Consider the following 69,271-nt stretch of genomic DNA (forward strand, 5'->3'; position numbering starts at 1 on the left):
TCACAAAACATAATAGGCCTTTGTAAGTATTAGATATTTTCTCTACTGTTGTATATATTGTTTCACATTAGACAAAATGTGATTCGTGCAGGAAGGTGCCACCTTTAAGGCTGAGACGCAATAAATATAGCACCGTACAGACAGTGCGGCCGGTACACGTTAAATATTTATATATGAGTAGAAAATTATGAATCAACTACAAACAAAAATCATATATATATATATGTGTGTGTGTATACATATACATCTGTCTTATGGTATTGCTATCAACTGAAGAGGTACAGAAGCCCTGATGCTTCATCTTGTGATTAGTAGTTAACTTAAAGGGTCGCGTTTATATTTTATAATACAATTGAGTGTTGAACAAAGGTACAAAATAACTGTCGCCCATTTAATGCGACCTGTTTTCGCTGTACGCACGTCGATTTCACGCCGGCCGGTTCAATCCACTCACGGCTATTAGCTGTCGTGCCGATTGTTAACTTAAACCCAAAAAAGACACAGCTTAGTCACATATGTAAAGAAATGTGAAACACAATATAGTTTTTCAACTAATGTAGCTAGAGAAATGTAAATTTAGAGTATTGCTTCATTTAAATATCATCCTAACATACATCGACTAAAGTACCACAGATATACAGTTACTATGTAACTGTTATACCTTATAATCACCGTTCATCTATTGAAACCATTCCCATTAAATCGACGTCTATGGCCACGAGGTTGCATACCACTGCACATTATACACTGTCAAACGAATTAAAACGTAGAATTTTCATTGATTCGAAGTAACTGAGAAATCTACAGCGAATTTTGCGTTAAATTGTGCTCCATCACCACGTATCTTTGAATGTGGGTCGAATTACCAACGTTCTTTGACATATACATTCACACCGGATCGATAGTTGTAGAGACTGCTAGTAGAGACAACAAACAATTTATAGATAATAGCTATGCTGCATCTTTTTTGTGAACTTCCTACTTAATTACGCATAACATCGCATTTTCTTTTATAGTAGCGTTCCATGTGATTGTTGGCCTCATCAACCGACTATATTATATATTACTAATTACGATATTAATCATAATGATGATAGCAATAGGCGGAGGTGACACAGTGACAATATAAGCAAACTAACCAATTTGACCCATTAGAAAGTTAGCTAGGTTTTTAAATATAGGCATTCATGATTCTCCCTAAACCTCTCTACCTATTTACAACACGGCTAGTATGCACGAATTATCAGTAAGTTTTTGAAACATTTCGTCAGGCGGTACCCAAAATTATAGAAGCATTCACGAATCATCGCTCTATATATATATATATATATATACAGAGAGGAAGAGATTCCTATCGATACAGATTACATATGTACGCGAACGCGTATGGTTGTCCTTTTTGAACCGCCCTCCACTTTCCGTGACTTCTCGCCATAGCCCCTGTCACTCTCCTCGAAAATTCCATTCGCTGCCGTCTGCACCATTTCCTCCTTTGATGCACGCCTAACATTGTTGGCATTTCTCTTTAACCTGGTCGTCTTTGCGAAGACTAATATCTTTGCCCCACTCCTTTGTATCCTCCGCACCCTCTCCAGCCTTTTCTTTTTCTTCGCGTTGCTTACGGATGAGCCGGGCAAGCGTGATGAACGCTTCCTGAATATTGATGTTCTGCTTGCAACTGCATTCAAAATAAGCAATATCCAGCTGTTCCGCCATCTGCAGAACGACAACGTATGAAAATCGACAGAGAAGAAACATAGGGAAAAAAAACTATCATTGGAGCATTCGTGAATAGTAGTGGGCTAGACGATAAAGTGTATCTACTTGATTGCCTATTTCGTTTGTGATGGAGTTTATCGCAACAGCTTGAATATATCGGAGAATAGGATTTGTCGTTGGACTCCCCATATCAATTTCAGCACAGACCCTTCCAATCACAATTAGTACTCAAGAAAACTTTATTCAAACGTACGAAAGAGCATGTACGAAAAAGAGACCCAACTGCCGCGTATCTAATGTATTTAATTTATAACAACCACATGTGATAATCGTATATGATCAAAGCTGCCCCCGTAAGAGCGGAATTTGTATTATACGTTTGTTTTTCTTGTGATTAGCTATGATAAATGATTACTTTTTTTTTTTGAAACGCTATCGCGATGATTGACGACCAGTACATGTCGAAATTGTCAGTGATTTTTTACTTTTCCAGGCCAATAATAATGTGCCTTGCAACCTATTGTATCTTTCAGTGCTTGAGATTTGCTATTTGACATAACGTAATAAATACGATCCATTAAATGTGGTTACCTTTGCGAGTTGTGAGGTTTCAACCTGTCTTTGCGACGAGGCATCTGACTTATTGCCAACAAGGACTTTCACAACATCAGGCGAAGCGTTCTGTAACAGCCAAAACGTCAGGGTAATATTAGACTGCGTCCTGTGCTATGCTCTTTCTTTGAATATGAATATAGATATATATAGATGTATTTTCTACTAATAAATTAAGACAGACGGTCAGTAAACTAAAAAGTTAACACTACATTCGACATTTATTGTAAATCCAGATACACGAATCAAATTACAGCATATTTGAAAGCAAAATTATAAGCCTTAACCACGAACAAAGCCGCAAGGAACTTCTACATATGACGAGTCCGATGTAACCAATAGAAAAAAATTAGAAAACGACATAGAATCTTTACTGCATCCCCATAAAATGAAACGATGCAATCATATCAAGCTTAAGGAGAACAATTTAATAACAATCATTTGTTAAGGAGAACTGAGCGTCTTAAATGTAAGATCGCTTTTCTAAGAAGACCTATCAAGTATATAAAACCTATTAAGTGCAGCGCCAAAATTATCATACTGACCTCCTCGACGTTGCGGAACCAATAGGTTAAATGGTTGAACGAATCCATGTTAGTAACATCATACATTATAAGGATTCCCATAGCTCCTCGGTAATACGCTGTCGTCAGGGTTCGAAACCGCTCCTGGCCGGCAGTGTCCCTGTTAAAGCAAAAGTCAGTCAAAATGAATCTCAACGTCATCGGATGAGTAGATTATGCTAATAATTATTGATTTAAACTCGTTAGGAAATAATATATAGGCTGGTGTTCACATTTTTCCTCCGTTTTATAAAAATAATATGAGCCCTAAGGTTTCATACCATATTCAACATATTTCGTACAGCTTTTCGCGGGGTAGCAATTCTGAACACAGGTTGCACGGAGTGATAGAAATTAACTACATTAAGCTGCCAAGCTCTTACCAGATCTGCAATTTAACTGGCGTTCCATCGAGATTGATGATTTTCTGTTTGAAGTCAATTCCGATTGTTGATATATAGGTATCGTAAAATCGTTCGTCGCAAAAGCGATGCACAATGCATGTTTTGCCCACATTTGAATCGCCGAGTACAAGGATTTTGTAGGTTGTCGTTAGCTCACCAGATACTGACGCCATTATGGGTGCCGCTTACAGCTTGTTCTTCTTTGAATTCAAAAGCAACAACGCTACAACCAATACAGAACCAACAAACGGCAACGGCGACCAGCCACGACTCTGTTACTGCAAATAATGGGTCGACGTAAATCCAGAAGTTTGTCTTGTTGACCAGAAACCTCTCCGACAAACCTCACAGTGACCTACAGTCCATGGTTCCTCTTTGGCGCCCAATCTGCGATTAATTAGAACAACGTAAGAAATTGTCGTTAGCAATATGTTATGACGATCCTGGTAAACATAGGAGTTAGTGCTAACGTAAAGCACAACATGGAACGAGGCCGACATTTACCATTTTGTTGTAAAAATCTAGTGGGGTGAGTTGACACGCCGTTATTGGTAAGAAAACTCGGCTTGTTATACACACGCTTGCGGAACGAGTATTTGAAAAGAATGAATGAGTACATATTTATCGCTCAGAAATTAAATATAGAGAAGGGCACCGCGCATTCTCTCAGTATTCATTAAGCTATCCTGGTCATTAGAACCGCTCAAAATGATGCAACATGTATGTCTCTTCTGGATATGAAGAGTATCTTCGTCAAAATTATAAAAAAACAGTGTCATTTTTTAGATCAACGTATAGATTTATTAATGTTGTAAAAATTCTATTATCTCTAATCGATAGCTTAATGAAACATAAGAGTCTCGTTTGTCGTATACATGTAGCAAAACACTATTATTCAATACAAAATAATAAGGCATATATATATATATATATATATCCATTCTATAACATTCAATGTACGTCCTGTATTTTGCGATTGTACTAATTAAAAAATGTTTGGTAGCTTTTTTGAGTAGTAAATCGTACTTCTCTATCATTTTATTGAGTACACAGAAAATGCAATTCAAATAACACTACAGTTACATCTGTCAAGGTAATGCGGCATCCAATCGGGTTCCGATAGCGCATACCAATTAGTCTTTATTATTCGTTTCAATACTATGTACAATATTAGTCTTTTCATGTTTCAATCAATTATATATTTTGAAGAAAGTGAATGAGGGTGTCCAGTAGAGCTTTCCGATAGACCCGGGTCTGCTCACAAGAAAACAACGACATGAAGGCTGAACGAACAGTACGTAGCGCCGCCCCACATTGCCTACTACGGAAAAGTATAAACTTTAACGGGCAGTTTGTCAAATCGTCAAGAGCTAACGGTTTGCTGTGTTTTCACACAACATAGCAGTTTCAAATTTAAATGGCATTAACGCGATGAACGCATTATTAATTCTATTGTCTGTGAACGTTTCTACACCACGCCTAGATTTGTTCTCCAGCTCCAGAATGGTGCTCAGAATTGTTTCTTACTGCTTCACTAATCTAATATTATAAATGTTACATCGTTGATTGTTTTGCATAAAGTGTCTGTGATATGGTGGTTATCACCGGCCAACAGATGCAAGTATCACAATAAGCAGTCAAGTGTATCATACGATATAATACACATGTACTGGATTAGCTTATTAACAATATACCTATTATGTTGCCTTTGAATAAATTTTAATGTAGAGAATTCTTGCCTAATCCAGGCAGCCAGCCAAACTATCGATATACTAATTGATTGACCGGTCGACTGAGATGTCACAAGTTCGAAAATTCGTAACGTAGTAACAAAGCACCCACACAGACACAGGACTTAAGGAAATAGGTTCAGGCTTAGCTTTTCAAAAATTATTGAAGCGTGGCAACTAAGATATTGCTGTGCTTGATAAACAGACGTGTTTTCTTTGACGCAAAAGCCATTGTCCCGCAAGTATACATACACCTAGTCGATTACGTCATTTTGAGCGTTTTCATTGGAGACTACATACATGTACATGTACTTTAAACGTATTCTAATTACGGTGAATAGAGACACTGTATAAGGAAGATTTGCGAAATCATGGAAACAAAATTTACACATATGCCTCATAGTTTGCTCTCAAAGTCACCTAGACGTTATCCGTGGTCTCCGTCACCTAAATTCTGTGTTTAATAAAATAACATTCATCTTCTTATAGTCTATCATCAAGTAACTCAACGGAACCTATCCGGCATTTTAATGAAAGATTCCAGACGCACAAGAGCTAAACGTACTTTTACCTTCCATTGATGCGTAAACGAGGCGAACTGTTTCATATTTTGTTGCTTACCTCCGTACGTTCCCTTGCGCTAAAAGTTCATTTTAACAAATTTTGCCTCTACTCATTACTCGTGAGCCACGGCTTGCATATTCAACCATCAGCCCCAGGCTTCAAGCAGATACAATTAATGCCGTTTTTACTTTACACAATTGAATGGACACCGATAAACCAATCATGTCTACACAAACGCATCACATATTAACAGTTAGTGTCTGTTCAGAGATTAAGCATCTGCGATATCCGCTCTTCTAACCATAAAGTTTCTGCATTTCACCTACCGACAAATCGCGTACTGTGTGGCACGCCAAGTGTGGCAGAGTAGGGTGTATCCTTTCGGAAGGCCAGTCAATTCCGCGACGCTATCTGTTCCGTCGCACTGTTGCCTTCGCCGTTTTCACAGTCGATAGACAGCGAGTCGCAGCAGAACAGCCACCGACGACCAGTTGTGTGGATCGGTCGTTTGCGTTCCAACGAAACAGGACAAAATAACCGCACGCAGGTATCAATAAGTGGCAAAGGGAGACGGACAACTGCTACACGGGGCCGATATTGAATACAATCGTCTTTTTAAGCTAACTAGCTTTCGGCTTGATTCTCAGCTACATCGAAGAAGGTGACTGGCAGAGAGGGAGCGAATCGCTTTCGAATTATCAACATGAAAGTCACATAATTCCTGCTTCTTCTTAAAACGATGCGGCCAACGCAATAGCCAGTACGCGTTGATTTGTTTGTTAGTCAGTCACTAACACCCAGTTCGGTGTTGGATTTCGTTTGATTTGTTTGGATCGACAGCCTATTTCTGTTGTGCTGCACTATATAGTGACCACATATAAATATGGTATTAGTTTATCCTATTATAAGTAGACCATTGTACAGGGGCTGATTGACCGCTAACTAATTAACTGGCTTATCAATAAATGTAATTAGAAAGCCGAGTCCTTCTTGCTATAAAAGTTACAAAGAAAGATCCTGTCGTGAACACGAATTTCAAAGATTCACATCAGTAGGCATATCCAAGCTATGCATGTTGGGATAATGACTACGGCAAAGTTGTCTGCAGTTGCGTACCGAAACTATTGGAGAAAAGCCAGGGTACGGGGGAAGACTCTGACGCCCACCTCAACCAGACACGACGTATGAATCACTGAGAGCTGCACCGACACTACCTTATCGATTCATCACACAGCAACTTCACGCACAGTGCTGAATACCTCTTGTATAGCTTATTCCCTCGGGATTAAGAATGATAAGCTGAACTAACCCCGATTACGTAATGAGCGTAGCCGAGAGTTTTCCACCAGTGACATCAAATGAAGAGGTTCTGGGAAATGTTGCTTATGGTTGATTACTAGCGGCAAAGGAAAGCACTTCGAGATATATTCTACAGATCGCCTAGGTCTCTTCTTGTTCGTCCTAATGCGACTCGCCGGATGACGCTAGATCCTCACCAACGCGAACGACCACTTCCCTCCGCCAGAAGAAAGCAAAAACAGAGAAACACGAAGAATGAAGCCACCATTCAATAACAGCAACTTCGACACAAAGATACCCCTCTCTTCGAATTGCCGATATATGTCTGCGGTGTTTAGGAGCGAACCATCTAGCGCCGCTGACGATGGCGACCTAGCGGACCCAACCGTTGCTTGATGCTTTATCAGGCTGGCGCCTTCGCACACATAGCCGTAAAGATTCCGGGGGTAATTTGATGATGTCGGCTGTGCGGAACCATTGACGAGGGAAAGAATGGTATGAGTAAAGGGCGTATGGAGGTAAAATAAATCCGCCAGGTTTGCCGACTCGTTGACTGAGTCGACTAGCAATTACAGGGCGAGCCCCTTGAAGCGCGTGGAGTTTGCTGCTTAGCGCTCAGGGACTGTTGGTTGCTAACGCGCATCGGTACATAAGCTGGCAGAAGCTAGTCGGTGCTAGCGGAATGAGAGAGGGTAATTCCGATCGGGTCAGCTCACTTCAAACAGAGCCGATTCGTACTGGATGATTGGTAGTCCGGTGGGTGGGAGAAAAGTAGGGAGAGAGACAGTGGATTCGCGCACAAAAAGCAGACCGACATAACCAAATGTAAGGCTACGACGATTTCTGGGTGAGGGTCGACACTAGTAGATGCCGACAGCTGAGTGCCAGCAGCCAAATTTTTTGACGGCCAGCGGGCGCTGGCGCCAAGGACTCCACACCAAAGAATGTTATGGTGGTAAAAAAGGGGCACGGTGCCGCAGTATAGCAAAGCCAAAACGGCCGCTGGCGGAGCGCTTTAGCCTAAACGCCACTGTTTTCTCCATTGAACGAGCATTATCGTCATCAGCGGTAGAGGTGCCAGTCAACATGGAGCAGCTGTATTTCGGCAAAAATGGAGGCTTAGCCAGATGATTCTCAAATAAAGCTGATGCGGCTGATGGAACGCCGAGGATAACGGTATAGACCTGCGACAAAGACCCACGAAAGAAAACAAAGACAACCCACGGCTGAATAAACAGAACATAGTCTGGCGAGTAAATTTAAAAAAAAAAATACATCTTTAATGTTGTCTAGTGCAGACTAGACTGCTTTGCCGAAAGCGTTAGCTAGCAAATATGTTACACAACTATCATAAAATAGAATGAAAAAAAATCACATGTAAAGGTTTGAATATCCTCATGAACAAGTGTCCAATACATTAAGTATAGTTAAATGAAGTCCGACAGTAATAAGATGAATACAGTCTTCTTAGGAGCCTCGTTAGTGACGATGAATGATAATGCAACATGCAAAATTTCATCACTGTGAAATCTGCAATGGAGGAATATTGTCTAAAAATGGCGCTTTTTAGTTTTCGATCGCTAAACCATCATGAACGACTTCGTTCGTTATGAACCGTACCAATTTCATTCACTGAAAGCATTTTATGAAAGGGGATAATGCCGATTTTTTAAGATTTCGAAAAAGACGACATAAGAGCATAGTATGTTTAGTTTTATTTATTTCATTTCTATATTTCATTGAGGAAATCCGTTTTTCTCCTTACATTAATTTTCGTTTACGTAATTATTCTGATTCTTAGGTCGTATTTCAACAACAGTAAAAACAAACACTATAATAATACAGTTCTATTTACATGTGTTCTACAGTCAGGCTTAGGTAAACCATCTTGCATACACAACAAGTTTAGGTATGTTTATATATATACGAAGTGTTCTACGTCGGATTATTGGCATGCCCAAAATGTTTACAATCAAGTTGTTGACATGATTAGCAATCATAATACGTTGGCATGTCTGCACGTTCCAGTTACATGGACCGGTTGCCCGTCGTATGTGCGTGCACACTTCAGCGATCTTATCTTGGAACATACTATGTCTTACATGTATTATGTTGAATAAAGTTATAGAGATACTAACTAAAAAAAATATGTGACAATCGAATTGCGTAATTATTGTAGTTACGTCGATAGCAATTAGCAGCACTTTCGTAAATTAGTGAAAACTATTGCGCAATGAGTAATTAAATGGCTTTAAACAAGTTTGCCCGTTTTCATGCTGTGAGCAAACCGAATGCATTCACTTAAATGTTTGTTTACCTTACAAACATTGTTTTTCTTGTCATCGTATTTTGAAATTTGTACTAAGATGCTTTAAGTCGTAGTTATACTCTCGACATTTTGTGTAGAGTAATAGATCCATAGGTATATGGAGCCCTGCACTTTGTTATATTGGCTACGTGTTGCAGATGTTTATGCCCAGGCCTCGACAGCATTGGTAATCTACCAGCTGTATCACAAACTCACTAACTGACCCACGTCTAGCCTATTTGCGTCGTTCCTGACTCATCGATAATTAGACACTAGCTCGCTCTTCGCGGTTCGAGATACTTCAAATTTCCCAAAACGTATTCTCTCCATCCTGATCAAGATTCGAAACTGCTCGGCCTCCTTCTTTCTCCGAGCCGTAACGTCTTACAAAATCTAGACTAATCCTTTTCTTGCTTCACGCACAGCTTTTTACTCCTCAGAATGATGTATCAGTCAACAATGAAGAGCCATCAATACTATTACATCCATAATTCCCGTAGGAGGTATTTTGTCTGGCAGCATTCTAATTGTGAACCTTCAGTATCTTTTGAAAGATTACATTTGCGTGCTAACTCCATTGTCTCGTTGAAATGGCTTTCGTGTCATTAAATCTAAAACTGTGCGCTCAAGGATAGCCAAACGGTGTTTATACATCACATTATTAACAAAGATCCGAGCAACCTCATGGAAAGCTGAAAGATAACGATACACAAGATATTTACGTTTCAGGAACCGCCAAAAGGCCAATAAAAAACAATGGTTGTTCTCTTTCGCTGTCGGTTACAACATCCAGTCGTTTTAAGTAATGATCGTAAGTACGTCGATTCCGGTAGGGCCCATGGACATGCGACAGATTCGCCCATCATTTCGGGTACTCTGGTGATAAAGGAATGAAATAATCGTATGGAGAGCGTTTGCAGAGCCTAAGCCGACGTCAAAAATTTCGTCCCCCATTTGAAGCAGGTAATGGGGTGGGTTTTTCGTTCGGTGATGGATGAGTACCTGAGGACGACCCGTTGTGTCAATCGACTTCTCGTGCAACGAATCCTTTGTGTGTAACGTGGTAAACTGACGGCCGTCTGGAAATTCTGGATCTGGCATAAGACGCGTGTCAATGTACGTACAAAACGAAAACATGAGTATCTCCGCGTCCGGTGGGAGGTGGTCGTTCCAGGTCGGGCCCCCATGATTCCAGTTCATCTTGGACAAGGCGCCTCCAATAGCGAATTCCTTGAAACGTTCAACAAGGTATTGCTGATTAGTCGTTATTTCGAGAAAAGGAACGACATTTTCAAGGCCAAGGAGTTGAGAACCCCTGTTTGCCGCTAAAAGACGAAGCTGACTCGGGCTAGCCACACCTATTAGAGATTCACGGCCATAGCCAAACTTACTGATGTTTTTGTTGATTTCATTTATTTGTTCAACTAGCGGGCAAAAAACTTCTTTATGGAACCAAAAACGCAAGTTCCGGTTCCATTTAAAGAGTTGCTTCTCGTCGATGTTCCATTTGCGACAAATGAGAGCTGAACCTGATTCGGTGCTTTTTTCTTTCTCGACCTGCGACGGAGAGGCAGCTTTGTACGGCTGTGCTTGAAACAACCGGTGAATTGCTTCCACTCCAGCATCAATCAGCGACGTTCTACTTCTGCTGGGCTGGAAATCGAACTCGTCAGATAAACCACCAACGAAACTTGGTTGTTCACGGCTGCGTTCGAGCAGATAGGCTTCGGCGCTTTCCTCATCCTCGATATGCCAATCGAGAGCGCGTGAGTTCGGATAACGTGTCTGATTCAGAAGTTTCTCGTACGTGGGGTCTGATAGGCGATAAGGTCTGCCAGACGGCTGAAATTGCCATGAAGTCGAGGAGACCGAATTGTTGAACGACTCACTAAACGAGTTCTGCGCAGAGGGCAGACAGAATGATCCTGCGGGCAGTCGCTCAACATTAGGCGAGGAAGCGGGCGTCTGAAGCTGCGGGTCGGGATTCACCTTGAAACCGAGATCGTCTTTAGAAATATTCAAAAGTTTGGCGCAAGAATCTTCGATTTCCCGGTCAGGCATGAGGTGGGCGTACGCAAACGACGCGATATGTCCCACGCACAATAGCAAAGAACCACCTAGCGTGGCGCCTTTAACATAATCCACAAATTCGGGCAAATATAACAGTCTATTAAGAATTGATAAGTGATAGATATCGGCATAGAGGAACAAAGCAATTGCCAAACAAACGCAGGCTCTGCGTGGACTCTGCTGTCGAGCTTCCTGATTAACATGCTTAAGATGCACGAGATCGCGGTATGGCGAGTGGCTTGGCGAAGCTTGTTGCATTCGAGGCGACGTCATTACTACGGCAGGCGGTCACCGCTGTCAAATTTCAAAAACTTCTTGCCAATTTTTGCACTGCTAGACGGCATCAGACGAACCCTACACACCAACAAACTTCGATGCTTACAATCGCCACCGTCAACAATCAACATTGACCGAAATGATGCCGGCGCCTCTTTTGTTGTTGACATGACTAGATACCGAATCGGCATGCAGCTCTAAAAACAATAGCATTCACAGAATACTTAAAACTTTTGTTCACTTGTAATACATATATATATATATATATATACCGCTTTATTAGCCGAAACAAAAGGCGCCTGCAAGTCTGTATGTTGTAATTATAGCTGGTCTATAGACATATTATTTAGTCAACAAGGTTGTTGTGCAACATGGTTGCTACGCACATAGCACATCTAGCCAAGCGCGGGAAATTTAAATGTTACGTATGTATACGCAGGCAAAAACTCTAAATCAAAACAGAGCCAAATAGCACACTGTTAGTTTCTTCTAGGTAACAATCCTGCCTGTTCTTTTTTTGTTTACAGTTATATTTAATTGTTGTTTGAAGCTGTTTTCAACGACGATTTTACATTATTCAGTACATTTCATGTACACCTCGGAACCCTATTACATGAATGTTGATCGTAGATGGAATCCGCCTACCCGGGCATTTTCAACCGGAGTTTATAGAACGTGCCCGCGGATACCACCAGCCAAGAGACGATATTTTAATTGTATCGTACCCAAAAGCTGGTACTCATTGGTTGTGCCACATTTTGTCACTCATACTCACGGACTTCGGCACAACTGAAGCACCCGTCTACCTTGAGGCAGCTGGCGATAATGGCCAGACTACAGTCAATATTAGCAATCAGCCTCGAATTGTATTTAGTCACCTACCGATAGGTTTTTTTGAGACGGTTAAGTCGAAATCGTCGGCCGAGCCGGTGTCCGAGTATGACAGTGAATCCGATGAAATCATTGTGAAACGTAGAAAACCACGAGAAATCGCCAGATATCGTAGATTGCACAAAGTGATCTACCTATGTAGAAATCCTGCCGATGTCATTGTGTCTTACCATTACCACTGTCAAACACTGGCCAGTCTCTACGGCGATGAGTATGCCTGTAAAAGCCTTGAAGAATTTTCGGAGTCCTTTCTCAAAGACGAGTGTTATTACGGCAGCTATTTTAAGCATGTCAAGGACTGGCTGTCGAGCACCGAATTTGATCTTCACGTCGTGTCGTACGAACAGCTTCAGCTAGACTTCAATAGCACTATAAGGGAGCTTCTCAAATTTATCGGTCGCGAAAAATGGCTTTCCGAGGGAAATACTCAAGTCAAATTGAGAAGGCTTCGAGAGGAGTGTACTATCAATCGGACAAGGAGGCTCATACAGAAACAGGTCGCTGACATCGTTTGTAAAGCTATTGATGGTAAGTACACATTTTAAGCCGTAGTGTGTTACCGTGTCAACACTGATGTCACGCTGTTGGCTCTCAACAGTTTATTCATCCGAGGTAATCCTTCATTCGAGATTATGTACTACTTTTTAGAAAAAAAAATAATATAAATAACAGTCACATTACACAATAATCGCGATATGTACGCCGCATAGGATTTATAATAATCGGGCTCATTTTGACTCTGTGAAAACAGTACGGATTTTATTGCCTGATTAGCTGAAAGAGCACCCCAGTTTATCTACTGAATGATTAATTCATGTTCCCCTACTGTATCATATGTTGCATTCTCAGGAGATCACCTCAGTCAGGATCAGCGTCACAGTGTTAAGCGAATTCAGACCGAAAATTCAGATAGAGAGAAGTTTATTTCGGTGTTTGCTCACAAGGGTCTCATTGGCGAAGGACAGGCGAAGCTTAATGACGAGATATTAAGGAAGCTTCACACACTGACCATCGAACTACTAGCCGACACCCCTATTGCTCATATCTGGAAAAGCCTCGGAATTCTCAGATCTTAATATTATTTGCGTGTATATATACATATATGTTTAACCTCTTCGTGAATTTATTTACTCTCCTGTTCAAGGAGAGATCCCCATCAGTAATTGGGGGCTCCGAATTCTATGATACCAGTGAGATTAGCAGTGATTGAGTCATAATTCTATCTAAAATACAAGCACTGTAGATGAAGGTCCGTCAACATATTTTCAATAGTCAAATTTTGCACACCGCAGAAGTGTAGATATAATTGTGAATAGAAAGTGTGTAAAAGACGGATATACAAGGAAGGTTACGAAAATAAAAACTTTTACGTGATAAATTAATACACAGAATAATTCCAGGTTGAAGCGTTAGAAAACGTTAGTACGACATCGGAGAGCTTTCAGGTGTGGTCGAACTAATAAATTCGAATACAAATGAACGAAGTTGCTTTGTTAAAAACCCACAGTTGTGCGCTTTCAAAAACTAAACCCAGGTATTTTTGTGCTACCCAAAGCAAAGCATCTTTTGCCTTTGATACATTTAACCACAAAACATAATCGGATATGAAAAGAGCGCTAACGTTTTTTTGACTTTGCATTATCTGATGAGATCTATTTACATGTGAAAGTTACGCTTCGAAATAACCTCATCATTAATGCCAATATTCAGAAAGGTTTGGTCACATCTGTAGTAGCGTAACTTATAATAAAATCAGAATGAGCTTTCAGACCACCATTAAGACTGAGATTATGCAATCGATCATTTTGCAACTTTCTCAATGGATAAAACATTGCTCTAAATTCATCCAGGCAGCTTGCGGCTACAGTTGACGCTTCATTCATTTCCATTCATAGTGATAGTTGTTGTATACGATGATTTCTTATACGCGAAGACCGTTCAATCGTGCGAAAACATTAAACGTTAATTGAGAACGAGGCAACAGTTTAGACCTTTCTAACTTCTATCTAGCTTTTGTTTACTCAGTATGCTCTACAGGTGATATCCTCAATTTGGATGTGTTTTTTCGTCCATTATTTCAAGACTCGTGATTGGTCTATTAACAATCTAACGTTTAGTCGATGTTCAAAGCGAACTATAAAGCACGCACATTGTTTATGTAAAAATGGCAAAAACAGAAATACTCTGCTAAAAATCCCTTACATGAAACGATCAGATGTACTCGTAAAACTATTCGCTACAGTTTGTTGGTTTCTTTTCTTCGCTTAAAAACAGTGTATTTGGTAATAATACTTATTAGTTATTTGGTAATCGCAGATTTTTACAGATAGGTATTTTCGTACTTTACTGGACGAATTTGTATCGATATAGAAAATTTCTTCCGAAAATAAGCATCTACCAACTAAGTTATTGAAATTTTATGCTATTTCCTTTCTACCAGTACAATTGCGAAGTAGTTTAACGAATTCATCTTAGAAACCTTAGATTTCATTTAGTGTCTCTTAATAGGAAACATTAAACTTGGCTTGCCGTATTAGTTTACGGCAATTAAATTGTTCAGAGACACAGGAAAGTCAGCACGTCCTCACGATCTCGATGTTCATGTAACATGCGTCGACTCATCTTGAAGGTAAAACGCAACCTGAGGTTGGATTGTTGCAATCATATAATCTCTATAGCACTCAATAGCTATATGCGTTTCAAAGAAGTTTTTTGGTACTGCACTGACCGACCGCTCAAAAGGAACAGTTTATCTCAGTAATAGATTTTTTTCGCCCATGAGTTTCGGGTGACTGCAACATGGATATTGATTGATTGATTGCAAGTCATATTCGCTAGATGAGGCCCGTATGCTATGCGAAAATCTGTTGCAGAACAACATGATTTACACTATCCTCATTAAATCACAAGCATAGTATAACGTAAGTTGATGGCTATATGGTGATGTAATAGTATTAAAAGAAGATCCGGGTTTGTTTAAAGTATGAAGAAAAAAACTTGAGTATTAACGATGGCCAGTAGTCTCGGCGGAAGCAAGTTCAATTGTCGGGACTGAACCTTACATTTGGCACACACGAAATAGACTTTGCCCTAGTGGGTCCATCAAATGTAATCGAATATACGCAAACCTGATTCAAAAAACGTATATACTTTTCTATGCCACATTTTTCTTATTTGTTTTATCTTAAGTGTTAGCACTTCCAAGCAGCACATATGTGGCTAAACAGACTTAAATAAATGTCTTACGCCACTAACGCAGCGGACTTTCAATGATTGTATTATTTAGATTGTCTACAGGAATAACATTTAGCGAACTGACCTAGAAAAGAACTGGAAAGGAATTGCGTATTATTAAAGATGTCCCTAGTCCAAGGCCAGATATCGTATCACATTCATAAACTCGTAAACTAGTCGCTGGCGTAGTTTCTGTGTGATGGTAGGTTAACTGAAACTCTATATTTGTGTTAATTGTATGTATTTTAAAAATCTTTTTTTTTTTTTCATACCTGCTTACCTTTTTGACTTAGGATCAGTCGTTACCGAAAGCGCTCCACTGGATCATGACACCAAATTCAACAAAAACTATACAGCAAACATGTTTCATACAATACATCTACTTCAAGTGGAAAATAATCAGGCAGTTCGCGGATGATGAATAGATTAATGATATTGAAAATAAACATTCAAATATTTGCTTAGATACCATTTGCATCGTTTTTTTTCTCAACAAATACGAAATTGGTCCATTAACCAGCCCCCTTAGAACCTCTTTGAAAATAACTTACTACGTAAATATTGAGTGTACAATATAAATCGAACAGAAATATCCACAAAATATTGTTCCACGTACTTTTATTAATAAGAAAATGGAATAAATATTTGGGTGCGTATATTCTGTAGCGTTTCTAATGCTGTGTGTAGGTTTCTACGCGGTCAAGACTGCTATACGTGACTTGTAATATAATTATATGTCCTTTCCTGTAGCGCGATAAAACAAGTCATGTAATAACTTGTTACTTTATGAATAATCTGAGTATCAAATGACTAAAGAGGTGCTAGTTTATATTTATTTTCGTAAAAAGCTTTTACGCATGGTTAATTCAACAGTATTAAACTTTGCGTATATTTATCTTTCAAAAGGAGCGTATGTAAGCGCCGTTTGTTTCGTGCGAAAAGCAACCTCCGACGTATCTGAAGACTAATTGATTCACCATAGCATACACTTGGGCTATTGTTCGGCGAACTGGATGAAGAAATGCGACCTAAAGCGCCAGCTGCAGACACGTCATTATGTGCGAATCTGTAATTCACCTGTGTGAACCTAAATCTTTCGATCCTCGACCGATTGCTCCTCTGGAGATCGATATACCGGCTGGCGAAGGGGTTCGAATATCGATGGGCGGCAGCTGAGTATAGAAAACAACAGAGCCGAAAAAAGTAAGCGAGATACTTTTTCTCTACTGTAGTTGTGTCCAGAGGTAACAATTTTATCTTTTTATCTTTTTGTTGTCTACATTAGCATATTGTACTCTGTGAACTGCTTGTAAGCGTTCCGCGTTTCTCAAAATGGCATGAAGTTCTGTAAGGACTATGGTTAATTTGGTATGTCAAGGCTGCTCGTTAAAACACTTAAGCTAGAATTTATGGTTCCTGTGTCCGCACTAAAGAAACTTCTTTGTAATAGCTTAAGTCCAAAGGCTTACCTGCGATTTGCCCTTCAGCATTTTCGCTGGTTGCTATCGATTACAGATACATATTGAGGTAAGTTCTCTTTCACATCGTATATGGACAAGGCGACTGCGAATGATTTATAGGTTATTTGGTTTGCAGTAATGCGACTGTGTGTTATTGGCAACTTATCCACTGCGTAGTACGTGCTGCACTATTGGCCAGTGAACGGTCTCCTGTTATATCTTCCATACAAATATGTTTTGTTGACAGTTGGAGAAGTATCTGAAATACTATTCCTACAGATGTTTGAAATATGGGAGTAAGTATGTTTAGAATATAATAATGTGCACGGATCTTAATATGCATGGCCACCGTGATTTAGTGTTGTTTTCTCTGAGTTTTTAAGTTAATTAAAAAAAAAAACGCAAAAACTAAATCCAATGGAAGTCGACTTGAAGTTTTCCTTAAACTTAAGTGTACAGCATAATCTATCTTAATTAAATTCACTTTAACATATTATAAAAACGTAAAATTATTCTCATCTGAGAACTATATTGACTTATTTTACCTTATACTACCGGGTGGTATCGACATACCTGTTTATCTGAAATACAACAACGTCTAAATAGTATAAGAGCTCTCCCCTATTCGGTTATAGCGTGGCTCGATTGTTTTCAAGCATTCGACAACACCACAGAAATACCACAGCCAAAATGTAAGAAAATAAGTAATACTATTGATTTAATAATATGCTTATTATATGATGAAGTCAATAACTTTGGCCTGCGAAGCAGAGCATTCGCTATAGGCATTTGAAATAATATGATGATTTTTTTCTGTTTTTAACGTGCACACATTTCTACAGTGTTACTAAAACAATCTGAATCATTTAGTGGCGATAGTTCTCTTCTAGTAATATTAATTCTCTAGTGGCTATACATACAAACGCTCATTGTGTTTAATAAGTAGTACATGCCGTAGAATTTGCGCAGGGTATAAGGGACGTCTATTCTGAGTCTGCTCAATTTCTTACGCCGAAATCAAAGTTGACCTCCTTGAAACTTGACGCGGTCGACGGGATTGATCAAAAGTCGCCAATTATATCCAAATGTATCATAGATTTTAACATCGTCGCCATCTTTTACTCATTGAATATGTTGCTGTGTTGCGTAATAGACATGAGGAAATCATGGCTGCGAGCGGCTAAGTATTATCTATTCAAGGAAATAGGTAAACTCTGAAACATTGATATGGTTCGACAATGTATCAACCCGAATACTGAGGGCTGTTAGTTCGTGGCGCCACGATCCAAAATCACAGATACTTCGAGCCATTTTTAAGCGCAATCCCACGGCATTCCTTTTTATTTTACGAACTCTTCAGCCTCATCGTCGTCGGCCACGCCATCACTGGATCGCATATGCAACACAAAGCAACATAAATTTAAACAGACATATGTGTACTCTGCGTGTCGGGCATGAAGGACGGAGTAGAACATACTCTTCTTCACTGTCAGGTACTTAAAGCGGTCAGAGACAAGCAGGTACACAGAAGGGTCGTAGCAAAGGGCAGTACTAAGGAAATGGTGGATATGATGACAAAAGACAGGACGAACTGGGCCAAAGTTACGGCTTTCTTTGACGATGTTATGAAAAGAAAGGAACAACTAGAAAGGACGAGACGTAAGAGAATAGCAGAAGGGCAGGCCCGAAACAATCATGGGACCGACGCAGTACAATTGGAATTAACGGGAGAACAGGGAGCACGGTTCCCCTTGAGACCTAGAGTACCTGGTCAAGAGGAAAGCCAGAACGGAGGATGGACTGGAACGGTTCAAAGGGAAGGATGATGAAATGACCGTTCCTGCAAGTCATGGTTTCGAAGTAATATCAAACATATCCCGAACCATGATCCAAGCTGATAAGGAGGTCCAGGGTTTAGTGGGTGAGAGTCCCGCAGTACTGGACGAAACACAATTCAGTGCCTGGCCTGCATAATGCATCTGCCCTTAACCTTAAAAAAAAAAGACAAAACAAATAGGTTTGTTTTTTTTTTAAGCATGTGTGGAATACTCGCGGTATCATTTCTTATCAGTTTCGTGAGCTCTGTGTAACAACTTCCTTAATTATTCGGTAACTAATGTTATATTGGGAACGCCATATATTAACATACAAAAGCATGCTGTTTCCAGTAAATCGGTGGCCGGCATTGAATATCTGATTCACACAAACATAATGTTGTGAAAACGCAAAATTAATATTGACTGCTTATTCTTATTAGAGTCCAAATAGTTGTTAGATTTTGTTCGGTCAGAACGATTCCTGTCAAGTTTCTAATGGCTTTCTGAGAGTTCACGCAGGTGAGGTTTTAAGACTTAAATTTAGGGAACTTACACCGCCATTCCGAAGTAATAATCAGGAAAACATATCTCAAATGTTAGAGAAAATCTCTAGGGTAGTTCAACCCTCGTATTTAACCTAACGAGACAAATCTGGCTGAATGGAAGACAGCAGGCAAGATCCACCCATTGTACAATTCGCTGTGGAATTCTATCGTTACATCTTATTTCTCTTAGCTTTTTGCGTTAGTTTTATGTTTGATTTTTTTTTTCAAATAAGCGTACTTTATCAACGCTGGAAAGAAAGTACAATTTTAAAAAGTGTGCACCATTCTCCCGGAGCCTTGTCATTTGTCTGATGAAAAGCGCCTGTTTCAAGTTTCGTGCTAAGGCTGTAAATGTGTGTGTGTGATACAGCATAATCCGCTAGTACTCTGGTAGCATTTTGGGTTGTTCGTCATGAACTACTGTCGTTAATCATGTGCTCTGTAACGGTAATGACCCTTCAAGCCAATGCCATTATTATTGTCAGGCGTATGACGGGTCCAGAGCAAGTCTAGAACGTTTTGTAGAGCTCTTCTATTGTGTTTTGTTTTAATTAGAACAGTTGGACGAATAATAGATTTTTTTCTTAAAACATATTTGTGATCATTTTATGACTGTAGCTTAACAGAACTTGTTGAATCGATTCGAACAGAAAAGGAAAAGATATATTAACAACTATAATGATCATATAGAAAAAAATCAATTACTTTCAAGTCATTCGCAGACCTACACATTTCTCATAGCCCAAGAGATTCTGTTCACACTACTGCATGCACGGAAACAACTATTCATGAAACAATGCCCCGTGCGTATTCAAACTCACAATAAAATAGACAGACTATAGCTAGAACATACGTAGATTACCATCAAGTCCTTGGCCGCCAGGTGACACGGCCGCATCAGGCAAACACTCGCGGCCTCCTTTTAGAAGAAAAGGCAAAGCCATTGCAGGTTTCGCTTAGTAACCTATAAGAAGCAAAGTAAGGCCATATTATGAAGAGCACCAGCTTTGAGACTTAGCGAATTCATCTGTATGCGTGTAAGCCAGTTGAACACAAGGTCCTCTCCTCCACTATTCTGTTATGGACGAATTTATTTATGACAGCGCCTCACTACATTTATTTTGTTTGAACGAAACACAGGGGAACAAACGCATGCGCGGCAGACGTTGAGGTACACAGTACTTAAGCATTTTCAATCACATCATTTGAAATCGGACCAATTATCAGAATGCTGACTGCCTGTCAAGCAAAACAGAAGCGATGAAAATATCTTATGATCGCCACAGCTAACGTTTTCTTTCTATTTTAACTTACATGCATTGTATGCAGACATCTATGCCGTCTTTTGGCTTTTAACAAATTGCACTGGTAGACACGGGAGTCGCCTTTTGCCGTCGTCCGTTCCGTGTAGTTTCACCATTTTGAGCCGCTCCATTGACGTTGTGTCTGCCTTGATAAGGTGTTGGCCATTTGACAGGAGAAACTCGTCTTTGTTAGGGGCGCTGTACGCAGGCAGCCTTAAGCAAAAGTCGCCGAGATGTTAATATTACTAAAATAGTGGCAAAGTGTCGTAATACGTGCACAGACTACTAGAAAACCGCAACTTCCCTATGAACGCATGTACCGTAGTTTGGGTAAAAAAGCTGCATGTATAAAAACTGGAAAAAATAGTTCAAGGCGGTAGTGGAAGCAGTGGTAAATTGTTTCTAGATTTTATATAAGTACGGCTTGATTACAGATTTACTTCCGGACTATGCAATCACTTGATTGACTTACTGACACGGTGCTGTTGTCAAAATCGAATGGTGACTAATTAGAATATAATTCTTCTAGGAACTTTCGATCATCGGTAAGTGACTGACGTTAGCCTGTATCTTTTTAATAATGTTTTAATGATGATAATTATAGCGTTTACAATAAGCTATATATGAAGAATAAATAACATGCATGAAAATAGTGCACACAAAACGCAAAGTTGTTCGGATGAAATCTATTAGGTTGTTTATCGGGGATTATATTTCGTTACCAAAATTGTGATAGTTTCTTTTAGTTTACATGTGAACATTCAAACGTACACTTAAAAGCTATTGGATAAATATTTTACAGTCAATTAATGATACTAAGCATATCTTTTAGACTCCATATTCAGTTAAGCATTGCTGCAATAGACAACTGATGGCCTCCTTCTAACAGCACAAAAAAACTATGTTTTTGTACTTCAGTTTTGTACCAAAATAAACAGTGATGTCCGGCAATCGAGAGGGGTAGACGCAACTAGGGTTAAAGTTATAGAACTCATACAAATGGGCCCTATTTAGGATAATGAATATTATTCATAAATCAGTTTAAACGTGCGCTTTCAAATGATTGACCGAACCAATTGATCTAATTGCCTTTGAGCGAAAATATTTCATATAATCTAAGTGTCTAAAAAGAAACATAGTTTATTGGAGCTTGGGCGTCACCAAACTTATTCGAAAATCTTCATTTATTTGCTTGTATTTAATCTGTAGTATGGATATTATCTAACGCGATTGAGTTATTTACTATAATGGACTTATATAACTTATTTACTATAACGGACTTACAGGACGCTACTTGAGCTTGAAAATGTTTTTTGTGATAGAGTTAAAAAATATTTAGACTTGGGTTGCTCATTGTCGTCGGTATATTAACATCGACTGTCTATGAAAATTTGCCAATACAATATGTTTACTCAGCTAGAATTTAACCTTGGGCAGTGTTCTTAAATGACGCCACTATGGTAACGATTGCTTCAATTTAATTACATTAATTTTTGTATTTTCATGATACATCGAATCCATTTAACGGCTTTTCGTCGTGAGACATTTTCACTTAAACACTTGGCGTACATTCAATACGCATATGGATAAGTACTTACAATGTTGTACCTTTATAGTTTAAATAGTTAGTTGATTAGAAGCGTCTGAAAGCGCTTTCTTTGATAACGTAAAACGCGTGCTAGTTCGCGTCATCCAGACAAAAAAAAATGCATCTGAGATCAATTCTTACCTGGCAAGCAACCATATCATTTACCTTCTGTTATCAAAATATAATTGTGCGGCCTTGAAACTGGTTAATTTCACCAAGGTGTTGTTTGACAAACAAATAATTTGACAAACATTTTTACTAAAAACCTTTTGGGCAAAATACGCTGCAGAGCCACCTGCTCATAGAAGCACTTTAGTAACTAGACAGGGGCAAATTATCTGACTAGCAACAGTGGAAATGGAATCATACAGGGCGTGTGGACTTTTTTGAAAGTCTTTCATAACTTTCGTAAGCTTTTCAGACAGTCCGCGCTATCGGCACGAGAATATTTTTGGCTGTTGGTTCTCAATCAAGACCACTTAAGATAGCCTGTCACGCGATAATGAAAAATCAAACAAAGCAAATTGACGCTCCACTTTCTAGAATCTCTTTTTGTAATACCTCTGTTGGTTATAGGCCTTATGCCCTACCCAGGTACAACTTCAGCGGTACTAGTTATTTTGCTGATACCTTCATATTTTGAGTGCAACATTTACGTTCTGTCTCATAGAGAGTAATCATTCAGCCAAGCTGTGTACATTCACTTCTGTTGAAATGTCTTGTTGATCAACTTAGTCCTGCTTTAGCAGCTACTTAATTACTTGCTATGATATTCAATTGAATTTAGTTAATGAACATTTAACAGTATTTCAGCTTTGCGACGCCTTACTAATTTTGCTATCCTAGTAAGAGAGCTTTTACTTGAAGGGTAGTGGTAACTGGTTAAAGTATTGATTTATATTCGTATGTGCTTTAAGGAATCAATTTCTAATGCGCAAACACTTGGCCTATGTAAGAATGGATAACCTCTTGTAGAGGCATCTAGAAAGAATCGCGATGTTCGAGTTAGTACTCTTCCTGTCGGTCCTGCTCGGGATCTATGTGTACCGTCGATTCTTTACCCGACTTCCACCAGGTCCTATTTGCTGGTATCCGTTTGTCGGCTATTTGCCCTTCCTAACCAAAGACCCGCCCAGGCATCTGGATGAACTTCGTCGAAAATATGGATCCATTTTCGGGTGAGTGATTGCGCAGTATATCAGATAGGAGAGTTCACAGTTGTTCTTAGATATGGCTGAAGAACTTCGTAGCTTGAAAGGCACTTCCTATTCGTGTCAAACCTAATAATTTTGGCATCGCAACGTCTCCATTAGGGATTATCGAGGCACTTCAACCATGAAAACTCAGAATGCGCGCAAGTTTGCGTAGACGGGTATGTTTTGCGGTCCTTTCTAATATAGATCGATAATTTGTGATTTGAGGTTTAGACGCAAACGCAGATCAAAACACTGGGAAGGTAAATTCGGTAAACATGATCTGGTCTTGAGATGATAAACATCATATTACATACACACTATTCATGTTTTAGTCTGTAAGTAATTAAAAGTTTGCTTACACAGAACAGGTCCGACTTAAAAACAAAACGAATGAGACTCATGTATTTTCCATAATAAATTTCAGAGTTAGAACCGGTTCATATACTCTTGTTCCCTGTAGCAAATGCCGTATACAGCTGGTTCTACCTGATTCTACAGTGACAAAAACCCCGAATTCAGCTAAGTTGGTTGACTTTAAAGAAACCGCCAAATTTATTTACTGTACTAATGTACATTCGCCTCCTAAAGATGCAAAAATATTCGCTCTAGACAACTTATTTGTAAGAATCTCTTTACCCTTATATAGTGCACGTATATAGATAGGTGCATGCCAGATGTTGTTACAAGTATTAGTATATGCAAAGGTGACTTGTGTCCCAAGTTTGCCTAAGAAAATACACTATTTATTTTTACTCTTTGTCTTAAAACCAGACCTATGCATTGAAAAGAGCTTTCCGATTTCTAAAAATGCTACCTACTTGTATTTTTTTTGGTACGGAACGTCATCATGCTGTCCGATGCCAGAGGACTACAAATAAATCTGCGCTGTGCTGCAATCCTTCTATGCCACAGTCTAAAAATAGTGCTTACTTTTTGTGGATACCAATCCCTGTTTTTAGATCAGTAGTTACAGGGAGCGCGGTTTGGACTTTTAGTGGGCGTGAATCCCACGATACCACGGAAATATTTTACACGTGAAACTTGGTTTATGTGGCATGTAATCTTTGAGCTGTTGGTGAAAAATATTACATGCCATAAAAAATATACTTGTTTTTCTCTAGTCCATGACTCACTTTTGAGGTTTCTCTACAATATTGGTAACAAACATATAATATTTATTATTAAGAAGTATTATTTGTGTAGCCCACATTCGGTTCGAGCAGGCAGATCAGCTTATCTCATCTCAAATCCAAAGTGGGGCGGGTTTCATATGATTTTCCCTAGACCCTATTAGTGGTAACGTACGGGTGTTAGCACAGCAAACACCTGCTGCATACAGAAGAGCTAAAAAGAATGTTTTCTTTAAATCCCCAATGAACAGACTATACTTCGGCTCGCGTTACGTTGTCTGCTTGGCCGACTTCCAGACGATGAAAGAAGTGTTTAATAAAGACGTCGCCCTTGAACGCCCCCCCGAAATACCGTTTGCCATTTACCAGGAGTCTATGAGTAAGTGCCACTATGGAATTCGTTGTGTCACATTTATAATGATCAATATTAAAGACGTGTATATTGTTCGGCAAAGTTAGTAATCTGTTTCAACATTTGTAGGTACGGCTTTAAGTTTTATTCGGCAGTGTTATCTAATTGGCAATGATTGGCCGAAGCACTGAAATTACTTAATTGCTATAAAAAAAAAAGAGTTAAATGCATTATTCACTATCATTTAGGTCACATAAAGGACTAGATTTATATATATATATATATATATTCAATTTCTGCTCTCCAGATCTGATGACAATGAATGGACCTTTTTGGCAGGAACAAAGGCGGTATGCTCTTCAGCTCTTTAAGAGTTTTGCTTTCACTGAAAAAACACTCGAACATCATATTCAGGTATATATCAATACATATATACATATGTAGCAGAGGCTGTGCGTATTCGGAAAAAGACGCGCAGTGAATCGTAGTTTAGCACCAATTACAAAAATAATATGTTCGGTAAAAAAAAATAAAAATACAATTCGAATTATATTTTTTTTGTTATATGGACATAGATTGAATCTCAAAATAAATATCGTCAAGACAGGTAAATATATCGATCCCCTTAAAGGAGCTTACCGCAGAAAAACTTTATAAAGAAAGACATCAAGTAACGACGTCGTGCATCTTTATAGCAACTGCGATGAGCTATTAGCCTCTTCATCAAAAATAGATGTACTTTATAATGGGGAACTTTGTTGCATCTATTAAAAGGCTCAGATGCATTCATCGTTAATCTATTTAAGATTCGCTTTCATGTTTGGTGCTCTCTTTTGAATATGCTGCTCAGCTGGAGGTTTCACATCTTCTTATGGAGATCGACAAACATCTGAACACGCCGTTTGAACCGACAATTTTGCTAATTCCGTCAATGTCAAATATCATCTCTTCACTGACCTTTGGCAAGCGTTTTGAATATGACGATCCGGACCGAATAATGCTCGATAATCTTATTATGGTAATATTATTTGAACTCATCCTACAACTAATAAAAATAGATTACCACATGCGCATTGTTCAATTAATCACCAATTAATAAGTTGCTCAAAGCCTACTTAAGATTAAAATATTGGACTGTGCAACTAACATATTGATAATAGTTTTTAATGTAAAGAGCGATAAATTATTGAGAAACTGTATATATATAATGTGGATCCTAATTATGTGGAACACTGCTACGAAAGAAAATAAAAGTTTAAAGCACGGTACTGCATTATGAGGTCTCGTCTTATAATCCGAAATTTGTCTCATTATGACGTTATAATAAGTGGCGTGTTCGCCTGCCAAACTTGAGGGACACGTGATAGTGGCGAAACCGAACGTAGACACAGTTCGTTTTGTGTTGGAAGTTAACCATCCGACGGCAGTACCGGACGTAAAGCTCGAACCATAGACATAGTTAAATTTTGATAACACAGTAATTCACTTTAACAAATTCGCATCAGAACATGATTACTCATGATTACCTACAATTTTCAGGAGATTCCCCGTCGTGCTGGACAGGTAACTTACATTCACTACATGCCGTGGCTAAAAAAGATTGCCCTCTGGCTAAAGTGGGGGTCATGCAACAAACTTCGCGAAGCTCTTATTCAACGAGAGGCTTTCTGCGAGTGAGTCTTTTTTAGACATATGATGGATTTGCATTTCACTCCCCTTTTTGCGAAAATAAAGGCGTTATTGAACTTAATTTAATTCAGTTTTTTTCTGATTCTTAAGAAGTAACGCAACAAACAACGTCAAAAATTACTTCTAAATATAAAAATAATAACTTTTGCTAGAAGATGTATGACAAAGAAGTACACATTTATGTGGTTCCAGGCCTGATCGTGGATAAATAGGAGAGACTCCACTGACCCAAAGGATTTTTAATATATATTATACAAATATATTATCTATAAGTGAAGTTATTAGAATAGAGAACGTATTGAGGATCGACTCATCTTATTATTTCCGTATTTCAGGAAACGAGTCAAAGAGCATGAGGAAACCTTTAAAGATAACATGTTTCGAGATTACATTGATTATTTCCTGCATGAGATGAAGAACGAAACGAAGGGACCATCCTTCAGAAGTGAGTGTTCTAATCTATGTCTCAAAGATTTACCTTGCAGCGTAGTCTAATGGACTGTGTGGGCGACCCCGGTGATCATCGATTGAGGTGTGCACTTATTTAACCTTCAATATAAGCCTAGTTTTTCCAAGAAGTGAAAGCATAAATTTTTATCATAGTATACACATCTTCCAGACCACCCGCGCTAAACTAGGCCAACAGATTTTTTATCTCAAAAGTTTCATACAGATGGAACATACGAAAGCACTTCTTGGACGCTATCTAGACTTTGGTGGAGCTCCAGGCCAATTCGAGTTACTACTCCTTCAATTGACTACTTCAATTACAACGGCGATATTTGTCTCCCATCGTAGTTTCTCACTAGACGACATGAGAAATTAAGTTGTTTTAAATCTGATTCGAAAGATCCAGCAAAAAGGGGTCTATTTTGCATATACACTGATCTGTATAAATGCAATTTTGGGGGTTGCAAAATAAGAGTTCGTCTTTTCCTAGAACTGAAACACTTTCTGCACCCGTGCCCACAAATTAGACAATGTGAACTGTTCGTTTTGTGAACTGATTTGATATTTGTTTTGTTTTTCAATCCTAGGAAATGTCTTGATTGGAAATGTAGCCTCATTCTTCGGCGCGGGTTCAGAGACAGTTCGAACAACCATTGACTGGCTCCTTTTAGTCTGTGCAGCGCATCCTGATATCCGAGTAAAAGTCCAAGCAGAGATCGATCAAGTGATTGGCGATCGTAAGCCAACGTGGGACGACAATCGAAGCATGCCTTACACAATGGCCGTTATTTGGGAACTCTTCCGTTGGAAGCCTATCAATCCAATCAATATTCTACGCAAGTAAGCATGCGCGATAATTTTAGCAAGTTTTAGTAGACTAGCTAACCCACATTGCACCGATAGCCATTTAATATATACACAAATTATCTGTGAGAATCTTAGCTAAATCATGAAAATATAGTTGTTACAATGGCAACAAAAATTTACCAGTGTTATACCGATATAATAGAAGTTCGAATCAACAAAATCATATTCAGTATCACCAGTTCATTCGATACCATATCTACGCAAGATTCATTACTGACGGCACGATTAAAATGAACCTTCAAAAAGTTTGTCGAATGGAATATATTGATCATGCCACGTGTGAATAAAGATCAAACTTTCTCATTTTGTACTAGGATTTATTCTAGCATTTCATTCCGGCAGGTCGACGGAGGAAACCTATGTCAAAGGTTACCGCATTCCCAAGGGATCGATTGTGATCTCATGCATTTGGTCTATTCACAACGACAAGAACTTTTGGGATCAACCTGATGAATACCGTCCCGAACGCTTTCTCAAAAGATCCGAGAGCGGCGAACTGAAAGTTCATAAACCTGAGCATCTCGTCCCGTTTTCTTACGGTAAGAAATATATATGTATAGGTTGAGTTCTTATATGTATACGTACTTTTTTTAAATCATTAGAAAATGGTAACTACAGCTACTACTTGTAGATCGATTGATATCGTATATCACTGGTATTAGTAGAACGACTTATTTTTGCCGTTGCATCGTATCGCGACACACGTGTATCGCAAACGTAGTCTTCGAATTTTTCTTTTGGATGCCCGCTTAATTGCTCCAAAACTTACGATGAGCATCTTGCGTAAGATAATCTATGCAGAGGTGTTTCTATGTTTTTATATATATAATAGGTATCATATCTAGAATAGCTTAACCCTTTTGAAAGTAGTTTTCACTGAATTTTCATCTCTATGGTACTTCCAGTGAATATAGTTAGCTTTTATAGAATGGATAGTATGATGCTGTTACTGTTGAAAATACTGATACATTAATGATTGATAGCTATCTAATTCCTAACATTCTATGGCTTTTCTTCCGGGTTTGCCAACCTAGGCAAGCGCGCGTGTCCAGGTGAAGTTATCGCTAAAATGGAAGTGTTTATCTATTTCGTATCAATCCTTCAAAAATTTCATGTCTACCCACCGCCCGGAAAAAAGGTTTCGTTTGCCGAAGTGGTAGGCGTCTCCTTGCGACCGGTTTCGCAAAGTATTCTCTTCCAAAGAAGGGTCACGCAATAATGGCAAGATTCGTTACTATCCACTCTGCTCCTCTGACAACAATAGTAATGACATTTCTGTGAAAAACTACTACCAAACGATGCATAGTATATAACGTAGCTCTAAAGAGCTACATTATATGCTATACAAACAGAATAGTATTTAAATAAATAATATTTAGTACATTGACATTTTAAAGAGTACAGTGTTGACACGTAAAAACATAATAGGTTAATTTGAGTTCGACCTTTTTTGACAGTAACTTTCAGTGAACTTCCTTCTCCGTACGTCCCTTAGTAAATACTTATAAACATAGCAAACTGTATCTTCCAATGGATGTTGAGAGAAGAATTTAAAAAAAAAACTGAGGCAAACGATGGCAAATGCAGGATTATATCTTGACGAGATTCACAAAAAGTGAATCGGCAAAATAAAAGTTGCTACCTAAAACTTCAGAAACTGGTTGACAGATATACACTTCATAAAACTATATTAATTAACATGACTCACGTTCGCATGATAAAGAAAAAGGAGACGTGGAATAAAGCTGTTATGTGACAAGAAACATATACAGATAGATTCTATACTTCTTTGTCTAAGCGATATGTAATGGTTGAAAACAGTGTAGGATCGATTACCCGATTTATATATATATATATATATATAAATTGGAGCCTCAATGCTGGTGAGGAAAGGTCTATATGGCAAACAAACGCAGCCAAATCTTAGCCCAAAGGAAACTTAAACCAGGAGTTTTTCTGTATATCTACTACACTGTACTTCAGAACTTCTTACGGCCACATCTATGCTATGATCCTCCGTTTACAGTTTAGGAAACAACTGTCTTTATATCACTACATTAGTTTTAGTATAGCCAAATTCGTGGTTCTCGCAAAGAAATACCTACTTTTTTTCTTAATAAAGATATACCCATGACATTAAATTCACTCATTCGCTGAGGTTTCGTCTTTTACTGTAGTGCGTATTTACAAGTTTTCGCTAGTTAGAGCGGACTCACTTGCCTCTTTCCTATTTATAATAGTTTTACGCTCGTATAAAATGCCACTTAATCCAGTCATTCTCAAAAGCTACACTATTGCGTTTTACAGCAAACAGTTAGGTGTTATATAGTACATTATGAGGCTTCTGAGGTTTTTCATACCTAAGCATTTATTCTTAACTACTAAAAGATTAAGCCATTATCGTATGCACTGTCACCGTCTTTTTAGACACGTATCTCTTATACATTTAATCGAATCGATTACTAAAAAACTATCCCGTTAAAATTTAAGAAGTTCCCTTGGATATTTGCGAGTTGACCGATACTGTATCTTCACCAACAACACGGCTTCATAATGCTGTAACGACTCACTAGTATCTGCACAAATGCGTCATTTTATAGAGCACGTCGTTCTTGTAAACCAACAGCGATGAAAAACCTAGCATTTAATATATTATAAGTGGTGCGCCATAGCAAGATCGAAAATGTTTTATGGTTCTATAGGCTTAACGTGCCTTTCGTCGTCTTTGGCTTCTAACAATATTGCCGTTTCCTTAATATGATTCTTTTGCAAATACTATTTTCATTGGCACTAATATTTCACCAAAAGGCACCTTGCTTAATAAATAGAACGTTTCAATGTGGATATTCCATTCCTATTTTTCTAGTTTCTCTAATTTGGCCACATACACGAAGATCATTTGGCATCCACCCTATTTATTTAGGATATTTTAAGCTAGCGGACAGGTAAATATACAGAATCCTAAAAGCTGTCAGTGTCAGTATTATTCTTATCTTGGTTTAAACGATGTCAAACAATCTTCGCTCCATTGTATCTCCCTCTGTGTGTGCGGTAGTTAAAAAGAACCATTCAAATGCAGGTACCAGTTGTTGCTAGCTAGTAATAGTTTTTGCTCGTCATTGGATAAAATCAACGAAATCTTGAAATTATGATAACTCGTAAGGGAGATCAATAAACTTCATTGGTATTTCTTACCAAACTTGTATTATATATTGTACCCGCTGTAATGTTCTGGTGAGAGGAAGAATCACAGTGAAATGACTATAGTACGCCGAGTGGAAGCTTATTCATTCTGTAGCTATAACCCGGAAATTATGATAACTCGAAAGAACCTTTTAACAATTAGTGAAATGGCAAATTAGGTCACTTCCTTCAATCAATTACCTATTTAAATTCTATATCTGTCCAGGTAACAAAATGGTCTAATCCGAGCTGCCAGTTATTCATCTAATAAAAGGGCTCAGAAGGTTATTGGAAACGACTCTGCTGGGCTCACATTTCCAATTACATTTTCTATATTAATTCGATTACTTCGTCGCGTTCAAGACAACGCGTGAACACCGTACATATCGAATGTTCGTCCAGCTGGTTAATGCACTGACTACAAGACCCAAAACGACCTAAGGGTTCTTATTTGTACACATTTTGTTCCATTTTATTTTCATGGTGCGGCCCGTGCTTAATATTGTATAGTTCATGAATTCTATAGCTTTTAGAAAAAGCTTTAGTTGGCACAATAATGATTTTGCTATATATAGTAGAAATATGTGTACGATATATTTCCTCTTTGACTAATAGATAATTATTTCACAATGGTAGACACGCGTCTTCTTTGAAGCAATATTAAATTAACAACTTACTCACAAGGCTGTTGATTGTCGTCTATTTTATAATAATTAAGTTAAAAAGACTTTAGAACCATTTCATAAGTGATTGACTTCGAAATAAATCAGGATCGCACAGGAGTTCTATGATATGTACAATAAACGAAATCAAGCGAGCTGTAGCAGGGATCTGTACAACAATATAATTTTTTTTTATTGGTGGCGAGTTCGTGCTTAATTAGCTGATAGGGCCTTTATCTGTTCCGAATCGGTGAAAAATGTAATAGAGATATTCTAGAAGACAGCAAGCAACGGTAACAAATAAATTACTGTTGATACCATTATGCTCAATATCCAAGTTTGGTAGAGCTATAAATAATATATTATGTTTGTTGTTTTCAACATGTAATTAAGAAGTTTTTCTAACGCTATAGCAGATAAAAACAAGCGGAACGTGAAAAGAAAACGGCCTTAACAATAAGTTTTATTAAAAGACGCTAAAATCGATCCGCTCTTCCTATTTTCTGAAATACAAAAGATTAAGTCGGAGAAAGGTCTCCAAGTTTTTTGATGGAGCTGTTCCGATAAAGGTGAATTTAAACTGATCACGGGACACTGCGAATAGGCTCAGTAATAATGGCGCTGACGTCAAAATGTATTTATACCGCTTTTAAAATGGTGATTAAGTTCCTGCCAAAGATAGGAACATAATCAGCACTTTAGGAGAGTCTGTCGCGAAAGCTCCAATCGAGCTTCGGGGCCGGTTTCCAGGCGCGTATTATCGCGACTAAGCAAATTTGTTGTTTTTCTCTGAATTTTACAAATAAGAGCTTTTCGCACAATGTGGTTATTCCTTCACTATGAATACACATCCTCAGCTTAGACCTGTTGTTCAAGGTTGTCGCCTAGTGATTGACAGTGCATTGGTACGCGAACTGGAGGACCTAAAAGCGACTGCAGTGACGCATCGCATCATTGCGCTAAATTATTTCATCAGACTAGCACACTAAACGTCAAAGGATGTTTTTTGTGTGCAGCTTACCATTCATAACTTAAACCAAATATGAATACTTAGTCCAACTTTTTCAAATTCTAATTTCGCAAAATAAAGTCCACATGATCTGTACTCATGAGAAAGATGAGTTCTTTTGTTTAGTCTAATAGGAATAATAACATTTTCGTAAAAAAGCTTTCCACAAAACAAAAAGTATTGAAATAATCGGAGCTTTGATTCTTACGCGACGTTTAAGGAAAAACAAGAAAAAGGCTAACAACGAAAAATACGTAGGATTCGTAAAATTTATAGATTTAAAATAAGTGAAATAGTAATTTTTTAAATATTACTAGGTAAGACGCTATTTATATATTATATACAGGTGTAATATATATTTATTGTTTAGTGCTTGTTTTTTTTTAATATTTCAGTGCACATTTTACAAATAGGTTACAGATCGCAGCCATATACAGCTCAGCCAGAACATCCACGGCATCCACAATGGACACACTCCACAATTTTTCCATCTTCGAGTTTGTTCTTCGGCACCCGGCAAATACAGTTTGTGCCGAAATTTGTATCACGCGTCTGAATGCAACGAAGGCAGCAGAGGTTTTCATAGCCCTGCTTCTTCCATTTAGCCATAAGGTTCTTGTCGGCTATGTTCTCTTTCACACAATACTCAAGGAGTTCCTTTGAGATAGCTTTACGCTTATGGAAAAGATCGAAAATGTACCTAAAAGACAAAATATTCAGTGCGTAATATAAAGGTTTTTAGAGCATGAGGATGTGAAAAGAATATAGGCTAAATATAATTATCCTAAACCTAATAAAAAATTGAATCCTAAACTTAATAAAAAATAGCTACTTGGAGACTGTGATTCCTCAACTTTTTTATACAGTCATAAATGGTTGTCTATATAAATTTTAACTAACCATAACGATAATTGCTGAGACCATTACGCTGTTTGCCTGAACCCTTTTAACTCACCTCGATCGTTGGTGATGTATCTTGAAGATAGACCAAAGACTTTCGACCCTTCGTTTACCTTCGTGGGATTCGGTCTCTGCTTCGCGCATTTTAGCATCGAGTTCTTCTAGGGTTGGTTCGATCAGTTCCCAGCCGTCGGGAGGAGGTTTCCGTGTACGACGGACTTTTCCCATTTTTGTTCTAATTTGACCACTTGCCGAAGTAAAGTAAGATATCTTATTTCTTTAATGTTATTTCTAGGTAACTAGGTAACTTATTGCCAAAACAATAGATCGATAAAAACTTGGAATTCAATGTTTTAAAGTCAATACATTTTTACTGCTTGTTTCAGACCATACACAAAAGTATCATAAAAATAATAACGTTTCATAATGAACTAAGTGATTCGCTAAGAGGTTGTGAATGATCGAAATGTGTAAAGTTAACTGTGAGGGGATAAATTAACAATTTCCTTAATTAAATGCCATATCGTATCACTTCACTCTGTAAACACAAATAGCACGTTTGCAAGGAGAATCCCTAGCTGAGTTCCTAAGTTATATGCGTCACACAAACACAAGTAAGGAATTGCTCTCTATGAATCACCAATTATTTATCGAAAACCAATGTCGATGCGGATCTATTAGTTATATGTTGAGCAAGAAGTTGTAATCGAATTGACTAGTCCAAACGCTATTGCTTCGAAATCTTAAACGAAACTTCCACATTTTTATTCCCTCTGACCTAATATGGGAAAAAACGGATGGGAACCAAAAACTTATTCGCGGTCATTAGACACGCTGTTGTTAATTACTTCGCTATCGCTTATTCCGTCTTGACATAAATAGTTGCACGATCTTGTACTCTACTCACCTTGGATGTGCAAGTCTATTATAGATCAAGTCGTTCGATTCCAACACAAAGTTCAGTTTGAAATGGCGCTGATCATTGCTGTATGTACCTTCTTTAAGACAAGCTGCTTTATTCCGTACCGCAGCAAACAATGTTTTGACCAAGCCAACAATATAGAATACGCTCAAACTTCAGCGCATGTCTGGTGTCTCTCTAGACGATCCAAATTTACCTCTGCCTTTACGCGCAATAACCGAACGTCTATGTGTTGCTCTTAGACTATGGCAGACATTTTTCGAAGAACTTCCGAATAACCTCGTATTTTATCTGTGGAGTAGGGTTATCGCAATTGTTTTTTTGATAGGGCTTGAGTATCCTAGTGTCTTCACCAACGAAACGTCAAGAAATGCTCCCGACATCTAACATGCGCTGTTTACATCTGTGTTCGTCAGCAAACCGACTAGTACTATCCAACAGTTCGTGTACGGTTTTGTTGGTATAGACAAGCATCGAATACATCAGGCTATACCGATATTTGTGTCGATAGAACTCAGTCAAGTGGTCTGGAGTAACTGCGTTGATGGATTTTTAGATACCCAAAGAAATAATTCATCTCCTTCAACGGTCGTTCAGCCACCATTAAGGAATTATTATTTCCTGTTATTGCTACAACGACATAATGGTTACATGCTATCAGCTGTTTAGTGGACCTTCGTCCGCGAGGAGGTTTTGCTCCGGTCTCATCTTAAAACCCTTTAAACTCAGGAAAAATATCGATAAATGGCAGAACATACATAAAAGAAAACTACTTGAGCTTCTCAAAGAAAAAAAGGTCCGATAATACACTATCATGCGCAACCAAAATCCGTTTGTTTACAAATAAATGATATCAATATATTTCTTTAGTTTCAATTTAAATCGAGTCTGACATATTTGCTTGCGGATCTTCAAGGTATCGGAAGCTGCCACGTATTTCTACGAAGAAGTAAAAGTTCCTGACAGAAGTATCTACAGTATTTTGTTAGCATCCATTGGCAGAACTGGGCACACCGCTCTCGCATTCAAAATTTTCAGGGTAAGCTTACTGTAACCGATCGAATTATGCTAAACATTAATCGTCATAGCTGGATATATTTGATTCAACTTACTGCAAACATTTTCAAACAGATGGAAAAAAGAACGAATTCGCAGCACGTTTGTTCGCGTGCAGGTAAAGATCACAGCATCATCTAAACAAAAACAGAGCGCAACACGATGAGTAAATATTGCATATTTCTCTGATATGAAGCTCTCGTGAAACCGTCGATCAGTAGAATATTCAGTAGTCGATCAGTAGAAGACTTAGCTGTCGAAATACTATATATATTCAGTTATAACTATTGGTTATTAATTATATTATATGCGTATGTAAATGTGAACGTTCCAAATTAGATAATAATGAAAAAGGGCCCTTCTGCACTTCCTACGCTGGCTTTGTGTAATGCCATGTGGTTCAGTTGTCCAGAGGAAGATCTACCGCACTCAATGCATGTATAACAACTAAGGACTCGTGTGCACTTTCGCTTTGGACGCGATGGCGTCAGGTGGTTTCAGCTCCGTTTTGCAAATTTCCGACCTTAATGACTTTATCACGCCATCACAGGAATGTATAAAGCCGGCCGAGGTAGAGAAGCCCAAAAGGCCTCTCGGCTCGATACGTATAGGGGACACAGCAAGCGATGCCTTGATAAAGCCTGAAGAGAACACCAAACTGCAAAAAGTCGGCATAACCCTTAACGATTGTCTGGCATGCAGCGGGTGCATTACGTCAGCGGAAAGCGTCCTCATCACTCAGCAAAGCATTGACGAACTTTTAAGAGTTTTATCGCAACCCGATGGCCGTCAGGTTGTCGTATCTGTTGCTCCTCAGGCGCGTGCGTCTTTTGCAGCTAAATATGACGTGTCATATCAAAGCGCTGGGCTAAAGTTAAAGACGTTTTTCAAGAAGCTAGGTGCCAGAGAGGTTATAGAAACATCATTCGCAAGGAACTTCACACTTCTCGAGACAAAGAAGGAATTTGTACAGCGTTACAAGGAGCGAAAAGGTATGCCGATCTTGAGCTCAGCATGCCCAGGCTTCGTATGTTATATCGAAAAAACTCACGGGGACACAATATTACCGCATATGAGCCACGTTCGATCACCGCAACAGATAATGGGTCGCTATGTGAAAACATTGCTGGCCAAAAAAATGGGACTTGAGCCATCAAAAGTTTATCACGTAACGATGATGCCTTGTTTCGACAAAAAGCTTGAAGCTTCAAGAGACGATTTTTTCAACGAAGTTACGCAGAGTAGGGATGTGGACTGTGTTGTCACTCCAGTCGAAATCGAAGAGCTTTTGGGTAAGCAAGGTGTTGCATTTACGGAGCTCAATGAGTTCAGTGAACGATCTGCACTTGAAGGACCATTCTCGCTCGAAAGCTGCTACCAGCACGAAGGCAGCGGATCAGGAGGATTCTGCGATTATGTCTTTACGTCTGCCGTTAAGGAGCTCTTTGCAGAAGAAAGGACATGCGAACTTAAAGCATTGAAAAACAAAGACCTTCTTGAAGTATTATTTAAGCGTGGTGAAGAGGTAATGTTACGCTTTGCCATCTGCAATGGTTTTCGCAATATTCAGAACATTGTACAAAGAATCAAACGTGGCACCTGCCAATATCACTTTATAGAGGTAATGGCTTGTCCTTCAGGTTGCCTCAATGGAGGAGCTCAACTGCGACCATTTGAGCAAAAGGGCAACGGTAAAGAGCTTCTCGAAAAGATTCACGAGATTTTCCGCAAAAGTCAGACTGAAAATGCCTGCATACCAGAGTCGGACGTAGATGTTAATTTCTTGTACGAAGAATGGATAGGTGATGACGCTAAGGACTTGTTATATACTAAATACAAAGCCATCCAGAAAGAAACGAGTGGGCTTATAGCGAAGTGGTAAAATGGCGATCATTTTTACTGCGAAAGTCACATGCGCCATATGGACAATGTGAAAGTTGACCATTGTAACATATATACTAATAAACTAAAAGAAAACAGTTAATGGTTTTCATTAATTGAATTTCCTGTTATTTTGGCTAGTTAGACGTATTTTGATGTTCTTTATATTCTTAGGCATAACACCCATTACAAGCATCACAAAGTCATAATACATTAAACGTTTATAGCCTGTTTGCTTAATCAAGAAGTGTAAGAACAAAAATGTAATTTACCTTAAGCGTTTGCTATTGTAGATATGTATGACCGCTTTTTAAGATAAAGGGGCTGAGACTTGCTGCAAGTAATGATAAAAAGCTAGCGTTGATAACTTGTTGTCTTATATATATATCTTTCAAATATTCAACAAGCATTGGAGCTCATTACGTTTACAAGAAATACCAATAGTTTATGGTGTCATCTATAGTATTTGAGGGTATTGCCGCACAGATTGTCGCAACCAAAAAAATTCAACTTACAGGATCTGCGCGCACGAGACATTCGGCCAAATTCTGCAATTCTTACAAGCCTTTTTAATGCCTGTGCAAACAACGACGAAAATCGGTCGTTTGCTCTCTTAAAGGCCCGTAATCTTTATGAGCAGGTTAGTTATCATTAGTATTTCGACCAGCCTAGCGTTAAAAGGTAGCGCAAGTATTGAATGAAGTCAGCTAATATCCATAGGGTCCTGTTATTTATATAATTATACCAAAATAGCTTCCATAACAAATTTTAATGTGATTAGAATTAAGGCAATGTTTGGATTTTATTATTGATTTCCAAACTAGAGAATGAAACTAAGTTGGTAAATAACAAGTACTGTGCTTGATTACGAAAGATGTCTTAGATATTTCGCCTATTGACAAGTACCCCGGCTCTTCTAACAGAGTTCAGAGCATTTGCAAATTTTTAACAATGCCTTCAAAAACAACAAAACGTACACTATTCAGTTACATATAACCGGGGGTACAGCTCTATAGAATCTTGGACAGTTAATAATGTACGCGTTTCTTTTAGCTTATCGTACATTGAGAAGTTTATAATGTTTAACTCCGTTTCCTAGTGTGCATTTTGTATAGATTACTTCGGCTGACTTTTATTAATAGTCCCTTTTATATTCACACCTTCTACAATATACATAATACATTCGTATCTGAGCAAGTGTGGATCTACTTGGCAAATTACTTACAGATACAAATACAGGGTTGGCGTCCCGCGGCAGTAACTTATCACTCGATGATGAAGGCGTTCGCTATACAAGGCGATTGTGACGCCTGTTTTCGGGTTGGTTTTCTGATACACACTACATATATATGTATATATAAGTAACATTATACAAAACTGTTGATGTTACTCATTGTAGCAGATAATTATTATATTTCATCTTTGAACTCATTGAATCAGTCTTTAATAGCATTAAATAACAGAGTGAACCCTAAAATTGAAATATTATTTTTATATAGACCTATTTTTAATTATATTTTTGTCTTTTTGAAAATGTCTGATGCCTGCTTCTTGTTGTTTATATCTCTGCGGTAATCTAGCTCATGGATGAAATGGTTGCCCGGGGGCACGCCATAACGATCGACACTTACAATCACCTGTTAATGGGCTGTATAGCCAACAAGGAGATAGGGTTTGTGCTGGCAGTTCGAGTGCTTCGTCACATGCTGTGGAGGCGGATTCGGCCAAACGCAACAACCTTCAATCATTTGCTAACAGCTGCTCAGCAGTGCGGCTGTGGCGACGACATCAGCTTGTTAAATAAGTATGTTTTCAAGATTTTGAGGTAATCAAAGATCATTTTCTTAACCAAAAAGAACGTTATAAGACACGACGTTTTTCAACGTTCAAAGACATTTATATATACATGTATAAACACATTTCGGAGGAATGGAGGGAGGGAGGTAGAGAGCGAGTAGGGTGAGAGGAAGAGATTATTGAGTCTCGGCCCTCTTATAATATCAGCAAGGAATTCTAGGAGGCCGTGAGCGCAAATTATCTTTACATTCTTGTTTCTCAATTTTGCCCTCTTGTAAACTGTAGCAAAGTATTATATCACATCATTCCTTTATTTCGAATAGATATTTGTGGGCAAGTTGTTTCGGGACTTTAATACTTAAATGGCCATAACTTATAATCTGGTACAAAAAAAGGACAGATATTAAACAACTTTCATAAGACGCATCTAGGAAATTCCATTTTAAACAAATTGTCATTTAGCAATTTTTTTTTGTTTAAAAAAATGTTGTCCTTTTTTTTTGGTTCCTGTCTTGCAAGGCTGCTCAATGATGCCCGGCAGAGTCAACTTAAAGATCCGATGGTAACGCTGATTACATCTGGAGAAAGTCTTCTAGACGTCAGACTGAAGGATCAGCTAGTGGCGGTTGCCACTGTGCCAAAAACGTCTGAAGAACGCCTACTCTTAGTTGGTGGCCCCAAAGGCATTCTCTCCAGTATGAGTTACTTTCGCGTACGTGTTTTTTTCTTTACAGTTATTTTTTTTTTTTATAAATTTGCCCATGGTGTTCTTGCACGTCGTAGGCTAGTCGTCGTTCTCAGTAGCCATATCTTTTCCCTTTGATTACAGGTCGAACCCTCAGCGGTCACGTATAGTCACCTATTGAAAGCTTATACGAATGAAGAGGAACTAATGCAGTTCGTCAGGTCGTTGGATAGAACGGTACTAGACGTGGGCTTTTGGAATCAGCTTTTGAAAAAATGCATAGTTTCGAAGCTTTCATGCGTTGATGAGGTGATAAAAATGATGAACGAAAGGTAAATGTAGTTCGATATGACAGAAACGCATAGTCATAGTAAACGGCACTCATGTCTGAGCTGGCTCATTTTTTGGGATAGCATATAGTTAATGACATAATTTATGAATTTAAAAACCTTAGTTAGCCTAATTAGCCTTTATTAGTTAACATTGTAGGCCCTATTTGCTAGACGAATTCGTACTTCGTATATATAAAGCATTTTACATTTTTTTTTTCGTCTGTCAGAATAATCTGTTCTATTTTTGAGCTGGCTGAATTTTGTTAAATTAGCTTTTAAAGCAAGTACCGTTATAAGCGGTTGACTTCTGTCTTGGCTTCAGCCAACTACATATGGTGTAAAAGGTCAGGACCATTGAGATTGGACGAAACTGCTGGTTAGCCTAAACCAACTCAAATTATACAGTAATTCATGTATGCAGAGACAGATACTGAACATGGGTAGTGCGCTGGAGAGTTACCGTTTCTCATATAGATTTTTCTTCCCTAGTCATTCTCAGACCCCATGCTAATTGTCGGTAGTAGTCGCTTCGGGCGCGAGGCAATATCCACTTGATGAATTTAACTGAAATTTGCAGTGAACACAAAGTGAAAATATGTTTAAATAAATATGTGAATAAATGTCATTCATTGCAGAATTATCGTTAAGCGTAATACATCAAAAAATGTCTTGTAATGGCTAAAATATGGTTGTCGCTTTGTGCGATTTCAGCAACATGAAGAAGGATATCATTACGTATGGCATTTTAGCGATGAGGGCCCAGACTGACGAAGAGATCAAGGCGTTCATCAAAGATATAGAAAAAAAGCAATACGCCATTAATGAAGTGATCATGTCGACGCTGGTGACTAATGTCGCTAGGCAACACAAAGCAAGTTAGTTGAGCAATCCATATACAAATTCCTGACAAATATTAACCGGTTTTATCTGTCATTGTACAAGTCTCATTGTATTTTAACGTGGAACTGCAGGGACCTGGGTATGATTCATGTATGAAACGACTAACTCTTTGATTTGTAAGCGGATTCCTACAGTACGTTGTTAGGACAAGAGCATTTGATTGGGCTGTATTTTCAACCCCAACTACATATTTCATTTCGATAAATAAGCCGAACGTGTCACAAGCATTCTTTGACGGAAACGTATTTTTGGAGAGCAGAACGAAAAGATACATAATAATGTACCACCATAATAATGCACACCTGTATTGTTGCCTTCAGTTGTATTGTTCTTACGACAATTCTCGGTATAAGTCGGCCGTTTCGTGTATCTAAAGCTACCCATTCGTTGTTATAGGTACCCTTGCCTACCTGCTCAGCTACTGTGAACTGCGCGATATTCACTTAAACCAAAAAGCTCTACGGAATATAGCCATCGCTATGGACCGTGCTCACTATCCTTCACAGGCCTATACAATAAACAAGTTTCTCAAGCAGGTAAAAACTACGCCATCGAACGAGCTAACTCGAAGTCGGCTGAAGCAGTTTGAGCCGCTTGTCTGGAAAAAGGATCGCTTGCGATTCGACCCTGACTCTTCAGAGGCCGAACAGGTAGCGCGTGAAAAGGGTACCACACTCACGGAGAAAGAGCTTGAAGCACTCCACAAAGATGAATTTATCGAAGCGCGAAAAGATGATAAACTTAGTTTAATGGATTCGAAGAAAAACGGAATTTGCGGCGTCAAGTAGAAAAGGTTTTTAGGAAAGAATTTGACGAATATAACAAAACAGAGCATAAAAAAGAGGCGATAGCAGTAAACAGCTAGGAAGGTGGCGTAGAGGCCAGTCACATGATGAAGTAACATACATTATGTAAACCACAGAGAAAATAAATGTAAATATTTTAAACCACGTGTCATCTCATCTTACGAAATTCGTATACTTGCAACTTAAACGTATTAAAGTTGAACTTGTTTAATTTAGTCAAGAATTCACTGGTTTGAGCAAAATTTTGTATGTTGACTGGTTCTATGCAAACGTCTTAGATTGCGAACATATGATGCTGCATTGTTCAATCCTAATAGATTTTAGTTCAATTTATTCTGTTCAGTCAATCTATAAATTGATTTTAACTTTATAATCTCGTGTTCTCTATTCTTATTATAATAATGTTTACGAATCGGTGGGAATAGTACTTATTCTTTTGTGCATCAAAATACCTAAAGATTGTATTTGTTTAATAAGAACATTCCGATTTTTTGTATAAGTCAGTTTCGTTGTATAAGTCCCTTGATACTTCGTTCAGATCTCTAGACATGGGCATGTGAGTCTGCGCATCGAAATCACCGCTTGTCAAAATTGTAATCCCAGAAGCATTGCCAGATTTATTCTACAAAAACACGACCATAGATACTTCTGTTATATTGTATTTTCCTGTAGGACTTTCCCTCCATTCTTCACGGCCATTGATAAAAGCGAAAAGTGCTTTTTTATTTAATTATGCATGTTGTACCTTTCAACGTCAAGCGGAAAGTAGAACTATATAACACGTTTTCTTTAAATACAAAAATGATGAAATTTGTCACGCATTGGTGTTGCCGAAGAATACAATATTTGAGATTCAATAGCCCGCCCCCGTTCCATTACGCGCGACACTCGGCGATTAGTCGGCTAATGCATTCATCCGACCGCAGCAGGGTAGCATACAGTCGCAGCTGAGTGTAAGATTTTGTATCAATCTTGTAACGGTGGCGAGATGAGCGCTGTTAAATATTGAGCCTAACGGGAAAACCACTCGTAGGGAAGAGCTTATAACGACGACGAATAAATGGCTCATTTGCTACGAGAGATTTTAGTGGGCGTCCATCATCTGCGAAGAGGTACGCTTCTATCCGGCAGATGAGCAGTGCTTGGTTAAGAAGCTGTAACTTCATTCAGTGTCGTCTCTCCTCTTTATCCGCTGCCACCCTTTTCACGCGGTGAGTTGAATGAATTTCGCTCGTTTAACGTTTGAAATGAGAAGGACGAATTCGCCTGTGAGAAGATGCAGACATTCGCGCTCGTCTCTCGTCCGCGGAAAATGGTAAATTCGTCTAGAGCTACCGTTGTCACGGAAACCGGGGTCGCGGAATGGGGGTTTGTAGAATGCTGGCAATAAGATCGGACAGTACTCATTTGCATGTCTGTTGATTATGACCAGAGACAGATATCAAGCATTGAAGAACGATCCTAAAAATCTTTCGCATCCAAACTCAGATGAACAAAAACTCTGGGAACTATACTTGCACTTATTTTGTAACTGGGATTTTTTTTAAACAGAAATTGTTAGATATGCAACACCACTTTATGAAGTATGACAAACACAAGTCAGTAGTAAAGTCTGGTTGTGTGTTTTTAAGTTCCTGTCTATTGTGCGTTGTGCAGCTAAGTGACAGTAAAGAACCAGATTGAGATTTTCAGTTGGTCTGACAGCTGTGTGTGCAATGGGTTCACTTTCAGCAAATAGAACTTGCGTACAGTTGTCTCTGGTAATGATTAAGGTTAGTATTCAAAACGATGAGCATGAAAATGAATGTTTTGCATCGGAAAAATCGGAGCATGTGCAAAAGGCATGAATATGTAGATAATAAAGGTGGCATATCATGCAAACATACTAATAAACTAATAATAATATATAATATAATAATCATAATATTTATCATAATCAACATGCAATAAATTTCAAATACAAGTTATTATGCATTATTTATAGCACACAAATTGATCGAATAGGTGAAATCAAGAAAAATATTTTACAGGCAGTACGTTGAAAGAGTCACAATTGAATGTATTCTATGCAGTCATAAATGAGATGCATCTAGATTTGAGGAAAAATCAAAGCAAATAATTGATGCGCTATCATTTTAACTGTTGAACAGATAAGCGTCCTTTTATTTCTTGTGATATAATTCGGTAGTTTGGAGAATAAAAAACGAATAAATTAATATTGTAAGGCTTCTGAGCTATTTTTCATCATATCTCAACATCATTTGTTTAGTTATACTCTATATGAGGAAAGTAACCAAGATAGCCAACAGAAAATTAAATGACTAATTACCTATTGCAACTAGCTGCCAAAGAACTAGGAAGGGAGTGCCACTGTAGCTCATTGATTCGATAGTCAACAATTAATATTATTGATCTGTATTGTAGGAACTAAATTTACTTCGACAGCTCGTACTATCATTTCCTTAGATCAGTTATGGCAATGTTTTACCGTGCCATCAGATGGGAGGGAGGTCCAGGTGGTTCACGGACCAGCGAATGGTGGTGCGATGCGTTTGGACCTTACGAAGTTTTGCTGGACTCTTCAGCAACTGCAGGGAATTTCAGTATAGCAGGCCCCTCACATGGACAGCCCTTAACTCACAGGGGTGTTGGACCTTTTTTGATGCGACCCCGAGAAAAGCTCAAGGACGGATTCAAGCTTGTTTGCTCCCAGTCTCGCCGAAAAGCTGATCCGTGCAAAGCTACGGCGTCTCTTGACAGCAACGGTGTCTTCCTCTTAAGGTAGAACACATGGACGAAGCACATACATGTAATATTGTAAGCGTTTGCAGAATTAATATTTTATTACTAGTGGGAATTCCTGAATCAGAATCTCTTAGCTGGATTTGAGAATGGGCGAACTATTGCTAATAGCTAAATTCAAAGTGTATAGCTAAATCTTCCTTGAATTCTAATAAGTAGTCCGGTACATGTCAGTGAACTTCTTAACATGCTTTGTAGGCGACACTTCCACAATCACGGTCCTGAATTACATTTACCCCAGCCGGCATCACCGCACGTACATCTTCCACCTCCACCAAGTTTTGAAGAGGCTGCAGCGACGCTTGCCCCACCGCTTGGCCCAATGAAAAAAGTCCTTGAGGAGTACGATACTACAATGATGATTTTTGATGAGAGCAAACAGGAGATGGTTGAGTATGTTGTTCTATTTTTGCCAGGGATTATATTGCATTTTTGCTATGAGATGGTTTAATAAAATATAAAAAAAATAGTGGATAGGTACTATCTGTTTATTCTTCACAGGGATTTAATCAACCAGTTGTCCTTAATTCCGTTGCCAACGGCACAAATTCAAGAAGATTTGGTTCCACGTGCATACAGACAGATTGAAACGTCCCCTGACACGACGCAGACTGGATGTCATTCGTAATAAGATCTTAAAAGTAGATGGACGATGTATAGTAAATTGCAATAATGTTGTAACATAGTGAAATTTTTTGCACAGAGTGTTCAAGAATATTATGATATGACGCTATTTTATGTAACACAGCGCAAAATATAAAATACCGTGTTTAATAAGAATGTATGCATTGTGACAAATTACCACAAAATTACAGAACGCCTATCACTATGGAAAATTACATGGACATTGTTAAAAGAGTCAAGATGGAGGAAGTAGGCAGCAAAAGAGGTGAGAAAAAGTTGGGCAACACCTTGTTTTAGCGTGAATTTCAAGAAGATACAGTATATCGATACGTTTCTCTTTTTAAATGATGTGCTCTCGTCTATTAATGAAGAAGAACGCAAACATTATTAAGGACGAGGATGTTACCGATTTTGAAACTATTATATAAAAGCTACTTAATACTTGAGTCCATTTACTTAGAGCATTTTTGTATTCAATTTCCAGCTCATTTCCTCTCTCTCTCTCTCTCTCTCTCTCTGTTCACTCTTTTTCTTTTAGATACAGTGGTTTTTATCCTTTATTTGATCTGTTTTCTTTCACTTGAGTCACTTGTAGTATTGCATGTTAGAATGCTGTAACGTTTACTTTCACAAAGGTACCTTCGTAGTCCACGATATGTGGCCTGCAATTTTGACATTCATCCCCGACTTAATTTTTGCCACTTGCAGTATTCCGATGCCCAGTTCCATCCTGCCATCATCATTTCGGGTTTCGACCGAACCTTTATGCGCACATGAGGTTGCATATGCGTGGACGACGTATGGCGTCGATTCAGGCACCGGAGAAGCTTTGCCCACTCTGTCGTGTTGATATGGTCACGCACGAGGCTTTGGTTCGTCACATCGTTGACGACCATGACACCCGGCTGGAATGCACAGAGTGTGTTGACAATGCATCTATCAAAATTTATAGGCAAAAAAACAAAGGAATGGTCGTCACTAGATCTCTGTTGTGCAAACCTAGGTATTTTTAGGTAGCCGTACAGTGTGTGTAACGTGAAGAAACTACATGTTAGGGACACAATTACCGCATTACTACTACAATTACTACTTTAAATGGTTTTCAGACACGAGTTCGAAACGTACGATGCGTTCAAAAAATGGAAGATTCGTACCGAACAGGAAGACACGTCTACTTTTACTATGCACATGGGGATGACACACAGCAAATCAAATGCAGTATTCAGCTGTTGCCGAACAGGTCGAAAGCTAACTCAGGACGAATACAGTATGCATACCTCGTACAGAAAACGACTCGGAGTGGAATGCCCAGCGGCCATGGTCGTTAGAGAGGTTGACGGCCGAGTTACTGTTACTTACTGGAGGAGTCATATCGGCCATACACCTAATATTCTCGATGTCAGGTATGCCAGCCTGACTTAAACAGCTACCTCAGCTTGTAACAAAATAGAGTCATCTCATTCATATCAATAATGACAGAAGAACCTTTATTCCAACAAAATATGCTATGCTTTTAACAGACCGTATCTGCAAATATTAAACATTTTCATACAACAGATGTTATTATTTCACGCATAGTTAGTAGCATCCATACTATGTGTCTAGAGCATGAAAGTCTAAATTTATATTTCAGTAACAGGCGTTAAATAATACCTTGCTGTTTGTAGATTAACTACCGAGCACAAAGCGTGGATTAAAGATTTAGTGGAGAAAGGCTATCGTAAGCGGGCCATTGCTGCCGAAGCAGCAAGAAATTACTTTGGTCAGGAACTGAGTCGTAGTGTTATTATGGACCCAGAAACGCTAAAACGTATATTGGTTGTTCTCAATCTCAGCGATAGCAAAGGAACGATTGATGTTCCGGTAAGGACTTAAACATCTGCAAGCAAATTATATTTTTACTTCTATAGACAACTTAATCCACGTAAAGTATCTGTAACCTCAGCTACTGTTTTGAAAACTTGATTCTGTCCATGAACGGATCAATTTTGTTTGAATAAAATTTGGACAAATAGTTTGACAAAATAGATCATTTCACAAACATTTCATTGCGACAAAATAAGCATCTAGTATACTAGATGCAATTTCATATCAAAAAATAAGTATCTTATCCTGCAATCCAACTGTATTGATATAGAAAAAAACAGACATGCTCTGTTCTATGGTCATAATTATGGTATATCTTTCAAATTGATTCTTCGATGGGCAACAGATTAAGCACGACCCAAACAATGTCGACCAGATTCGGCTCTTCCTCGTGCAGATGATTCGAGACGGTTTGGAACGCCTGGGGTCTCTTGAGACTGAGCTGCAACATTTACCGAAAGAACATGGTGTTGATGACCACAAAACTGTCCCTGTAAGTATCACAAAAAGCCCTACTCTCTAATCGCTGTTTTGTATAATTGTGATGTTTGCAAAAAAACGTTTTTCGTAAAATACTTCTATTATGATTTCGTCATAAAACGATAGATTGTTTTCTACTCGACACGAACGGTAAAATTCTGTTTCTCGTCAAAGTAATTATTACGGATCACGTTGACACCGGCCATCTACTCTTAACAAAAATCTAGTTGTGTTATTTATTAAAGCAGTTTTTTAAATAAGTAAAAGTGTCATTTAAATAAGTAAAAGTCATCATTAAAGTGATCTCGTTGTTAATAATTCGGGTGTCACTGCTGTATATGTGCGTGCGCGTGAAGATGGACAATATGCGAATGTTGCGGCACGACCCTACCGGGCATATCCACATGAATCGTTTGTCGAATGAAGTTGATCGAAAGACAGTGGAAAACAAATACCAGTATACCACCGTTGTTTATCCACGAAAATCACCACATGAAACATGTGAGCAACTGTGTCAAGAATGTGGCGTCTGTGCACACAGGTAACCTTGATAAAGAGAACCATCGACGCAAATTCATGTAATGCCCCTATCTATTCTGAAATGTAAACATAAGTATCATTAATAGTCAAAGCTGAGAGACAGAGGGAAGTTATTCGTATTATTTATACTATTAGTATTATTATTATGCTAGTGCTTTATGAGTTTTTAAAATGTCAATATTGCAGTTCACAAATTTTTGTGTGAAGCCTTTTTGATTCATTTTGGTAGCGAATCTCTTGTTTTGCCTTTGCTTGTTTTTGGTCAGGTATGGCTGTACGTGCATCAAATTTATGTACGATGATAAAATGTGCAAACATATTCATACAGTGGCTATTCGTGAGGGGTGCCCAGGCCCAGACTGGGTCGACCCTTTTCTTTCCGAAAATACGATTGGCTTGCAGGAGGCTTTGCGCCGACTTCATCGTTTGAACCATCGGGAACGCTTGAAAAATGTTTTGCCAATTGCGGAGGAGATTGTCTCACTATTAAAGGTACTATATAAGTAGCTGGTCAGGATGTTGAAAAGGCAGTACAGAAATATATCGTAATATTTGTTTAAATAATAAGAAACCCTTATAGCGGATCTCAACATGATCATCGACTTGGGCTTAAATATAATGAGTTTGGCATGTAATGCACGTCGTGTTTATGCGAAAAAAACTAACTTTAGATATCACACATGACTGTGTCTCGAAAAACCTCTTGCACCGTCAAGTGTTACCCAGACGTGTATTAGTAATCAGCCTGAGATAAACGGATTTTTTCAAATGCTAGATTCGGAACATTATTGACTATATCTCATATCTGAACTGGTAATATACATTACTATGTACGAATTAACTTAGACATGATTTTGTAGGCGACTAGCTTATTTAGCAAAAGAAGCCAGGATCCGTGGGTGTGAGCCGTGAGACATTCGAATACGTTACCATTTAAGTAGAGAAAGTTGCTTCTTATCTACCTCAGAATTGAATTTCTTTGGAGGATAACTGTTACATTACGGTGGCATCTGAAAGATTAAACATATATAGTCGAAACAGATATGGCCTATATGGCCTAGCTAGCTAAACCACTCCCTTTTGTTTGGTCTAAATGAATGCTTAGCGGCTAAAGTGGTGGACATTAAACCTGAAATAATTTTGTGTGAAGGTGGATCGTAAGGTAGACCTCAATCAGGTCGAGGAGCACCTTCGAGGAGCACTTGTCTTACTTCGCGCCGGAGCCCCTCTACAGACGACTAGGGACGATGATGCTATGAATGTTAAAATGTTGAAGGCGTTCAGAGCAAGACATATTGCTGATCGGACGTGGGGAAAGGATGATCCCGAATTTACTGTGCTGTTTAATGCGGGAAAGCCCATCAAGCCCAGGGTAAGTTTATGATTATGCTATGTTAACATATAGTGGCTATTTATAAATGAATATGTGGGATATTATCTGCCCTGATTAGAAGCTAGCATTTTATTGAAGCCCTGTGCTTATTCAATTAGTTGCTTAGTATGCTGCCTGTTCAACTCTTTTTATTCGATTATCGTTGATAACTGTTGAGCGTGAGCCAATCTATGACGAAATGATCACATTGTTGTTAATGAACCTGATATTTTTTAGTTCCTTAAACTCTAGTCAGCTGAAAAAAAAGTCACGCACTTTTCTCTTCCTCTAAAATTATTGAAGTGTCTTCCAGTACTGGCAAAATTTTGCTAGAACTACTGTAAATAAAATTAAACATACAGCACAAAAGTAGCATGGTGAAAATAAGCTAATCACGACGACATTAAATATTTATTTAATTTTTATTCAAATCAAAATATTCAAATGTATATTTCGCATCATTTCTTGCGTTAATAGTACGTTAAGTAAGATATCGCGAATACGTGCGGCAGTTTCCGCCATTCTGACAGACGGCATTGAAAAATCAGACAGAAACTGAAATTCACTGTTTTTCTGAGGTCCACGTACACACTTTCCCATTGCAAAATATGTACGTGAATGTGTTGTAGAAATAGATACACTGTTATAGATAGCTTAGTTTGGTATCGGCAAAATCTTGTTTGCACTAAATTTTACCGAAAAACCGTGTTAACTCAAAGCACTAATATTCTCTTATTTGCAACCGGAGATTGACGCTACTCATGACATTACGTGAAGTTAAATGTTGATCAGGTTAACTTGGCTCAAGCAAAAATCAAAGCAGTATTTTTATTTATTACTTTAATTTAAGACGCAGGGTAGATCCTCAGTGTGAGATGAACTTTCATCTATGGTTTATTAAATGGCAGACTTTTGGAACAATATGGGATAATACGACATATATTTTATAAATATATGCGTTGTCTCTATCGTTTTTCTTCCTAAAGAGATTCCCAGCTTTGTTGGGTTAGCATGCAATATTGTGCGAGATCTGTAATGTTCATCGAGGCTAAACGCACAGTTCAAGACGTATTTTATTTAATAAAAATTTGCCCATTCTTTGTGAAGTTATTATAATATTAAATACATAGGGAGACATACGCTTCCGCAGCCGACAAACATGTACATGTAAGATACTAGAGGACTGTAACTGACTGGCTGGAACATCGGTAATTTTAATTTGTTCTAAGAGGAACGCTGCAGTCTTTTAGGACTGCACTGCATTGTATTAGTATTGAGTTGCTGTGTTATATCGCGGCGTTCTAAGAGTAGCACTTTCTACAGTTAGTCATAACAATCACGCTTGCCCGTATATGTTGCATGTCTCAGCAGCAAGGTTATCTGAGCAGGCGTATTGTTATTATATAATTATAATATATTATAATACATATTAATATAGTGTGTTTAATTATGTGCGCTTATGGGTCTTTTGTCTCGCATTCAATCAATTCAGAATTAATTAGCCGTTCATTATCCGCCACCCGCTGATGAATAACAACTGGTTCAACAAATCGACCATATAGACATTTTCATTCCTAAAAACTCTACAATATCTAAACAGTAAAAACATTCTTTAAGGCGTTTACTTAGCTGAACATCTGTGCTTTGTATGTATTTCTGTGGTATTTCTCAACAGAAGGAGGAACTGCTCGACGAAGTCCAAGTAAAAAAAGAACCCATACTTCTACCGAGCCAAAAGGGAGCAACTCTCCCGCCCAGCATCCCACCTGTGGTTGTGGGTAGTTCTGAAGTGCGTTCCGGTAACCGACTGCGAGGGATTAAACGTTACTATCCAGATCTTGATCAGTTGGTTTTAGCTGGCAGCGCCCAGGGCGCCACCACAGCAAATCTGCCGCCGCGATTGCCAAAGCTGACAAACAACTCCGAGTTGCCAACAAAAGCGGCACGTGCGTCAAATCCAATGCGATTGCGACCCTCGACTCGAAGCTTAAAGGCAGCTTCCACTACGTCAAGATCTTCTACAGATACTTCATCTTCAGCAGCTCCATTGCCATCCATATCGACGCCAGTAGCAGCGACAGCAGAGGAAGGTCCTACGAAAGCAGAAGGAGTAGATTCGAATTCTAATTCGGAGAAGTCGCCACCCTCGAAGTCTATGGCACCACCACCAAACACCAAGGTTTTTAAGACAATTGTCCGGCCAATGAAGATACCTCTGGCTGACGGCACATTTCGGCTGGTATACGTTAAGTCGGATAGCAGTTCACCTGTTCGGATATGTGCGCCACCGAGGCTTTGTAGAACCACTGACGGAAGACCAGTTATCCGACCGCGGTTTATGACTTCAACGGAAGGCCCCAAGATCACAAAGATTTCTGCCATTAAGTCGGCGCCGCGTGTTGTCGTCTTCGCTAATGGCAAGCCTCTAAAACCTATTGTACCTGTGACCTCAGTCACCTCCGTGGGACCAGCCGGATTTCAGCAGATCGAATCAGCGACGGGACTAAAAAGACAAGCAGCTTCGGAAGAGGCTACCAATGCTTCTGAAGATAGTAATAACAGCATGAGCAAGCATAACTCTGTGGATAATTACAACGGCCAGTCAGACTCTGACCCGCCGCTAGAATTTTATGTCCCTGCTGGTTCTGACGAACTCATCGATGCATCAAAGCAACGCTCTGCTGAGCCAATAACTGGCGGCCCGCTAAGTACTGGATCTGAAAAGGCTGCGGATGTTGAAACCGCTGAGGATGATATGCAATTGAAAAGTCCTTTGCAGCTAGTGGCAGATATCGTCAAGCAAGAAATTGACGCAGAACCGTTCTAGCATTAATATTCCTTTGTAGATTAAATGTGTTACTTTGGAGAAACAATGTAATATAACGCAAAAGAGTGCGTATCGCTAGGATGCCACTTAAAGCATACATGAACCTCACTCTGGATAAATCACCATGTGCAAATTACCGTGTATACCATGTATATCTAGTGCCAGTCAGCAAAGATCGCCACTTCATTATCTATGCAAATGACAAGTTCAAAATAGGTTGTAACGCTGTTAGCTTAAAGAAACGTTGCTGAAAATTGCTTTAAGTATTGTGAAGTATTGAAATCGTAAAACATAATGCCAGGTGTGGACACCGAAATATTTAGGATCAGCTTTTTTCTCATCGTTGCTTAATTATTATGATGCCAAGACCGCGTTTTATTTCAAAAGGACATGTCGCCAGGACACCATGCATAATGAACGTATCATAGAGACAACGTATATCGGAAGTATGTAGGACATAAGCTCGTCACAAAGAACTGAACTGAAATCCATTGCTTTACGAATCTAAAAGATGGTGTGCGTCATGCTAGTCGAAGAAAGATCTCTCAACTGAAAAAAAGTAGGAAAAGAACGTCATCTCTACTGCATTATTTTTAGGTGATAAACATTTGTTACTTGAAAGTATTATTTAGGAAGGGTTGGAAAAAATGACTAAGTAATTATAACAATCAAATTACCTTATCAGTTGTTCCAGGAACTAGGCGAAAGTGGCCTGGTAATACTCCGAAATAATAAAGGTAATTAGCGTCTTTGAGATAGTCAATATCAAAAAACTTCGTTTTATTCTGATTTGCTACAGTCAAAAGCTACTAATGTTGCTAACATCAAAGCTCAGGAAATAAATTACCGTTGAAAAAGGTAGCTACAGCTTTTCAGAATATTAGACAGCTGATTGAGCCTGTCCTTTAGGCCAATCGAAAATGCCAGGCTGAGAGGTCTTGGTTAAACCAATATACGGCACCACAGCAGATAAAACATAACAATATTTAAAGGTATTATTCTTTCGCAGCACAGTTTTTCTTTATGAAAATGCCAGCATGAACGCTGAGATCGACTTGAGATCGAGCCACGGCCTCCAGAACAATTTATTTTTCTACTCAGTGGCAAGTTCTCGAAGTCATTCTGTTTGTTTCAATGCTAGCTAGTGGCCTTTCTCAGCTATGATTCCTCTTATCTTAATATATCTTCAACACATAACCTACATGTTTTTATAAACCTTCCTTCTTTATAAGCATTAGTTGTAATGAAAAACTAGATCCTTTCTCTAGAATTGAAGCCTCTACAGAAATCCCGACGGATATAATCCGTAGCTAAATGACGCTAATATAATAGATAATGAGTATCTCGCTTGACGTTCTGTGCAAGAAACTGATCGCGATCTGATGAGATCAAAAACGATCCGGGTAGTAGTTTAAGCAAAAATATAAAGAATCGTAAAAAAGATACTAAAAAAAATAAAGAACGTCACTTGGCTTGGGAGAATAGAAAAAAGTGAACCGCAACACGTCTTAATCAAAAAATTATGGAATCAAGCTTTTTTGCTTTGAGCGAATCCGGTGAGCAACGATACGAATGTCGCCGTCAGACAATGATAGAACAAAAGAATTATAGGAAGGCAATAAGTGTAACAAAGAGTGGAATGTCTTTGAAAAGATCGAATTTAAAGGGAGAATGGCGTTTGTGGAAAGCAAATCAAGTAACAAATGATCAGGTTGATGGAATTAGGGGGCAAAGGAAGAAGGAGCTTGATATACGCTAGCGGATTGCCAGAGAAAGAACTGTTCAGTCATTACAAATGAAGTAGCTGCCCCAACAAATTGAACGAGCAGCCGAATTCGGCAAGAAAAATAGCCGTTGAATAATATTACAAAAAGTAGGAACCACTTCATGAGACGAATCCAATACTAACATAGTTTCACGGAGCAAATTGCTAAAATGAAACAAAACCAAGGGAAAGTAAAAGAGTTGGATGAGGATAAAACGTGCCCCCTTTAAAATGAATTAAGTTATGATTTCTGTCGACTTCTTGAAAACATAGGTCGCTTTCAGAAATTGATTTTTATAGGCGAATTTTTAAAGGGAGGAAACCTTTTCTGGCTTTCGAAAATGTTGTTTCATAAAGAGTGATTTTTTCGACGTATTTCCACGTTCTTGGTTTTCTGCTAATCGTGGTAAGCATTATATATTTAACGATCACAATGAAAAGGATTGAACATAAGAGACATATACAAATATAAAACTAGATCGGTTGCTCAGCTATCAGATATATTAATTCGCTATAGTTTGTATTAAAATATTGATTCGACGTCTCTCTGAGCCATGTTTACTCAGAATTTACTTCTTACTGGATCAAAAAAGTATGAATCAAATGCCCAAATTTTCGGGTTAAAAGTCAACCCATAACCCAGCTTATGATGCCATATTCGCTTATTCGTCTGCCAAGCCATATTTTAGAGCATTCGAGCGAACGCTTTATATTTTTCAGGCGCTTTAACTTTTGCTTCGAATAACTTTGGCCCGTGTTTTGTTTTATTGTACAACAAAAATGGAATACCAAAGGGCGTGTATTATGTTCTGTGCGAAGAACAACATAAAATGCTCACAAGTGATGCCAATGCTACAGAAGGCTTTTCGGAAACAAGCTATGACTCAATGTCGGGTGTAGAAGTGATATCAAGGTTTCGCGATGGTCGAAAAAGCCTTGAAGACAACCCTCGTTAAGGACAACTTGTCATGGCGAGTACGGACGAAAATGTGGCAAGAGCAAAACAACTCACGCTGAGAGATCGCCGAATGGCCCTCAGGAAGCTCACAGAAAAGTCGGACATCTTGCATGAGACGTGTCGGCCTATTTTAAAAGACCGTTTGGAGGTCAGATGGCTTACAATAATTGTTTCGGAAGACGAAAGTTTGAAACGAATGCAGACCTGATACCAGACTGTTAACGTTTTAGCAGTTTGTTGCTGAATTTTTTCTTAAGCTTTGATAAACACGACGTTTTTGAAGGGTTCGTAGAAGAAGTCAATTTCCTGGATTTTTGCTGGATTTATGTAACAATTTTTCTCTGTTGTATTTTTACTCTTGATGTACCTTTTGTCTAGATTTATTTGAACTAGTTACTAAGTGATCGTACTGTGATTTAATTTTAGGAAAAACTAACTTACATTTAACTAAAATAATGTATATATATATATATATATATATACTGAATTATATAAAAAATGCAAAAACAATATATATGTATATATATATGCGCGTACGCATATCGGTTGACTTTTCAGACCGCCGATTTAGAAGTTTTAATATAATTAAGCGGCGATTTCAAGGCCTATTTTAAGTTGTTTTCCTACCAACGTATTCATGTATTACATTTGTGTGTATTCCTTAACAGGATGGAGAACTTCTTGGCAAGGTTCAAGTAAAGAAAGAACACGTAATTCTACCGAGCCAAAACGAAACCACTGTCCAGCATTCCTCGTGTAATAACGAGTGATTCTGAAGTACGTCGCGCTACTCGTATGCAAGAAAAGAAATTTTTCTATCAAGACTTGGATTTAGTTGGGATGCTATCATGGCAAACCTGCTCCCACGATTGCGGAGACTGACAAAAAACTTGCCAATAAAATTCACGTCTGTGTCAGATGCTTCACAATCAAGATTCTCGGCTCAAGGCTTGAAGACAAGCTCCACGTTGTCGGAATCATCTAAGGCCACTTCTTTAAGTGTGCCAGCTCGTTCGTCGTTCGTATTGATGTCACGTCTTGCAACAGTCGCAACACCACCAGTAACAACAAAAACAGAGACTGGTTTCACAAATATAGACTCAGCTGGTTCGAATTCTGACCCAAAGAGGTCGCCACCATCAAAGTCAATGGTATCACCAGTAAATATCAAGATCCTAGAGAAAATTAGGAATAAAGATTCCCCAGGTTGATGGCACATTTCTATCGGTGTACCTTAAATTGGATAGCAGTTTACCTGGTAGGATATGCGCACCACCAAAACATTCTAGAACCAATAGTGGAGCACTGGTTATCCAATCGCAGCTTATTAATTCGACAGCTGGCCCCAAAATCATAAAAAGCTCTGCCATTAAGTCGGCGCTACGAGTTGTAATCTTTACTAACGGCCAGCCTTTGAAGCTAGTTATACCTGTGATCTCTAGATCCCTTCTGACGCTTTTAAAAGCAGTAACAGTAATGTAAGCCGCCATATGTCCGGTGCGCCGCTGGAATTCCATATCCCTGCTGGCTCCGACAATCTCATCTCCGCGAAGGTGATAACTAGTAACCCGTCAGGACCTGAATATGTGAAATTTGCAAAAGACAAACATCCGAATATAACTTGCAGTTAAAAAAAAGTTAAACCGGAAATTGATGCGGACTCGTTTTGACCCGGCTGTGCATGTTAAGGAAGAACAAGTTCCATTGACAAGAGGTGCAATTGAATGGAAGCTGCTGGGCTTGCGGTACTGACCTAAATGTCATTCAAAGTAGTGATGCCACGACCATAATTTCATCTTACTGTGAATAGTCAGCCATGTACAAGACACCATGCCCAATGCCAGTAACATTACAAAGACGATCTAGTTGACAAACAATGCCGTGTAATTGCGTTATAACAGACATACTGTATATAAGACACTGAAATTATTTAGGGTTTGTCGAGATGTATGTTAGTCTGGTAAGTAGCCGGTGTGATCCATAAACAATTAATATATGGATCAAAAGATGACTAGTAAAATATAGATATGTTGCAATTATGCAATCACAGGCAATTGCGCTTTCCGTCTATACAAAAAAGTACGGATCTCATGAATAACACTATTTGCATACCAACAAGAAATATTATGTAAGTTGAATGAATTTGTCGTCACATTAAAAACAATCAAAACAAAGTGTCATTTTGCACTACACGATATATAAAAACATGAGTTAACAAAACGATAGGAACAACAGAATTATTTTTTATTTTCTATATACAGTGTTACTGATCTTGCTTTGCTGTACGGAACTCTGCGTATATACAAAATTTTCCATTCTAAACGGCAATTAATCTTCGAATAAAACGTGCCGCATACTCGACTTATTCTTCGATATTTGTAGTGCGATAATTACCAGTTCAAATAGGTTAACTGCGGAGAAATAGCGGAGACAATATCAATTTTAAGTAGTCGAGAAATAGGGTAGAAAACTTTTTAAAAAGTTCAAGATTAATGTAGAAAAGTCAGAGAATGATTAGAAAACAGGTCTAACGTTTCTATGTGAGAGATCTCCCAGTTGCACGACGAAATTTAATGTGTTTCAAATAGAACACAATAGGTTATCGTCGAAAACGATTGCAGACGTTGTCAGAACAACTGTATGGCGTGATGCCGGATTAATCTGAGCGTACTGATCTGACTATTTTTCAAGTCTAGAGGTGTTCGAAATGTTGTGTAAAATATTTTTTCAACTCTCACATGGATTGCATCTTCGTTTGCCTCTTAAGCTAACAACTAAAATGATATATTCTAATTCTAGTGGATCCAAACAAGGCTTGTTTTGTTTTAAGAAGGTAATCATCAAGCTGACCGTGATTACGCTATATTTGCAAAATACAAGATAAATTAACTAAACCATAAATCTTGTAAAGCCGATAAATACTATAGCGACGAAAAAGGCTATTCGTATAGAAAATGACAATTGCATTATTTTTCAGATAGTCATTTGGTCCCAAAATGACGAGTGATTTACTCCCAAGCTGAAACGAACCATAGTAAATGTAATTGCACGTATAGAAAGAGTGGTCCGATAGCAAATAATAATCGCTTGCTTTGCTATTACAGTGTAAGCTCGCTAAACTTTAGTGTTCTTGTTCTGCTTGGGATTTTGGCGAGTTCAGTCCAGAATACGGTTAAACGTAGTGGATATTAGTTTGATGTTCAGTGACGATATTAAGCTATGAAGATTGAAGTTCACATAAATCGATGCATTAGCGAAGAAAAAGATACGGTTAATCAGTGAATTGAAAAATAAAAATAGAAAAACAAATAGATGTTTATGTCAGCGCCGTTACATAAGTCGCCAACAAAATCGATACAGCCGTCAAATGCTTCGCGGTCTCAACGATCGAAGGCGGTGCCCATGTCATCATGGGTTATTTTTGGTAATTTTTTCAGTTTAGGCAGTTTCGCCGTCGGCAGCAATCGTGAATACCTCGGCAACCATGCCACCGAAATCGAAGTGGCTATACGCGACAACTGCACCGCAGCTCATAGGTTCTTTTTTCTTAATGGAATTTTATTGGCAAATTTTAAAATGGCAGGTGTCACTGCCTCCGAGCGGCCAGTTCATATTTTTCATTTCGCAAACAGACCAGCTCTAACACCGGTTCTGCTCGTAATTTTTGTGGACTCAGATGGTTGGAGGACTGACGGTACTCAACCAACAACAAACCAGCATAGTTTCTGAAAGCAATAAATATTCTGCAAATGTCTTTACCCATGTGGATCTATCGTGATCGTTTAAACTTCGACGTGCCATCGGAGTGTTATGCTTCTGCTAGCTTTAATAATTCTATGAGCGGATACGAACACCTTTCGATGAAGATGATCATTGATAGCTATTTAAACACTGAAACAACCGAATATAATATATTGCTAAAGAAGCTTTAGTTAGTGCACGCTATGCCGGAAATCGACGCGGAGGCATGTTAATACGAATGTACGTCGGCAGACGAAGCAAGTTTCATTTCAAAAAGGGGTACAATCAGATGGAAGGGACTTTTACGATACTGCCTGTAATGCCCCTTACATTCTAGATTCTTAGTTCTGCTTTGCTATCAGTATATTGTTATTTACAAAGCGTTGTGCCAATAAGCACTCAATAAAAAAAGCCCAGTTGAGAAACGAAACCTAAGGTAGATATCAAAGCTAGATGCTACAATTTCACATTATTACTTCTTCAATAGCAAGGCAATAGTATTTTAATTTATTTATTGTTACTATTTATATTTTTAGTGCTAGTTGTTATTTTTTTTTAGAAGCATTTATCCTGTTGCATAAGATGAACGAATGAGAAGACGAAGTTTATCGCAGTACGAATCATTGTTTTCATAATTTTCTGAGTTAATATTTAATTCCTGGAACTGTATCATAACAAATATATTGCACTGAAAGGTTTAGAGAATCATATATAACTAGTCGAATTTTATAGATTGTAACCAAGAGAATTTTCAGATACGAGCAATTGCCTTTTCTGTCTATGCAGAGTACACGATCTTATTTGTGTTATTAACTTATATAGGTAGTAGATACTTAGTAGATATAATAATATAAGTAATGTATTTTGTTTTTTAAACTATATAAGATATGTATTTGTTTATTTATCGTTAATTTTTAACCGGGAAAATATCTAAATCTCGTGTGTATGTATATATATGTATATAATAACCAGGATCTGTATATAAATGAAGTGTGTGCCACCACTATAATACATTTGTATGATCTGTCTATATTATGGAAGATGCCGCCCATAACGGTAGCCGTTATGGGTTTCGTCCCAAATACATTCAACTATATTAATATTAACTTATTATTAGTTTTAATAATAACTTCTGAGAAAACAACATATATGTGTTGTAATAGTTCTGCAAAGAGTGCAGCTCATATCGCAGAGTGTACGCAAGTTGCTACTTCATAATCTATATAACAGTACTCCACTTAAAAAGATAGTAGTAGAGAAGTATACAAATAAGAAAACGGAACGATTTGATTATCGTTTATTATGTTAATAACAGTTATTCCGACTCGTTAGAAATTAGCTTCCGCCTCTCGAAGAGCGTCTGCTCTTCTGTTTGTATTGGCGCTCCGTTATGACGTAAGATGCCGAAGTCACTCACGATTGTATACACAGCTGTATGAAAGATTATAATTGGGGCAGTGTGGTGGTAGAAGAAAATTTACGTCTCTCTCTATGTGAATGATAGTTTATTACTATTATTATCATTATTATTGTTACGATATAATAAAGTTGGTGCGGACCTATGTAAGTGAACCTGTGGACTCCAACAGTAAAAGTGGTAGCTTCGTTTAAACTGTGGACTGGAGCAGGATTATTTTGGTAGGTGGGAGGAATAAACCAGGACATCTTTTCATTCCGTATCGTTTAGTTACACGTCTGTAAACTGTCAAGAGCGAATAATGGGCAAAAATGATATAAGAATGCTCAGTTGAGTATCTAAATGTGTTTAGCTATTTCGTCTTGACTTCTGGTATGAATGTTTAGAACTTGTTGGGTCCATGATTGGCAAGGACAATCAGTCTCATTCTATCTGTGGCTAAAATATGCGATCGCAAATGTTGGGGGCCACAGATGGTCACTAGTACGCCGAAGTTTTATTGACTTGATAATCGGGCTCAGGAGCAAAAAGATAACCTATAGCAGGTCTTTCATGTTCATACATTTTAACATATTTCAATAAATGGTTATGAAGAAATTGAACCATATTAGCATTGTCTCGCCCTGTCTTTTTACCTGTTTCTTATTCTATCGGACCGTGTCATTATTATGTTTTATTTAATTAACATTGTGGTTAGTTAAATCAGTTGATTTACCTCTAATTGCAAATAAGCCTCTGCTGTTGAATTTGTTTAGCTTGCTCGCTTGCCATGTTAAGATCAAACCTTTAAATGCGGTCGATGTATTTCATAAAATCTATTTATTAAAAACTATAATAAATATACTATAAATAAGTGAGGCTCCGTCTATAGCCGTTGATAAGTACAGCAAATTATTGTTTGAGCTAAGGAATCAACAGTTGATACGCTACTGAAACAGCTCTGTCTAAAACGATTCATTTGGGCTTCAGTATCATAAAAGGGACCTTAATGTCAGTAAAAAAAGCGAGCTGTTTTCAATACTGGACACCGATTAATATGGAGTAAAATTCACTTCTGTTGGATTGAGATGAATTACCGGCGAGATAGTTCTTATTTAGTTTTTAAGGCTATAATGTCCATATATAGCAATCTATACAAATGTATTCGCTCACTATATTGTAAATTGCATATAAAATAAAAAACCCAAATGCTTAGTTCTTTAGTATGGAACTGGAGCACACAGTGAAGAACCGTGCCTCTCAGAGACCACCGTAATTGTCCACGGTTTAAATTCTGTGACAAATCCTCATATTTCTATTGTGCGTGACGACGGGGTTAGGGGCTATATCTTTGGAATGAATAATGGTTCTAGTTAAGTTTTGTTCCGTCAGACGGCGGATGGCCTAGCCGAGAACTTAGAGGGCCATGTCTCTGTTTTATCGAGCTGTGCATTGGGATGGAATCGGAGCATCGGCCAATGGCGAATGGTGGTGCGACGTGTTTGGTCCGTACGATATTCCGTTAGATCCAATGACGCATCCGTCCACAGAGGCTTCCTCACACAGAGGAGTTGGCCCCTTTTTGATGCGACTGCAGAAGGGTACGCAAGGTCATTTTATGCTAGCGTGCATCCGATGTCACCGAAAGAAGAACCCCTGCAGGGTGTACGCAGTGCTTAACCTTGATGGAAGCTTTGTACGAAGGTAAGTTCTATTTTGCATTACCATCACGTTAATCTATGGTTTCTTCAACTGCTTGGTGATTATCTGCAATTAATTACAGAGTTGTAGTTAACATCAATGCATATTAGTACGTCTATTCAACATATGCCAATTTGCCATTGTGACAGGGTTTACAGTATATCAAAGATAACGCAAAAATGTAATAAGAGATATGTCTGATAGATTTAATTACATTGCCCTGATGTGAATCGCTTATTGGAATATAAGTCTATCACTTAAAACTGTGTGTAGCAATTTGTTTTTCTAGTTTTGTAGTTCTAGTACAGATTTTTTCATTTTCGAGAAGCTGTTACAGCTCACTATATAAATATGTATATTAAGAGCTCGGTGAGCGGAGTATTTTTTCCATCCTCAAAAAACGCGTATATATATATATATATATCATTACGAAGCTTCATGTCATTTGTATGGCTTAAACCTGAACGATTGCTTTTGCTATCCGATCAGACGTTTGTCTTGGTTTAAAGGCCAGACGGTTGTTTGTGGTTAAATGACGCCCGTAAAATTCTAGGCGGCATCTACATAATCACCTGCCCGAAGCACAACTTCCTACACCACTATCAGGGCATATGCAGTTACCTGCTCCGCCAACCTTCGAGGAGGTGGTTTCCATTGTGCTACCACCTATAAGTCGAGGTCCGCGCCAGGACGTGTTGGAAGATTTCGATACGAAACTATCAACTTGGGACCCGAATACCCAACAAATGGTCGAGTAAGTGCTAGCGGTTATCCGATGGGACAGTGCATCAACGTTGAAATTAGTCTTGCCGTCTTTTGCTCATTTTCCACTCAGCTTTCCACATAAAGATTTTCTGTCTTTTCTACCAGGATATTTAAGAACGTTTTTTTATCTCATTTTTTTCATACAGAACCCAAATCACATTGGAAAACAGTGGGAATATTGCAAAAGGTGCCCGGATTGAGATTATCGATGGCAAGAAAGGTAAGCGTATAGACTTCTTTACAGATGAATAATCTGTTGTTAGTTTGGAATAACGGCGGCAAAATAAATTATTGTAATAGGTTTTCCAATAGATTTTCTGAGGTGGAGCAATTTATTGATCTGTCAAACTTTGTAAAAATTTTAGTACGTCTTTCTTTGATAAGCGAATGTATAAAATGATTGGCTTCTTTAACTCATTTAAGTACACACAAAAGATCGCTTTGACATTTGACAATCTCATTTCAAGCAAGTTCGACGACTTTCAAGACTGAGTATGAGCAATCCATTTCTGAATATATTTATGCATACGGTGTTTAACTTCGACCGTCAGAAGTGTAAGGCCATGTTAAAGCTGTTTCTCTTCGGAAGCTAACAGAGATCTATTCGATTTTAATTATATGTAAGAGGATGGCCATCTGATACCCTTCTAGGAGTTGATACGTTTCTTGGTGAGCAATGTGTTCTGCACTGTTTTGACTTGCTAATATTCGACTAAAGATATTGTAGCATCAGAAAACGCCTTGGATTAGTTTTTAGTCAGACGCACACAACCCAAATATTTATATAAGTATTGCTATTTATTAGGCACACTCAGCAGAGTCCGATCGTTTCTCGAATGTGCTCCTGACTAAACCGCACCAGCGACTGCGAGCCGCAAGGTTTTTAGATTTATGCATAACTCCAATTGCGTTGCAACACGAATGCTATCATCAGCCAACATAGGATATATTCAACAGTTCTACGATATGTATCTCAACACTTTGCTTAACGAATGCATATTAAACGCGTCAGCCTCAACAAAACGAATGGGAATAGCTTCGCCTTAAAAGGTGAAGTAAATTTTCGGGTTGCTAGTGGCCTTTTTCCATTTTTTTTAACCAATATTTGCTTTTTCTCAGTCTTCTACTGCCCGGTGCCAACGTGCAATTACACCTTCGGGAACACGCAAGCGGTTCATATTCACATGAGCGTTCATGTCAGAGGTCGGCGAATGGCCAGTGTACAAGCGAGCGAAAGGTTGTGCCCGTTATGCCGCATCGATATCGGCAGTCACGAGATTCTAGTTAGGCATATCGTTGACGACCATGATACTCGGCTTGAGTGCACAGAGTACGTACAATACTGTTCTATCAATATCACTCTATATTCGTCATAAGCTGAGTATCGATTTACTTTGCTTATATTTTACTGCCGATGATATCGCAAAGTATTATAAACATATATATATATCGCACGAATGAAGCTTTACAGCCCCCAAATTAATAGTCATTCGTATGAGAAGAACCATATACTACTTGATTAACTAAAGCGCAAATACTTGTGACTAGGCGATTCCGCAAAACTGTCTTTGAATTTCTATTATTTTATCATCACAATATTCTAGGCATGAATTCGAAACGATGGACGACTTCAAAAATTGGAAGTCGCGCACAGAGCAGGAAGATATGGCAACGTTCACAAATATCGGGCATCGGCGAAGCGGCGTGTACAATTGCTGTCGCACAGGACGCAAATTGACACAGGATGAGTACAGTATGCACACGGCCTACCGAAAACGACTCGGTGTAGAATGTCCAGCGGCCATGTTTGTCACGGAAGTTGGTAACAGAGTCAGTGTGATCTATTGGCGTACACACATTGGTCACACTCCGAATATTCTTGACGTCAAGTAAGTTATTGGTTAGTCAACGCTGATAGCGAACTTTCACTGATTAGTAGATTTATGCTTTTTTACAATTGACGGTTGGATTAATCTTATACATACATGTGAATAGATGGCAAGGTGACCGCTATTGTGTACTTCTAAATTAATCAAATACATGAGCTGGCCGTTGTATTATTTTCAGAGTGTCGGATGAACAACGCCACTTTATCATGGAGTTGCTTAAAAAGGGCTATAAGCGACGGGCGATCGTCGCAGAAGCTGCCAAAAAATATTTTGGTCAACCGCTGAGTCGAAGTTTCATCCTCGACCTTAAAACACTTAACCAGCTGTGCAATGTGCATAGGAAGTTCAGTGATAAACGCTGTACGATCGACGTGCCTTATGTAAGTACTGGAAAGTTAAAGGACGAATAAAATCGTTGCTGATACGTATTAGGCTTTTTCGCACCGTAATGCTCTATTACTACACTGGAGCGGTACTAGTTAGGCTGAAGTGCTTCAATGAAGAGTCTGTAGAAATGTCGACTTTAAAGAGCACGATATTTTACATTCTTTCTTGGGAGAATCTTTCAAATTCTTTTACGAACCCTTATTTGAATTTTTTGTATGTGATGCGCGTATATCTACAGCTTCCATGCCTATACAGAGCGAAAAGTTTCATAAACCTAATGACTACTGTGCTTGTACTAGGTGTGAGCATTTTTGTGATACGAGTCGTGCTCTTGGCTGGCTAGAAGTTCAATCTCTGAGCAGTCTAGCTTAACAACATATCGAAGAATAGCAGTTAAATTGTTTATAATGCAATACTTGCTAGTTCGTAACTAATTCTATGAATCGTATGTGGATTACCTCCGGAATCATCTAATAACAGTAGTTTTAGCCGAGCTCGTAAGGCCGTCATGCGTATAGTTTAGCCTGTGAAGTTTATCATGCCAAGTTGTTATAATTATATGTATATATATATTTCAAGTATTTGAACGCTAGCTGACAAAAGTAGATAAATTTTATTTACTGAGATGCAGATGTCGGAAAAGGGCTACAACAGTGACTATCTACGGGTGCGTCTAGTGCGCAGAGTTCGTGAATGCCTGGAATTATTGGCTCAGCCTGATGACGAGAGTCACCGAACGGCGGAATCAGAGCGAGTCAAACATAAGATTGATGTAAGGAAAAGCTAAAGGAAAACCTAGCTTCTAGTAAAAAAGGTTACATTTGAAATAATTTTCACCTAGCACAGGTCACACGAAAAAGATGCGCTTTTTATAGCAATTACAAGCTTGCTGAGAATTTTCAATTTGGATGAAGCGATAGATAATACAATCATTTTTTATTTACATGTATTACATTTAGGCAGAGTTTAGTCATGTGGTAAGGCATGAAGTCACGGGCCATGTGCATGTTTATCGGCGAACGCTACAATCAGACGGAGCCGAAAGTAACGTCGTCTTTCCGAGAAAAGCTCCACATGAAAGCTGCGAAAAACGCTGCGAGGACTGCCGAGTGTGCGTACATAGGTAGGTTTGTTAAATGCTTCTTTTCAACTCGATTAATACTATATGCTTATCTCAAGCATTTTAAAATATCAGAAAAAGCGTATGACCTTGAAGAGCGATTGAGTTCGCGAAGTATGCTCGTGTCATAGAGAGGCGTTAACTAAATAAATTGCGTTTCTATAGATATGGCTGCACTTGTAAGAAGTTTATGCTCGAGGATCATATGTGTCCACACGTCCATCTGGTGGCGAGCAAGGAGGGAAGCCCTGGACCATCGTGGGTAGATCCAACTCTTCAGGAGGACACTGTTGGACTGCAAGAGGCCTTGCGACGATTACAGCGTGTCAATCATCGAGAACGCCTTAAGACACTTCGGCCTCGTATTGATGAGGTGATAACTCTTCTCCAGGTATGTCGCTGTGATGACTTTTACTAGTAATTATTATTCCATAATAATCGTTGTGCGAAAGTTGCTACAAGAACTGACAAAGCCAAGTTTGATAATTTGAGCGTCCTATGACATGTGACTTTGGCTTAATTATTGCAGGGGGAGCTAAATGTCAATCTAGATCAATTGGATGAGTTTTTAAGTAGCGGTCTAATGCTTCTACGAACATCTCGTCCACGGCAACCGACTAGAGATGATGAGGCCGGGGAAACTCAGCCTTTAGCACCAAAAGAGCTATTTCGCTTGGTGCGAGATCGCCACCCCGATTATACGGCCTTACAGTTCACAGATATGCCCCAAAAGGTACACACAAAACAGAGTAAAGTTCGTCGAATATCTTTTTTCTGTTACCTTTCTCGATTTTGTAACATTAGTCTATTTTCTTTTCTTGCCTGATTACTTTGTGGATAACGTTTTCTTAGTTGTTTACTGAAAGAATGCTCAATGACCGTGTAGCAATACTAAAATTGATTTCGTTCATTTCGAAGTAAGAATAAGAATTGGTATGATTTCCTTTGGTCAATGTTGCATTTATTTTACGAAGCACAATTAGGTCACTATAATCGATTCGGTTACTCTATTTGTTACAGTGGAAGTCGGGCACGATCAATGTCGACAAAATGTTGGCCTTAGCTGATGAACGGGTTGCAGCAATAAACTCTGAGGACCAACAGGAAGCCTGCAGGAACGAAGTATGGGATTTTCCTATGGACGAAGTGCATATCAAAATTGAGCCATTGAGTCAAACAAAAGCAGTGGCCATTAAGACAAGCGCAAAATATGGTGGACTTATTCATGATTGCCACGGTCATCTTAATTCCGACGGTCTAACGAAGGGAATGGTTAAACGAGCAAGACGTAGTTTCCAATACCGTGTCAATAATGAAAAGATAAATCCGCAGCCAGCCATTAATCCAGCTCTAAAAAGCGACTCGCTAAAACGCAATAGCGAACAGCTGAAACGGCTGAAAAAAGCCAAACAAATTCTGGCCACTAAAGGCCCAAAATCAGAACGTTCTCCAGGGTCTACACTAATGTCAAGACTATCAACTAAGGCTCGTCGGCGCTGGGGACTACGGCGAGCCCCGTGGATCGAGCTACCTAATTCTGCACCTTTGTTATCAGAGCAGTCGACCGGTACTTTAATCGTATCTCAGTCGCCACCTCAAGTAGGTATTTCTTTAACCAAAATTGTTACCGACTCACCAAGAGATCTTGCAGGACAAAAAAGACACGATTCGGTGGTTGTTGCACTCCCATCTGAAATAGGAACAACAAAATCGACGAAGTCCAATGGGAACGAAAAGAGAATGTCTCAAAAGGTGAAGATGCCCGTCATGGTTAACATTCAGTACGCAACGTCCAACCACCAAATCAAGCAGCGAGTTGCCGATGTCTCTCAGCAGATTAAGGTACCCCTCAATGCCACGACGCCCTCAACGCAGACAGGGATCTCAAGACAGGCCTCCGGCAAAGTACCATTCACCGTTAGGGCACAACGTGCCGCCCAGATTCAGAGTGAAAGCTCAAGAAAAAATAAGGCTACGACAAGGCCAAATACGACACCGGCGGCGAAGATTTTGGTGCTAAGCCAAAGCTGTAAGGAACTTCCACACAAAACTGAAGATCAAACACCCACAATTGTCCAAGTGAATTCGCTGCCAAAGCACAATACAGCAGTGAAACCTTTCGCCGTCGTTGAAAAGATCCAGGTCACTACCAATGGACCGGTAAAACCGTCAGCAGAACAGGAACTGATGCTACTGGATACAAGCTATAGCCCAGTGAATATTGGCCAACGGTCATTTATCGTTGAAGACGGCGTGCAAATTGAATTATCCTAACTTTATTTCGACTTAAATATTTTCTCATAGCCGAAATGGTTGTTTGCTAGTAATGCAAATGCATAGAAGATACCAGATAGAAGATATATTGCAGTTCTATCATTACGATTTGATTCGACTAGAAACAGCTGTTACAGACTGTGCAGTATCAATTGCAAATATGTAATACCATGTGCCTGTATTTATTGTATACGCTTTGTTAGAAAAGGATGAGGATCTTATAACTGCTAAATAAATATACCGTGTAGTGGCATGTTAAAAAGAGAGATAACACGAGAAAGAAAGATGCATATACATGAAAAAAAAATTCTATGGTTTAAGCATCGTTGGCCTTTTTGCTAATCCATGTTCACTGTTTTTTCATGACGAAACGGCTTAGACAGGTTAAAATACACTGTGCTTCTTTTTGTGAAATTATACTAAGTACTATAAATTTTTAGGTCATTAATATACTATATTCTCGATGGCCCGGATCTTTCCAGATTTCTCTCCGGATTCTCGAAGGTTAGGCTTGTTTTCGTAAGAAATTATTAATGTAAGCGCATTTGTGCCACGAGGTGACG

General features: G+C 38.6%; 9 protein-coding genes and 1 long non-coding RNA gene across 34 annotated transcripts in view; 6 read left to right on the forward strand and 4 right to left on the reverse strand.

Moving 5' to 3' along the window:
- Positions 1–80: 80 nt before the first annotated feature.
- On the reverse strand, positions 81–7,579 carry LOC111272113 (uncharacterized). Of its 6 annotated transcripts, none has more exons than XM_022853348.2 (6): positions 6,902–7,579; positions 5,919–6,023; positions 3,278–3,685; positions 2,877–3,015; positions 2,311–2,400; positions 81–1,716 (listed from the first exon to the last, which is right to left on the reverse strand). In XM_022853348.2, exons 3-6 carry the CDS (start codon positions 3,469–3,471, stop codon positions 1,504–1,506), a joined length of 636 nt encoding a protein of 211 aa, XP_022709083.1. In that variant the 5' UTR covers positions 3,472–3,685; positions 5,919–6,023; positions 6,902–7,579; the 3' UTR covers positions 81–1,503. The 6 variants fall into 6 exon arrangements, with proteins under 6 accessions (XP_022709083.1, XP_022709082.1, XP_022709086.1 ...); XM_022853347.2 differs by having other exon boundaries at positions 6,709–7,579; XM_022853351.2 differs by lacking the exon at positions 5,919–6,023.
- A 1,012-nt stretch (positions 7,580–8,591) lies between these two features.
- LOC111272116 (uncharacterized) lies at positions 8,592–11,778 on the reverse strand. Of its 2 annotated transcripts, XM_022853355.2 has the most exons (2): positions 10,591–11,778; positions 10,181–10,429 (listed from the first exon to the last, which is right to left on the reverse strand). In XM_022853355.2, exons 1-2 carry the CDS (start codon positions 11,540–11,542, stop codon positions 10,311–10,313), a joined length of 1,071 nt encoding a protein of 356 aa, XP_022709090.1. In that variant the 5' UTR covers positions 11,543–11,778; the 3' UTR covers positions 10,181–10,310. The 2 variants fall into 2 exon arrangements, with proteins under 2 accessions (XP_022709089.1, XP_022709090.1); XM_022853354.2 differs by having other exon boundaries at positions 8,592–11,767.
- Positions 11,779–11,975: 197 nt separating this feature from the next.
- LOC111272119 (sulfotransferase 2A8) lies at positions 11,976–13,916 on the forward strand. The gene is made up of 2 exons (XM_022853364.2): positions 11,976–12,964; positions 13,286–13,916. Exons 1-2 carry the CDS (start codon positions 12,163–12,165, stop codon positions 13,510–13,512), a joined length of 1,029 nt encoding a protein of 342 aa, XP_022709099.1. The 5' UTR covers positions 11,976–12,162; the 3' UTR covers positions 13,513–13,916.
- A 2,346-nt stretch (positions 13,917–16,262) lies between these two features.
- On the reverse strand, positions 16,263–20,896 carry LOC111272121 (uncharacterized). 2 transcript variants are annotated; one of them, XR_015315608.1, is made up of 4 exons: positions 20,807–20,896; positions 20,355–20,456; positions 18,898–19,120; positions 16,263–17,403 (listed from the first exon to the last, which is right to left on the reverse strand). It is a non-coding gene; the product is annotated as an uncharacterized LOC111272121 (long non-coding RNA). The 2 variants fall into 2 exon arrangements; XR_015315609.1 differs by having other exon boundaries at positions 20,346–20,456.
- On the forward strand, positions 17,322–30,217 carry LOC111272117 (cytochrome P450 2J6). Of its 7 annotated transcripts, none has more exons than XM_022853357.2 (11): positions 17,322–17,426; positions 21,231–21,341; positions 23,302–23,562; positions 24,962–25,089; positions 25,370–25,476; positions 25,913–26,080; positions 26,602–26,735; positions 27,087–27,196; positions 27,789–28,041; positions 28,411–28,607; positions 29,103–30,217. In XM_022853357.2, exons 3-11 carry the CDS (start codon positions 23,381–23,383, stop codon positions 29,285–29,287), a joined length of 1,464 nt encoding a protein of 487 aa, XP_022709092.1. In that variant the 5' UTR covers positions 17,322–17,426; positions 21,231–21,341; positions 23,302–23,380; the 3' UTR covers positions 29,288–30,217. The 7 variants fall into 7 exon arrangements, with proteins under 7 accessions (XP_022709092.1, XP_022709094.1, XP_022709093.1 ...); XM_022853359.1 differs by lacking the exon at positions 17,322–17,426 and adding an exon at positions 20,511–20,529; XM_022853358.2 differs by lacking the exon at positions 17,322–17,426 and adding an exon at positions 20,568–20,663.
- A 3,033-nt stretch (positions 30,218–33,250) lies between these two features.
- Positions 33,251–34,864, reverse strand: l(1)10Bb (BUD31-like protein). Of its 2 annotated transcripts, none has more exons than XM_022853366.2 (3): positions 34,730–34,864; positions 33,878–34,069; positions 33,251–33,622 (listed from the first exon to the last, which is right to left on the reverse strand). In XM_022853366.2, exons 2-3 carry the CDS (start codon positions 34,048–34,050, stop codon positions 33,361–33,363), a joined length of 435 nt encoding a protein of 144 aa, XP_022709101.1. In that variant the 5' UTR covers positions 34,051–34,069; positions 34,730–34,864; the 3' UTR covers positions 33,251–33,360. The 2 variants fall into 2 exon arrangements, with proteins under 2 accessions (XP_022709101.1, XP_022709100.1); XM_022853365.2 differs by having other exon boundaries at positions 33,878–34,057; positions 34,730–34,857.
- A 99-nt stretch (positions 34,865–34,963) lies between these two features.
- On the forward strand, positions 34,964–42,574 carry LOC111272115 (pentatricopeptide repeat-containing protein 1, mitochondrial). The gene is made up of 9 exons (XM_022853353.2): positions 34,964–35,540; positions 35,661–35,783; positions 38,199–38,321; positions 38,909–39,001; positions 39,262–39,485; positions 39,998–40,190; positions 40,308–40,495; positions 41,207–41,370; positions 41,792–42,574. Exons 1-9 carry the CDS (start codon positions 35,388–35,390, stop codon positions 42,181–42,183), a joined length of 1,653 nt encoding a protein of 550 aa, XP_022709088.1. The 5' UTR covers positions 34,964–35,387; the 3' UTR covers positions 42,184–42,574.
- On the forward strand, positions 35,933–37,784 carry LOC111272118 (cytosolic iron-sulfur assembly component 3). The gene has a single exon (XM_022853363.2). The coding sequence runs from the start codon at positions 36,282–36,284 to the stop codon at positions 37,680–37,682; it is 1,401 nt and encodes a 466-aa protein (XP_022709098.1). The 5' UTR covers positions 35,933–36,281; the 3' UTR covers positions 37,683–37,784.
- Positions 42,575–42,944: 370 nt separating the features above from the next.
- LOC111272112 (uncharacterized) lies at positions 42,945–53,188 on the forward strand. 3 transcript variants are annotated; one of them, XM_022853342.2, is made up of 12 exons: positions 42,945–43,973; positions 44,626–44,982; positions 45,202–45,396; positions 45,819–45,892; positions 46,336–46,546; positions 46,734–47,030; positions 47,295–47,490; positions 47,840–47,986; positions 48,330–48,514; positions 48,780–49,005; positions 49,664–49,885; positions 51,561–53,188. In XM_022853342.2, exons 2-12 carry the CDS (start codon positions 44,675–44,677, stop codon positions 52,710–52,712), a joined length of 3,213 nt encoding a protein of 1,070 aa, XP_022709077.1. In that variant the 5' UTR covers positions 42,945–43,973; positions 44,626–44,674; the 3' UTR covers positions 52,713–53,188. The 3 variants fall into 3 exon arrangements, with proteins under 3 accessions (XP_022709077.1, XP_022709078.1, XP_022709079.1); XM_022853343.2 differs by having other exon boundaries at positions 42,946–43,516; XM_022853344.2 differs by having other exon boundaries at positions 42,946–43,412.
- Positions 53,189–55,894: 2,706 nt separating this feature from the next.
- The window catches only part of LOC111272110 (uncharacterized), a 15,856-nt gene continuing 2,479 nt past the window's right edge, over positions 55,895–69,271 (forward strand). For 3 of the 9 annotated variants that reach the window (XM_022853334.2, XM_022853333.2, XM_022853336.2), the window contains exons 1-13: positions 55,895–60,814; positions 61,965–62,276; positions 62,827–63,027; positions 63,185–63,258; positions 64,158–64,368; positions 64,643–64,927; positions 65,106–65,307; positions 65,946–66,086; positions 66,274–66,437; positions 66,600–66,825; positions 66,964–67,167; positions 67,455–68,033; positions 69,191–69,212. In XM_022853334.2, coding sequence (XP_022709069.1) covers positions 61,999–62,276; positions 62,827–63,027; positions 63,185–63,258; positions 64,158–64,368; positions 64,643–64,927; positions 65,106–65,307; positions 65,946–66,086; positions 66,274–66,437; positions 66,600–66,825; positions 66,964–67,167; positions 67,455–68,033; positions 69,191–69,212 — 2,587 coding nt within the window. In that variant the 5' untranslated portion in view covers positions 55,895–60,814; positions 61,965–61,998. Of the gene's footprint in view, positions 60,815–61,964; positions 62,277–62,826; positions 63,028–63,184; positions 63,259–64,157; positions 64,369–64,642; positions 64,928–65,105; positions 65,308–65,945; positions 66,087–66,273; positions 66,438–66,599; positions 66,826–66,963; positions 67,168–67,454; positions 69,126–69,190; positions 69,213–69,271 lie in introns of those variants that run through there. The other 6 variants (XM_022853332.2, XM_022853331.2, XM_022853340.2 and 3 more) reach the window with 4 other exon arrangements.

The sequence above is a fragment of the Varroa jacobsoni genome, unplaced genomic scaffold (genome assembly GCF_002532875.2).
Source record: "Varroa jacobsoni isolate VJ856 unplaced genomic scaffold, vjacob_1.0 contig01620, whole genome shotgun sequence".
Classification (NCBI taxonomy): domain Eukaryota; kingdom Metazoa; phylum Arthropoda; class Arachnida; order Mesostigmata; family Varroidae; genus Varroa; species Varroa jacobsoni.

Coding starts and splice junctions, on each gene's coding strand:
- LOC111272113 (XM_022853351.2), bottom strand. CDS start 3,471: ATGGCGTCAGTATCTGGTGAGCTAACGACAACCTACAAAATCCTTGTA. Junction 3,016..3,277: donor CCAGTTAAATTGCAGATCTG/GTAAGAGCTTGG, acceptor TTGCTTTAACAG/GGACACTGCCGGCCAGGAGC. Junction 2,401..2,876: donor GGTTCCGCAACGTCGAGGAG/GTCAGTATGATA, acceptor TGGCTGTTACAG/AACGCTTCGCCTGATGTTGT.
- LOC111272116 (XM_022853354.2), bottom strand. CDS start 11,542: ATGACGTCGCCTCGAATGCAACAAGCTTCGCCAAGCCACTCGCCATAC.
- LOC111272119 (XM_022853364.2), top strand. CDS start 12,163: ATGTTGATCGTAGATGGAATCCGCCTACCCGGGCATTTTCAACCGGAG. Junction 12,965..13,285: donor CGTTTGTAAAGCTATTGATG/GTAAGTACACAT, acceptor TTGCATTCTCAG/GAGATCACCTCAGTCAGGAT.
- LOC111272117 (XM_022853357.2), top strand. CDS start 23,381: ATGTTCGAGTTAGTACTCTTCCTGTCGGTCCTGCTCGGGATCTATGTG. Junction 23,563..24,961: donor AAATATGGATCCATTTTCGG/GTGAGTGATTGC, acceptor CCCAATGAACAG/ACTATACTTCGGCTCGCGTT. Junction 26,081..26,601: donor TGCTCGATAATCTTATTATG/GTAATATTATTT, acceptor TACAATTTTCAG/GAGATTCCCCGTCGTGCTGG.
- LOC111272115 (XM_022853353.2), top strand. CDS start 35,388: ATGGTTACATGCTATCAGCTGTTTAGTGGACCTTCGTCCGCGAGGAGG. Junction 40,496..41,206: donor ATAAAAATGATGAACGAAAG/GTAAATGTAGTT, acceptor GTGCGATTTCAG/CAACATGAAGAAGGATATCA. Junction 41,371..41,791: donor CGCTAGGCAACACAAAGCAA/GTTAGTTGAGCA, acceptor TCGTTGTTATAG/GTACCCTTGCCTACCTGCTC.
- LOC111272118 (XM_022853363.2), top strand. CDS start 36,282: ATGGCGTCAGGTGGTTTCAGCTCCGTTTTGCAAATTTCCGACCTTAAT.
- LOC111272112 (XM_022853342.2), top strand. CDS start 44,675: ATGGCAATGTTTTACCGTGCCATCAGATGGGAGGGAGGTCCAGGTGGT. Junction 48,515..48,779: donor TGTGGCGTCTGTGCACACAG/GTAACCTTGATA, acceptor GTTTTTGGTCAG/GTATGGCTGTACGTGCATCA. Junction 49,006..49,663: donor AGATTGTCTCACTATTAAAG/GTACTATATAAG, acceptor TTTTGTGTGAAG/GTGGATCGTAAGGTAGACCT.